At 37.0% G+C, this 72,089-nt stretch overlaps 3 protein-coding genes and 1 pseudogene across 4 annotated transcripts; 3 read left to right on the top strand and 1 right to left on the bottom strand.

Annotated features, from left to right (window-relative positions):
- The first annotated feature begins 32,592 nt into the window (after positions 1-32,592).
- On the top strand, positions 32,593-37,307 carry LOC113303814 (uncharacterized protein At3g06530-like). 2 transcript variants are annotated; one of them, XM_026552896.1, is made up of 9 exons: positions 32,593-32,865; positions 34,501-34,614; positions 35,706-35,803; positions 35,925-36,068; positions 36,191-36,353; positions 36,470-36,615; positions 36,798-36,898; positions 36,975-37,055; positions 37,165-37,307. In XM_026552896.1, exons 2-8 carry the CDS (start codon positions 34,512-34,514, stop codon positions 36,994-36,996), a joined length of 777 nt encoding a protein of 258 aa, XP_026408681.1. In that variant the 5' UTR covers positions 32,593-32,865; positions 34,501-34,511; the 3' UTR covers positions 36,997-37,055; positions 37,165-37,307. The 2 variants fall into 2 exon arrangements, with proteins under 2 accessions (XP_026408681.1, XP_026408682.1); XM_026552897.1 differs by lacking the exon at positions 36,798-36,898.
- LOC113306363 (uncharacterized protein At3g06530-like) lies at positions 37,158-41,577 on the top strand. Its single transcript, XM_026555308.1, has 14 exons — positions 37,158-37,342; positions 37,518-37,593; positions 37,799-37,975; positions 38,061-38,126; positions 38,220-38,324; positions 38,567-38,656; positions 38,812-39,014; positions 39,144-39,300; positions 39,389-39,651; positions 39,773-39,959; positions 40,038-40,452; positions 40,726-40,776; positions 40,926-41,001; positions 41,096-41,577. Exons 1-11 carry the CDS (start codon positions 37,158-37,160, stop codon positions 40,218-40,220), a joined length of 1,692 nt encoding a protein of 563 aa, XP_026411093.1. The 3' UTR covers positions 40,221-40,452; positions 40,726-40,776; positions 40,926-41,001; positions 41,096-41,577.
- Positions 41,578-43,600: 2,023 nt separating this feature from the next.
- Positions 43,601-44,191, top strand: LOC113306362. Its single transcript, XM_026555307.1, has one exon. It carries the CDS (start codon positions 43,601-43,603, stop codon positions 44,189-44,191), a length of 591 nt encoding a protein of 196 aa, XP_026411092.1.
- Positions 44,192-69,201: 25,010 nt separating this feature from the next.
- On the bottom strand, positions 69,202-69,300 carry LOC113307070 (annotated as a pseudogene).
- Positions 69,301-72,089: the final 2,789 nt, after the last annotated feature.

Here is a 72,089-nt window from a genome sequence, read left to right as displayed (position 1 = left end):
ACCCTAAAAACAGATAGATGCTAGACTTCATGTTAAAACAAAATGGGGATTGATTCAGAGACATGTAAGATAGGTGCGAAGTTGAATTCCCAGTTGATCGTGAATTTGATATTCAGAAGCATATATGGGAAACTTATGAACCAAAATGCAAGAAACGATAAACAGAGAACAAATTTTTTTTTTTTTTGGAATTCCCAATTTTTCGGTACCGAGTATAACACCCACGACAAATTTTTGGAATCCTAGAAAAGCACTGAAAATGCGAGGGTCCCAAATATACCTCAAGCTAAAAATTTTCCTACCTATAAGTCCTTTCTCCGAAAGTGATTGTCTATGGATTGAGTCGAGACAATACAACTAATCAGTTCACACTTCGTATGATCGTCTATGGATACGAGATCGAGAAAATACAACAATAAAGTATGTTACTTGATAAAAAGGTTCGGATTTAACCAAACACAATAGGATTCACTTATCAAGTAAATAGGAATTAACGTTTGTGTAATTTACTTTAATTATAATAAAACAATTATAATGCGGAAATATAAAGTAAATGACACAGCAAGATTTTGTTAACGAGGAAACCGCAAATGCAGAAAAACCCCGGAACCTTGTCCAGAATTGAATACTCTCAGGATTAAGCCGTTACACAAAATTACACCTAACTTCGTATAGTTGAGACCAAGAAACTAAACCTATAGTTCACCTAGTTCCGTCTGTATTCCCACGCCTCCAACCTATGAATAAGTCACGTACTTGGAACAATTACTTTGGTTCGTTTTCCAAACAGTAAAGGAACAACAAATCTGTTTGGTATCAACTCTATTCAACCGAGTGATATGAGTCGGACAAAGGCTCTTCTGTTTATATTAACATAAACTCCTTCGCCAGGTCCTTAGATCTATCTTATGTTCAATTACCGAAGTAATCGTTTAAGATTAATCTAACAACACTATTAATCCAAAGAATTGTGTTGATGCCGATCTACTCAATTAATCAATCCAATCTATCACAAGGATAAACCGATTATTAATTGGATCCTCTTTTACCGAAACAAGTATTGTGCACACCAAAGATTATGAACTCACAAATCAGAAATCTTCAATATCTTCTTCGTCTTCAAATCTTCTTATATCTTCAATAATAACATTCACACAATCACTTGAATCTCTTGTGATCAATCACGCACAGAACAGAGTCTGTTAACAATGGATTATCACAAGATCGTCTTTAGCTCTAACAACAGTCTAAAGATCCATGAAAAAACTCTGAACTAGTTTGAGTGAATCTTATATCAGAATAGAAGATTCTCAAGAATAAACAAACCAGGTGCAATCAAAGTTCAACCACCGTTAGTCAATCAAATCAATGAAAACAAAATATAAACCGTAATTATCTAGTTTCCCACCAACAGTACACCGTTAGAGCTTCTCAATCCCAAAGAAGACTTTAAACTGAGCGGTCGTAAGATATTTCGCCTAATTAGGTTACTCTCCTCTCCGAATAGGCGGCTACACCAGTAACAACAACAAAGAGGAAGTCTGTTGTTACGAAGGATTAGTTTTCTAGAAAGGCAAACTTCAAGTATTTGTAGAGAAGGAAGTTTGGACACCAAGGAATTTCCAAAACTGAAAATATTCTAAAGATATTCATTAAAGCACAAACTCGGTTTCCATAATTCCTGGAAATGCTCTATCCAAAAATAATGATCGAAATCTCTCGGAAAATCTAATTAATAAATGCACATTACTAATTCTTATATTTTCCTACAAAATGAAATTAATAACCTTAGTTAAAATATTCTGAACTTACTTATGTTTCGATCCTGGGATTTTCTTCCTTTATCTATTAAGGAATAACTTTAAACAATTAAACAAATAAACATTCACAGCACGTGTTCAAAGTATGTCGACATCTTATCTTTGTAAGTTCTCTATCACACTTAAAACCTTGAAACCGATTTGCCACAGTTCCAAACAAGTTTAGAATTGGTTCATCTGACTTTCAAGAACTACGTGATTAATCAAACAAACATTCAATCACAATCATGGGTTTAACGGTTTTACCAAAACAAGTTTCGGTTCTACCTCCATGTGAGTACTGTGCATAGTCACACTAGGTTTCCAAAATTCGGTTGACTAGGTACTAGGATCAGTTCCCCACATATATATGGTATCTAACTTATATGTGTTGCACATGTCCATAGGATCGGTTCCCCTTTGCCTAAAAACGTGTTGCACATGTTCATAGGATCGGTTCCCCTTTCTGCTATAAACCTTGCTGCACCCATACAAGGATCGGTTCCCCTTTGTGATGTATTGCACCTCTTACTAGGATCAGTTCCCCTTTCCCAAATTTGGTCAGAAAAAACACAAACCCGATCATACCATCTCAGGTGATTACTTAAGATCGATTTCACTAATAAAAGTCATACCAATACATAAGTCAGGCCTTTGTGAATAGTTCTACCAAGAACACAAACAAATTGTGAGTGGTTATACTCAATCAAACATATTGGTTGTTCATAAGATATGCAATGAATAACAAAACCAATAACTCCTGGAAATTTCCTTTTCGATTCACAAACAAGTTTATGAACTTACTTCCTTAGAACACATGTAAAACATTATTCCCTAGGATGAAATCCTCACCTCATACCCATACATAATCACAATAGCATTCAAATGATTATGGAGATGTCTTATCTACAAAGTTTAATGGTTAGGGAATGAAACAGTTCAAGTCAAATATCACTAACCTCAAGTGGAAGGATGATTGTTGTCGTTGTAGCTCCTTGCTTCTTCACATCTTCAAGACTTTGCAATACTTGTAATGTCTCGTATCCTAATACTTTCAAGCTAACCTATACGAAGTTGACTCTAGTACATAATCAAGCGACTCTTAACATGAGTTTTGATTCACTAAAATATGACAACCAAACTTGACATACCAACGCTTGGTGGGTTCAACCGAGCTATGCTATAACATGCACATCTATAAAAATATGTATCTTATATCTTGAATCTTTTCAATCTAGATTATTAGAGGGCTTCACTATATTTTAAAAATCAAACGACTGGATTCTAAGGAATTAGTGTCGTGACATTGTAGTGATTTAATTTCAACATTGTAGTTTTTGGATACCTGTGCGACATTATAGTGATTCAATTTTGACATTTCTGAATCACTGACTCGAGTCTGACTCAGAAGTCATCTTCTTCATCAATTAGGGTTTTAACAATGAAGGTTGATGGAAGTAATTAGGATAACAGGAAGGTTCGGATGGTTCTCAATTTAAAGAACAAGAAAGGAAAGATTGATGAAGAAGATGACTGCCAAGTCAGACTCGAGTCAGTGATGCAGTAATGTCGAAATTGAATCACTACAATTGCGACTTGAATCCCAAGATAAATCATGAAAACCTGCAACACAATAGTAGATTCATGCTGTAACGTGGGAGAAGTAAGAACTGGGAAAAAAGGATATTTTAGGGAAAAAGAGGATATTCTAGAATTAAAGTTTTTGGCCTAACTTTCGATGTGAGGTCAGCAATTTCTCCTCAAATTATATATACAATTGTGTGGTTAAGACATACCCAACGTGGGCTTGTAGGTTCGGGAGGTGGTTTATGGATAGAGTGTGCCAACCCATGAAACATGCATAAATAAATTTTCTTTGATGGTTGCAATGCAACTCTGGTCTGTCGCCATGAGTAGCTTAAATTATGGGAGTGGAATTCGCCATGAGTAGCTTAAATTATGGGAGTGGAACAGAGTTCGCGGCTTATGCGCAGAACTAGTGTCATTTTTTGCAACGTTATTTACAAAGTGTACCCTGATTATATGGCTTGAGGGTCGTGTGTATCACAAAGGACCCACAAGTATCTCAAAGTTGATGGTATTTTTTTAAGAGCCAGATGATTTTACTCGTCTTGGGTCTCACCTGTCGCACAGGGTTATCAAAATTGGTGGTGCTTTTTTAAGAGCCGAGATGATTTTACTCGGCTTGGGGTCTCACCTGTCGCACAATGACTAGGATTTGGTCGTAATAGAAGTAAGCCATCAATCGTGCGACAGATAAGAACCCAAGCCGAGTAAAATAATCTCGTCTCTTAAAAAAATACCATCAACTTTGAGATACTTGTGCGACATGTGAGACTCGTGAGCCGAGTAAAATCATCTGGCTCTTAAAATAATATCATCAATTTTCAGATACATGTGCGACCTCTGTGATACACACTTAAGCCATATTAGCCCCGCGACCTTTATGATCACCAAATTTAATAATTTTGTATAAATGAATTGCTTTTGTTTGAACTGTTCACGGTATCTTAAGCATGGGAACCAAAGTAAATTTGGTAAATCAATCTTGAAACTTAATTACATGGCTATTTAACAATTGATATCCAACCTAATCAATTTAGTGTCGGTGGTGGTGAGAGTTTAGGTTAACTATGAAAAATATTAGAGTGAGTTTTGTTTACCCAAATTAAAAAGAGTTGTACAAAATCTAACTTGTGTTATTGGGATGGGAATTAGGAAAAATGGGGATGGAAAATATGTAAAACCTAAACCAATGTATAGATTGTCAAGGTGAATGTCTAGTTTAGACATTTTCCTGGATATTGTCTACCATCCTAGTCAGCTTTTACTTAATTGAATTGACTTTAATATATTAACTAACCATTTTTAGCTCTAATAAAGTCTTAATTATGGAAAATAAAATTTACACTAATTAAAAGAGGAGGTTACATGCAATACTGTTGAAGATGGATTATTCTCTCTCCCTAATTTTAAGGAAAAATAGATTGCGGATGTCTTATTTGTGTTGCCACCTAGGAAACACAGACAATGACCATTGGAGAAGCTCTTAATATAATAGCATTTTGATTCATCTGACTAAGATATATATAGTCTATTTAAACCCCAACGAAATCTATAATGACTTTCATATCCTATTCTAAGTGTCGCTCCTGTTCCACAATAGGTCACATGTTCTCCTACTGCCGCAATAGAATGGTATTGTTTTTAAGATGTGGTATTCTCTTGGATCCTAATAACACAAAAATAAAATGAAGAGATCGAGTAAACCACTTGTAGAGATTCATACAAACCATATCAGAATACAACCGATACTACAAAAGTTCCATACCGATTATTTTCACAGCAACATAATAAATTAAAAGAATTATCTAAAATAATGACGCATACTAGAAATGAGTAAGTTTAAGATCGATACTACAAAAGTTCCATACTGATTACCTTTCAAAGTCACTGATTTTTTCCATTGGAGTTATTGTTGAGGAAGATTGGATTAATATCATAAACTAAACTCCGTTGGAACGCAATACCTTACACCAGAAACTGAAAAGAATCACAAAACTAAAACCCCTAACCAGAAATGAATGAAACTACAAAAACAAAATTACAATAAAAAAACTAACAATCTCACTTTCTAAGATGTTGATTGAATTGTTGTTGTTAGTTTTCGTGATTTGTTGACAGACTTGAGCAATTTCAGATCTCGTGATTTGGAGTAACAGATGGATCAATCCGTTTGCAACTCTCGTCTGTCGCTGTGAGTATGTGTTACCGACAGCCAATATGCGAGTGAAGTGAAAAAAAACTTTAAATAGGGTGATGAGTGCATGTTGGACGTTATGTGTGCTTAAAAAACTTGAAATAGTAATGAAAGTGATTATTATAGATGGTGCAGAATCAAAAACCTTGAAATAGTAATGAAACTGACAGTACTTAAAAACCCACAAGGGGATTTTTTAAATGGGATGCGGTATAATCCTCACGACGGAGGATACAAGTGGCATTCACTATGTGAATGTCGGAAATATAGTGAGGGCACTAGGATCACGTCAAACGTTCCTCAGTTTCGTCGTGAGGTACACCGATTCAACAAGACTTGGTCAGACAACATATCAAATAGGAAATGTATTGATGGCGGCACTGGGATCGGGTCTGACTGACTCCTGGACTTTTCACATTAAAAAAAAAAGGAAACACAATTCACTGAGATTTAATTTACTAAATACATTAATAAGCTTATCTATGTACAATTGAAAATCGAATCCATCCATATGATAATATTAATCGCACCAGGGTTTTAATAAAACCATTATCATGGTAGATCATACCCAAAAGGTAAATACATTTCACTCACCGATAGAAGACAGGCGGCCATCATCTTCATAAAATCATTTTTCATAATGAAAATGCAAACTATTTCTAAATCAACAGTCAAAAACAACATAGTTTTTCCACCTAACATCAGAGTAGTTCTTATGTCAGCAGAGAGTGAAACTGCGGAAGATTATCTTGGTTCAAGAGATACAAAGCCGGGGGAGGATGTAACAACGTCCTGCCATTTGAACCAATATAATTTTCGGCAGTTACTCTCATCTCGTCACCACGACTGCAATAAGTAAAAACATGTCAACTCTAATGAAGAGCAGTTTGTAATAAATTTTATACCTAGTTTTCCGGGTATCCAAATAAACCGAGGTTGATGAAGGATCCTGATACATGTTTATTTGATAGAGCAACACCATGTTGTATCCGATCAAACACCTGTACAATATCCTGCATTTGCAATACAATCATTATTAATATAACCCTTTAAAGGAGAACCAAAGTATAAGTTTAATCAAAAGAACACTCACAAAAATAATTGTCTAACCAATTCAAGGACCTTTCGGAAAAAATAAATATAAAAATGGCCAGTGCCACCAAGTAACCTAATGTTTTATGTAAGATTGAAACCGAATTCATATTGACAGAATAAATTAGAACCAGAATTCAATCCATGTGATCATCATGTTAAAAAAAATAAGCATCATTACCTTTCAAAGTCACTGATATTTTCCATTGGAGTTATTGTTGAGGAAGATTAGATTAATATCATAAATTAAACTCTATTGGAACGCAATACCTTACACCTGAAACTGAAAAGAATCACAAAACTAAAACCGCTAACCAGGAATGAATGAAACTTCCAAAAAAAAATTACAATAAAAAAACTAAAAATCACACCTTCCAATACCAATAGATGTTGATTGAATTCTTGTTGTTAGTTTTCATGATTTGTTGACAGAGCTGAGCAATTTCAGATCTCGTGATTTGGAGAATAACAGATGGATTAAGATTTCTGACGATCGGTTTTCTATGAATTATTCTTGGTTTCGTATTTGGAGACCTAGGTTCAGTGTAGTTGTACTTCAGAGAGTTAGTCTGCAACGCAGATAGAAAAGGAAAAAGGAAATGAAGAAAGCCTAGGGTTTCAATTTTTGGTTTAAATTTATTTTCTAATTTAGATTTCACCTTTAGGTTTGTATCTACCTCGAGATTCTAAATCTAACGTTGTACCAAAAGATATGTACTGTCTCGTATCTATTAGAGTATATCAGAATGTATGATGGAGGTCAATCCGAGCAGTGTAAACCGGAACATGCCTCGTCGCGTTTATGATTAGTCGTAACATCTATCATGGACTATAAATCTAGCAATGTACCAAAGGATTAGGTCTTTTCCCAATATCTGGAAGATCATAATGTATATTGAATGCCAATATCAATAACTGGGAACCTAGCCATCTGTCTTAAGCGCTTATGGTTACCCGTCAGATCTAGCTCCAGACTCTAAATTTTGGAATGTACCAAAAGATATGTTTTATTCCATATCTGGTAGATCGAAATATGACGGAGGTCAATAGGAGCAGTGCGAACCTAAACATACATCGTCGTGTCTATGATTACTCACAATATCTATCCCAAGACTCTAAATTTGGGAATGTAGGAAAAGATATGTTTTGTCTGGTAGAACGAAATGTATGACGGAGGCCAATACCGAGTATAGTGACCCTAAACATGCATCGTTCCGTCAATGATTACTCATAATATCTACCTCGAGAACCTAAATCTAGCATTGTACCAGAATATCTGCTTTGTCTCATATCTAGTATATCAGAATGTTATATGGAGGTCAATCCGAGCAGTGTGAACTGGAGCATGCCTCGTGGAATTTATGATTAGTCGTAATATCTATCCTGGATTATAAATATGGAAATGTACCAAAGGGTTAGGGCTTTGTCTGATACTTGGAAGATCGAAATGTATGTTGAATGTCAATACCGAGTACTGTGAACCTAGACATGCATCTTCGTGTCTATGATTACTCATAATATCTATCTCGAGACTTTAAATCTGGTAATGTACCAAAAGTTATGTTTTTTGCCATATCTGGTAGATCAGAATGTATGATAGAGGTCAATATCGAGCAGTGTGAACCTGAACATACATCGTCGCATCTATGATTACTCATAATATCTATCTCAAGACCCTAAAACTGGAAATGTACCAAAGATTTGTTTTGGCTCATATATGGTAGATTGGAACTGTGATCAATACCTAGCAGTGTGAACCGAAACATGCATCGCCGCGTCTATAACTACTCACAATACCTATCCCGGGACTCTAAATCTGGGAATCTAGGAAAAGAAACTAGACATGCATCGATCCATCAATGATTAATCATAATACCAACCTCGAGACTCTAAATCTGGGAATGCCAAAAGATATGTTTTGCTCGATATCTGGAAGATTGGAATGTATGTCAAATATCAATATCGAGCAGTGTGAAACTAAACATGCATATTTCCACCAATGATTCCTCATAATATCTACCTCGAGACTCTAAATATAACATTGTTCCAAAAGATCCGCTTTGTTTCATATCTAGTATATCGCAATGTATGATGGAGGTCAATCCGAGCAGTGTGGACCGGAAAATTCCTCGTCGTGTTAATGATTACTCGTAATATCTATCCTGGACCGAAAGATTAGGGCTTTGTCCAATATCTGGAAACTTCGGAATGTAGGATGGGGTTCAATACCGAATACTGTGACCTAGACATGCTTCGTCGCGTCTATGATTACTCATAATATCTTCCCGATGACTCTAAATCTATGAATGTACCAAATATCTGCTTTGTCCCATATTTGGTAGATCGAGATGTATGATGGAGTTCAATACTAAGCAGTGTGAACCTAAACATGCATGGATGCGTCTATGACTACCCGCAATACATGTCTCGAGAATATAATCTATGAATACAGGAAAAGATATGTTTTGAACCATATCTGGTAGAACGAAATGTATGACGGAAGTATCGAGCAGTGTGAACCTTAAAGTCAAAAATATCGAGCAATATGAACCTAAACATGCATCATTCGAGCAATATGATTACACATAATATCTACCTCGAGCCCCTAAATCTGTGGAATATACCAAAAGATATGTTTTGCTCAATATCTGGAAGATCGAAATGTATGTCGAATGTCAATACCGAGTAGTGTGAACTTAAACATGCATTTTTCGGTAGATGATTACTCGTAATACCTTTCTCGATACTACATATTTAACATGTCAAGAAAAATCTGCTTTGTCCAACATCAAAAAAAGTGAAATGTATGACCCAGGGCCCGATACCGAGCAGTGTGAATCTGAAAATGCCTAGTTTGGTGTATGATTACTCATAATATATATCAGGAGACTATATATTTAACAGTGTACCAAAAGATCTGCTTCGTCCCACGGGAAACTGAAACAATATCGGATAACCATACATGATGATTTTTGCGATTGTACGTATTTGGGTTACTAATATCGAGGTTGATTGAAGTGGACTAAGGATTGAAAGAAGTCGTATTGAATGATTTTGCGCAAGTATGCATATTTAGTTTTACTTTTATAAAGATACCGAAATTTTACAATTATAACAAGGCGTAAGGAAAAAACAATCAACTTTTGATGCATTTTCTTAAGAATAAATGACTTATTATACGAGCATTATAGACTGGATAATGTGTTTTGGTTTATATATATTCATATGAAATTTAGTGATTCTGAAGCATCATAGGATGGGTTTGAGTATCCAATTAAAGAGGTCTATACCAGTGAGCTATATTCTGATGGTAGAGAAGAGAAGAAAAGGATGGATAGGTATCATGAGAGGAGGTTGAGAAGAAGGTTCGAACATGAGAGGGAAAATCCAAAGATTTTTCCAGAACAATGCGTGAAGGGGAAACAAGTGATGAGTATGATGAATTGCTGGAAGATGAGACTGATGAGGATGAGACTGGAGATAGTGCTGAGGGAACTTCATATGAAGATACATCTCCTGCATCCTATGGTAGTGAGTACAGTGCGCAATATGAAGAAGATGAGAACTGGAGCTATGATGAAGAAGATTTCTAGGGGTCTCTTTCTGGTTATCGAATGCCGACGAATTTTCAGACTTGGTGAAGAGTTTGAAGATGATTAGAAGGTTTTTACAGGTTTGGCTTTCTCGATAATTGCTCGTTATCTTCTCAATAGTAATACTAGTGCCGGAGATGCTAATGTTGAAAATGTTTTGTTTTAGAAATCAGGGAATATTTTTGGGTCTGTTTAATATGATGTGTTTTGTTGAACTTTGATAAATTAATGTGAATAGTAAGATGTTGTAGGTAATCAACTTTAGTACTGCTTTTTGGTGACTGAGCTCTAGTAGGATCAGAAGCTTCAAAACTTTTTTAAAACTGGGAATCAGAAAGAATGGTATGTTTAATAGTATTTGCTTGTTGATTTTTAATGTAATAGTCTTCTTTTCTTTTCCTATAAACATCAATAGTAGCGAAATTTATAAGATTGATGAAATATGTGTAAGTATGAACAATCCTCTCAGTAGAAGAAATCAAGAAACGAATGATAGATGGGAAAATAAGATAGGAGAGATTAGAAAAGGCTTTACAGGGATGATTTAGAGGTTGCATTAAGACAGAAGCAAACACAGAAAAAGAAAACTTGGAGATAGAGTTAGCGCACTTAGAAGAGGAATGGAATTGGAGCTAGACTGGATACGTTGAAAGAATTGTGCTTGTTGGTAGTGAATTTAGAAATCAAGGAAGCTTGTAGGAAAATACATGTATATGTTCGCTTCGTTATATATGTTTTTGTCCTACTGTACGACTAGTTCAGGATGTTGTTTGTATAACACATGAATATGGTACTATTGAATGATATGTAGTGTTGCTGAATTCATGTATGAGTACTGGAGTTTTATTGAAATGAAGGGTTTCAAATTGATCGAGGAAATGCAATTTGCAGCAGGAGTTTCTCCAAAATGCACCAAACTGTGTCAGACAACCATATTTTTCCCATGTGGTGTCTAGAATAACTGATCATGACTGCTGTAACTTTAAAATCTCAAGGATGGTTTATGGTTTAGTATTATACTTATATTGAGTTAGTTCAACGGTAATTTTGTATTGGCAAAAATGAATGAACAGTAAATATCATAATTTTGTCCTGAAATATTTGCGACACTTAATATTTTCCACCTTTTATCCTAATCTACCCCTCACTTGGAATCAGGCCCTAACATGGAGAACTGTATAGTTTAACTTTCTAGACACACTCTTAAATACTCCTCTCTATATATATTCCTGTAATATTTATTCTCTTTAGTCAAAGTATTTTTGTTTTGAGTTGTTCCAAGTTTAGAACAAAAAACTAGAGTAACTAGGACTCCAAGTTTTGAAGTGTAAATTGGATTTTGCACTATATTTCACATGATTAATTATTTACGCACCATTTTCTTGGTGGTAATCTTTAAAGTGCAAATTATCTTGTGCACTTTATTTCACGTAATTAATTGTTTCTGCTGCTGAAAAAGCGGGGGTCTAACAACACCACCCAATATTTCGCTTAGCAATCTGTATGGACTAACTCCGAAATACTTTCTAGAGAATCAACTAGACAGTCAGACTCAATCTAGGTAAAAGTATCTCAAGGAGTTAATATCTCTCTCTTGTTTTGATTTACTCAAGCTAATAGAAATCAAAGAGTCTTTAATCAAACACAAGGAATAACTTGGATGGTACGAAAGACCAATATCCAAGGATCAATCAATGACGATCAACAACCAAAGGTTGGATTATTCTAATTGATGATCTAAACGCACAACCTGTATTATTTAAATTATAAAGATAAAACAATATAATGCGAAAATTGAAATAACACAGACACCAAAAATTTTGTTAACGAGGAAACCGCAAATGCAGAAAACCCCCGGGACCTAGTCCAGATTGAACACACATTGTATTAAGACGCTACAAACACTAGCCTACTCCAAGCTAACTTCGGACTGGACTGTAGTTGAACCCCAATCAGTCTTCCACTGATCCAAGGTACAGTTGTACTCCCTACGCCTCTGATCCCAGCAGGATATTGTGCACTTGATTCCCTTAGCTGATCTCACCCAAAACCAAGAGTTGTTACGACCCAAAATCGCAGGCTTTGACAATAAACAAATCTGTCTCACACAGACAAGTCTATCAAAGGATCAATCTGTCTCCCACAGATAAACCCTAAAGATTTTGTTCCGTCTTTTGATAATAATCAAGGTGAACAGGAACCAATTGATAATTCGTTCTTATATTCCTGAAGAATAGCCTAGAGTTATCAATCACCTCACAACAATCTTAATCGTATGGTAGCGAAACAAGATGTTGCGGAATCACAAATAACGAGACGAAGATGTTTGTGATTACTTTTTATATCTTGCCTATCGGAGATATCAATCTCAAGCCAATCAATCTGATTGTACTCGTACGATAGAAGATGCAAGATCAGATCACACAACTACGATAAAAGTAGTATCGGTCTGGCTTCACAATCCCAATGAAGTCTTTAAGTCGTTAACCTGGTTTTAGAAGAAGAAAACCAAAGGTTAAAGGAGAATCGACTCTAGCACGCAAACTAGTATCACATGTAAGGTGTGTGGATTAGTTTTGCATAATACTAGATGTCTCCTTTATATAGTCTTTCAAACCAGGGTTTGCAATCAATGTTAGCTTAGTAACAAAGCATTCAATATTCACCGTTAGATGAAAACCTGATTTAGATTCAATCTAATATTTCTCAACCGTTAGATCGAAAACTTATCTTGTTACACACACTTGACAATACACACTTCTAGGTTTGTTAACCGTACCCAAGCGTATGCACTTGTTGGCTCAACAATAGTTAACCAAATGGTTAGCCATATGAGCATTTCATATCAACCATGTTCTTCTTCACCATAACTAGTTCAAATGACTCCAAATGAACTAGTTAGAGAGTTGTTCAATAGCAAGGAAGTCTTATGTACTACACAAGACACAATTGAAGCAAAGATTATTTGATTCACTTGAACCGGTTCATGAACTTTTATAGCCACGGTTTGCAAACTGCATTCTTTAGTCTTTTTAAGTTTAAGTTCAGAAATCATCTTCAGATATATAACCTTCTCAAGTTCGCAGAATAGGTTCGCGGACTCAAGTTATCGGGCCGAGTTTACAAACTCCAGCAGAAATTCTCGGGTATGAGAACTTCGTCGGTTCGCGGACTGGGTTCGCGGACTGAGTTCGCGGACTTAGCTTCACACAAGTAGTTTGTCAACTCCAGCATAAATTCTCGGGTTTGAGAACTTCGGCAGTTCGCGGACTGAGTTCGCGGACTTGGCTCACGCTATTCTTCCGGTTCTCTTGATCAACAAAGTTCGCAAACTTTGGTTCAAGGAATAGGACTTATACATAAATGTGTTTCCACAACAATGCTTATGTCCACCATTAGTTATGTAATCTAAACTCTCATTTCAATCATTGAAACATTCTTAGAGGACGTTATATAGTTGTTACACCATTTCTCGTCAAAGCAATTTTCAAGATGATTGAAACATATCATAACTTTCGTCACATGGTAAAGATAAACTTGATCGAAGCGAAAATCTTACCAACACATATTTCGAGATATAGATAGGCGAGGTATACTCGGCTCGAAATACCAAATGTGTATAATCCAAGTCTATATATATATCATACGACTTCTTGTCTCAAAGAGTAGGAGATAGAGTAGATAGACTTTTGAGTGATAGATAAGTTCAAGTCTTCACATACCTTTTTGTCAAGAAGTTCCACCGGTTCCTTGAGTAGTTCTTCTACTTGTATGATGAATCGCCATGAAGTCCACGAGCTCAACTACACTTTTTATCCTAGTACGAGACTTAGCTATAATAGACTAGAAATCAAGACTTATAGTTTTGATCACTATCATTGAAAAACATGCTTGAGATAGCAATGCATGCGAGTTCGACCGAGCAATGCTCTAACAGCTGCACCATGAACTAATCAGAATTAGCCAATTAGGTGATCTACCAATGCACCTATTAATAGCAATTTTGGAAGGTTTATCGAATAATACAGCGTCTAGAATTAGGCTTTGAAAATATGCTTGCATGGAGTAATGATGTCTCTGGAGAAGGTATGCATGGCTTTGAATTGTCGTTAATAGAAAAGAAAGACGTTTAACCAAACGCCATAAATAGCTAATAATGGTGCTATACTTTCTATGTATGAGGCTTCTCTTGGATCCTAAGTTGGCAGAGAGCAAGGCAATTATTTAAATCGGTAATATGGCCTATCAGGCCATTCTACAGAATCTAAAAAGGGAGGTCTGCCAATGTAACTTTCTGTCGCACCAAGCTGTAGCGTACAACCTCTCTTGGCCATTTCTTCAGCTGCAAAATTTATCTCACGATATACATGTTCAATGTCATGTACGCATAATCAACTTTCACTACTAACCATCTCTGTCGTACAATCCATGGCACAAATTCAGCGAAGAATGCATGCACTGCATTTTTGGAGTCCGAACGCACACGGAGTTTCTCATGGCCAAACTGCTTATCCCATTCTAATACTCCCAACAACAGCTTCAATTTCCGCCATATAATTAGTTGTGGAGCCCAGACAGATGCTCAACCCTCCAAGCACTTCACAACTGCTACTTCTTGCCACTGTATCCGAGCCAGCAGGTCCCCGATTACTTTCTGAGGCCCCGTCACAGCAAATTAAAATTTCTTCTCATTCCTCTGGCCTCCACAAACACTCCATTTGGATGATAAGCTTCAAAGTCCTATGTGCAACTCGAAAATACCGTAGAATTCGCAAATCCTGGCATGTGTTGAACATGTGGCCTGTCATTTTCATTCATTCATTCATAGAAGTATTGACACTGATTCATAATATTGGAAACGTAAGCCAATATTTGTTAGTCATGCATTTGATAGAAGATATAAAGATCAAACATATACGGATGTTCGTAATTTATCCCTTTGCCAGTTTATAGATTAAGACTGGGTATGTATATGCCTCTCCTTCAAGTAAATTAGACTGGATAGAGAATCAAAAATGCAATTTCAAACATGATGTACCTTATGTGAACCCATAGCATTGCAAGGCAACTATTAAGAAACACTTGTTTTCAATATATTTTAGTCTTGTACATGTTCCAGTTCTTTGATTGTAGTTTTAATTCATAGAATACATCCTGCATCTCCATCATTATCGACTCACAATTGTAGGAAAATATAAATAAGCTGACTTCATCATAAAAAAAGTTACAACCGTTTTGTTCATTCAGTGTTGAGCAACATTTAGCAGCAACACTATCATTTCATATCCAGTTACATGTTCATAAACTAAAACATACCCAAAACATTAAGGAAAAATTCGCCTGCCATTTACAAGTATTTCACCATCTTACCCAAAAAAATCCAAATACCAAAAAGAAAAAGAAAAAAAAAACAAAAAAACATAATATTCCCGTGCATTTTCAGTCTCCATTTCCATAACCATAAAAGAAAACATGATTCAGTGACTTACCATTTGCATTAGACCCCTCTCCATTTGATTTCTTCTCTGTACTTTGATAATAAATATTTCTTAACCATTTTTTAACATTATATCATCATTTCCTTTCGAGAACTTACCCAAAAATCCACCATCTCTCTACAGAAAAACCATTGCGTTGCTTTGGATGTATACCCAAAACAACAACAATGCTATGTTAGCCATTCCAATTATCAAAATATAAAGAAGTATTTCGACCGTCTCCAATCATGCATATTGTATTGTTCTCCACATGTCTTAAAATCCATCTAATACCCAGCATAGTAGAAGATTTGAGCTTGTAATCGACAAGTTCACCATTTACCTTCAAGAATTTAGTCCGCATGTACCTGGCCCATTTCTTGTTGGAATTTTTGATATTCCACCACGACTTCATCAACATGGCTTTGTTTACCATCTTCATTCTAGCAATCCCAAGGCCGCCTTCAGATTTGGACACTACAATACAAGATGCATGATTTAGGCTATGTTGTAAATGCTAGCAATTAGTAACAGGGCGTCTTTGCAGAGAATACTGTAAATGCAGATGATGATCTCGGTTGTAATGAACTGGGTCTTTTCTGCGCAACTAGTGTTCTTGTAAGGAATCCAATTAGAACTGTAATATTGGATTTATGAGAACTTTTAATGAATTGAGTGTTTAATGAGGCTAACAAGGTAACTTAATCTTTGTAGATCAAACTGTAGATATTGTTGAAGGTAGATTCAATCCGGAGAGAATTTAATTTTCCAGGATATTGTAGCATTGCAGGAGAAAAAACTTAGGAGAACATGCAGAAAATGCATACAATTTTCAGGATTTAATATAGTTTGAAGGTAGTTACCCTTCTGAAAATTTCTGCAAAACGAGTTTTGCCCTCAGATTAAACAATTTTATTTGGTCAACCAATCAAAATTGAGGGTTTTGTCCACCCACATATTTACTCTTTTATCTTATAAAATACCACCGAATACGCGTCACATGTGCGACTCATTAGCGAAATGTCAGTAATATTCCTTAGCAAAAAGTAGCATTGAATACACGACTCCAGTGTGATTGATTAAAGACACTCAAAATAATGTGCGACCCCCATACGAACGGCTCTTAACTTAATAACACAGTTTTTGCGTTTCTTATTTGATGGATGTGCGACACATGAACTACGTGGGTCCCAAATCCGTTTAAGGAGAGTAAACGCCAGCAGGATCTTAACTTAATAGCACCATATCTGCGCTACCCGAGTGATAGGTGTATGACATATCTGCAACTATTTTTAGTGGGCATATTAAGGAAAATTAATAACTAATGGATACTGTTTTTGGTTCTCATTAGGGATTCCACTGTTTTAAGAAGAAGTAAAACTAATTGAAACAACATCTTATTGAAGTTTCACGAATAGAGATTTCAAATCAGTTACACAAGATACTGTTTTTTAGATTGACATGAATCATCATAACTAATCAATTTTAAACTTTCTTATATCATACATTTAATCGGCTGAAACACAAACTTAATTCTTCTGAACCAACATGAATGGAAATCCTAAGTAGTCATTCAACATACGAACCCCACAGAAACGATGTAAATTTTGATCAGAACCTTAAAGGACCATCAAGAGTTTTCCATCACGAGCCTAATTAAAATTCTTTTACTGGAAACCCTTTCTCAAAAACTTATCGACCAAATCAATACTCTTTCATTACAATGACCATCTATTTTATCGATCAAAAAAAGATCAATCGTACATGTCCTAGCTATTGATTGATCTGAATGAAGTGATGCCTGAAAATTGGAAAACTCTGATATCCAATAACCCAAATCAATCGTGCCTGAAAACTAGATTCCATATCGTTATATATGTGCGACCCAAAGTCTATGTTTTGTTGGGGGCGAATTAGTTAACAGAAAAATGGAATGCTATTATGTTAAGTTGTGGTATTTTGTGTTCCTTAACTTCTATTGTGGTACCAAACGTCATTGTCCCAAAAGACAAATTGGATGCTTCCCTTCTTCTAGCCCAGGGACAGTGCAAATCCTTGAAAAAGGAAAACTCTGTTTTAATGAGTATGTCTTCCTATGTGCCTATCACTAATTCTCATGTGGAATTACAGTACATGAACAAAAGTAATCCAAAAGTAGCTTCTACTAAGAAAAATTTATATAACTTGCAGTCTCCTAGTAGAGATATGAGTTTAAAGCAGGTTCCTTTCGATGTCTTTCTTCCACGAACCTGTTCTTTCTGTGGGAAAAAGAATCACTATGTTCAGATTTGTTTTGCTAGAAAGAAACAGATTTCTGATCTTCAAAATCAACTTATTTTTACTGTCGACAGAGTAAATTATCTAACAACATCTACAATGGATTTCATTCCTGCAGAAAACCATAACTCTCACAAAAGGGATTTCAATGGTCCCTCATCTCAAATTCTCTACAGGAATCGTGTTCCTCCTTATGGTGCAAATTCTTACACCTCAAAAATACACATTCCCAGTGTTTATGAGAATAATATTAGTAGATATAAGTCTAGGAAGTGGAGATCTATTTCTTTTAATCCCCTGGAACCAATGTCTAGAGGTCATAGACTTAATCCTCAGAAAAATCCCTCTGATGGATTTTCTAAAAAGGTTATGTCGAATTCTTCTGGAATAAGAATAACCGAAGGAAGGTAAGCAATACTAGGTTCAAACTCTCAGATGGTATTTACAACTCTTCTCCCAACAATCATGATGGGATTACATCTCACTCTGCCACCTAACTCTAGGTATTCTCATCCTTGTATCTAACTTGAGAGTTGCAAGGATGATATTTGCGAGATGCTCAAGTCTACTGAAGGATACCATCTATCTTATGTTTGAAATAATTGTTTTCTTCTCTTGTGAATGTGAGTCATTTCTTGACTCCTAATAACTTTTGTATCTATTCATATGCTCTAATTTAAAGTAAATCTTTTAATTATTGAGCTATGGAATTATGAGATATCTAAAAACAGAGTGTTTTTCTTACTTATTAGATCTTCTTTTTGATCCACCACCCTTCCATAAATGGTCCACGAATGTTTGTGTCCTCTGCTTGGAGTTCATAGGATTTCCATAACAAGGGTTCCTTCTCTTATTCATAAACCTATATATATATATTTTTTTTTCCATCCCTAATTATACAAAAAAAAATGGGTAACTCTTCAAGACCTCAGGAAGTGCTGAATCTTGAGATGAAAGAAGACATTAAAGGATGTGTTCCGGTTCAAGATATTGTGTTGAAAAAGATGATTGCAAGAAAATAGTACAACTCCTGGATTGGTGAATCTGTCAAGGATCTAATTCTTTTTCAGAATGACTCAAGGATCGAATTTGAAAATCTTCAATTGTAAATAAATTAACTTTTTGATGGTCAAACCAAAATGCTTGAAAATCAAAAGGTCTTGATACTGAATCAGAAGAAGCTCATCGTGGAATGCGTCAAAGCTAGGAAGCTTGCTCGCATCATTGATCGAAAAGTGAATGTTCTAACTCATGAACATGGAATCTCCACGGTCAAAAGAATCAAGGATATCAATGATACCTTTTATGATGAAGCTTTTCAAAGGTATGAAGTTATCAAATAAACTTGATTTTATTTCGTCTAGGAAGCTTCTTATGAGAATTTATTCTTGTGTTTTAAGAAGGATAAATAGGGTTTGGAATAGCAATTATTGTGAGTACACATAGATATTGCCAACAATTTTTATCTTGCAATGTTTTTATATTTATTTATTTAAATTCTAAAGTTTGTACCTTTCTGATTCACGCTGCCCTGCTTGCTTCACAAGATGCTTAGACGCATACGGAGAACATGCAGTCCATTGTAAGGTAGATCCTGGTTTTAAGTATAAACATGATCATATGAGAGATACCTTACACTACACCATTTTTTCCGATTCGAAACGGTTATTGAGCGTTCCGAATCGGGGTTGTAAAAGCTCTGGACCGTTACGAAAAGGGGTGCTACAATTTTTTTGTAACGACCCAGCAGCCGTTACGATTTTTTTTTGTAACGGCTCTTGTAACAGCGAAGAGCCGTTACTACATGGCACTGTCGTAACATGCGAGAGCCGTTACGAATTTATTTAGTAACAGAACGTTGTAACAAGCTGAGGCCGTTACGAATTTTTTGCAACAGTAAAAAAATTACTGCCGGTCAACCTTGACCTGGTCAAAATCAGTAAGCAATGACCAATTTTGACCAGGTCAAGTTTGACCGGCAGCTCATTCTCGGCCGGAATACGCCGGAATTCAAAATAACCACCTGCATACACCTTTCGTTTATCCTTCACAATCAACAATATTTTTCAATCAATTCATACTATACCTAATCAATTCATATCTACACATTCATATAAAAAAAACACAAATTTTTCTAAGTATCAATTTTTTTTTGTTAAGTATCAAATTCTGAGGGAATACATAGACAGAAATTTACTAAGTTTCAAAGTTCAGTTCATAGAAACTTAAAAAACTTTCTAAGTTCCTAACTTATATCTAAGTTTTCCCATGTCACAGGCTAACAGAAACACAAACACGACTCACATAAAATCCTTCTCATGCCGCAGACTGCTGCATCTGAAGCAGGATAGACAAAGATGATGGAATCCAACGCGACAACAGTTATGTATCTTCAATCCAATGGCCATTGCTCTTATAGGATTTCTCTACCAAGAAAGAAGCAGCTACGCAGTACTTCACCTGCAGACACAAAACACTGTTAACAACGGTTTAACAGCGGCAATACCTTGCATACACCTTTCAATACATTCATAACCACACTCAACAACAATTTCTTCAATCTAAGCAAAATAACATTCATTCAATTCATCTCAGGTTTATATAACAAAAGAACTGAAATTTCTCTAAGTACCAAACTTTTTTTTTTTGTTAAGTACCGAATTTCTAAAGGAATACATGGAAGGTTCCAAATTTCTAAGGGAACACATACAAACTTACTAACTTCCTACAAAACTTGAATACATGGAACTTACAAATCTTGAAGCTCCTTTGTTCTCCACCCTTTGTGATGAAATAGAGTATCATTCATAACCGCAACTAGTTCATTATATCCTTTGCAGGCTTGCTTTATTGAAAGCTTGGGCATCAGAAAATTCGATGTAGGCAATCCTGCAAAATACAACAGGCAACATTATTACGACAAGTAAACTGGAAGAAATAATACTCAAAATACGCAGCAAGTAAATGCAAACAAGCAATAAAAAACAACTCAAAATACGCAACAAGTAAATCCTCCTCAGACAACCAATCAGAAGTGATTACACTGGTAAGATAATGTTGATTAACTTCTTTTGCTATCAAGCAGATGTTGAATGAGAGGTCAGACAAATCCATGGAGAAAAGTAACTGTGAAACCATATTAGCATTTGTGAATACCTCTAAGAAGATTGGAGTTAGAAATCTTGATAAGAATCGGCAAACGTTGATTTTCCTTCCCCCCCGTCCAACTTCTCTTCTACCTGTATAATGATAAAAGGAAACTCATACAGATGAGGATCAAAAGTGGAAGTGACAGTATATGTGTGGAGTAAGTATAAATTAAGCATTAACAGACTTTGCCTAATTAATACGCATCTAAACAAAAGTTGCAGAGTTTCTTTGTAAGCAAACTTAAGCAATTTGTACAACTTCCACAAATACAAGAATGCAATCAGAAGTTTAAGAATCAGAAACATACTTCTTTTATTTCCTTTTTCTGATTTGCCTTTTCTGATCTCCAAGCAATGTAAAGCAGACGTAACCCGAAAAAAGCATAAATACTGGATATATAACAGCATAAAACAACCATTAGACCAAGAGTTATGACTTCCATTTTGCAGAGAAGAATAAAAACAGTGCAGTTATTGGACAAACACTAAACTGGGCAAGCATCCAAACATAAATGACTAACAACCAACCATCCTCAAACAGTCAAAGTTAAATACCTATAGCTGCACTATTCGTGTGCTTCCTTGATATCAAATTTGGCACTATCCGACCAAGTCCAGTAGAAAGCACCTACAAATACAAGAATTTGACATTCAGAATACAGAACATTGACATGAAATGAAATCCTATTAACAAGCAACTAGGAGAAGGTACCAGATGTTAATTCTCTAATCTTTCTCACCTGCACAGATCCAAAATCCAACCAACCAACAAACCAAATCCTTAATTTCAGATTTATACCAAAATATACAAACAAAAGTTGATAAGAGTTGCCAGAGTATTGACTTCATACCAAGAACATTTTGATTTCTAGTAGCTCTGATGATGATTTCAGTTCTCATAGGATTAACCCTAACTTCAACACCAGAGTAACCATTTTCAGCAAGCTCTCTATCAAAGAATACTCCTCAGCAACAAACTGTAAATCAGAATCGAAACGATTGCTTTCAGCCTCAAAAAATCATCAAAAAATCAGAATAAATGAAACAGGAAGATGGATTGAAGGAGGATTTACCTTTCTTTTCTAACGTAAAAACCAAAAACATCATTCAACGACAACTACAAATCGAAACCAAAATAGGAATAAAACCCTAATCTAAACATTTTTCCACGAAAATATCAAAACCCTAGTTTTAAAACATGAAATGAAGAAAACATATTAGGGGTTTTGATGTAAAATTAATGGTAAAGATGATACTAATATAGATCTAATGAGAAATTAGGTCTTTTTTCTTCTTCTATTTCTTCTGAAAAAATCACATCGATGTAGTGATTTGGAGATAACAGCGGCGGAGTGATTTGGATTTGGTTGTTTTTGATGGTGTTGCTGATGGTGGTGGTAGTACAAAGGCGACGAACTTGCAGAGAGGTGGTTTTTCTTCCATGAACTGAAGAAGAATGAAGAATGAAAAAGATGGAGGTTGAGTGATAGAAATTTGGGAAGAAAATGAAAAATATTACGAAGGCATGGGAGGAAAAGACATAGCAGGCATGTGAATCGCACACGGATGGGAGGAAATATCCTCTGGTATAACTCATCGTGGGTGGAAACATAATGCCACGCATGTGAATGGCACACGCACATTTTGAAGGTGTTACCACCCTGGTGTGACCAAGCGTGTGACTGGCACGCCTAAAAATATTTCGTAACGACTAAAAACTGTTACGGATTTTTAAAAAAATTAGTAACGGCTCTCGCCTGTTACGAATGTTTTGTAACGGGTGTTTGTAACGGGGAATTCGTAACGGCCCATAAACCGTTACGAATTGCTGTTGCGATTCCGGGAATTCGGTGTAGTGTTATATGATGTGTTATGGCGAGCGGGTATTTCAGCAAAGAAAGAAGCGGTCGTAAACTTTTTGACAAACCCAATGGAGGGAAGATCCACACTTAGGCAAGCAGACATACTTATTTTTGGATGGACTAATGACAAACACACATGTGTTGACCTCATTGGGGTTTCTCCGTTGGTACGCATTGGACATGGTACCTTTACAGTTGGCCAAGAAGCGCTGAGGGATGCCTCAGGTAAGATAGCGAAGCATGAGAAAGCATGTATCGATAATGGACACGCTTTTATCTCCTTTGCTTTTGATACTTTTGGTTTCTTGGCTCCAGAGGCGGTTGGAATCCTCAAAAGAGTCCAGAAAGTCATGCACAGTAATGTCATGACCCCCGGTTCGAGAGAGTTTGTTTTAAAAGGATAGGCTTTGCAATTCAAAAAGGGATTGCGACGCAACTTGTTACTCGCTTGTCTGCTATGTAAGAACTCTTCTTTTGTTTTTGTTTAATGAAACTTTTTTAATTTTTTTTTGGAAGATGATTTTGCAGTATTAATCTTTGTTAGTTTTATATATTGCAAAAATTGTTACGGGATATGTGTGTTTACGTCCGTGAACTATGATTGTCACATATATGTCAAAAGTTAAGTCTATTATATGTCTTTATGCAAATATTGATGGAAAATAGAATGAGATTTTGATAACAAAGATTAAGTCTATCATACCATTATGAAAATATTGATGAAAAAAGAATGAATCTTTGTATATTCCGCAGTATTGATCTTTCCCTGATCCACTTTTATGTGAAAGTAGTGTGCGGCTCCGTAAGTTCTCTTATGTTGAGTATTTCCGATTAAATTAACCATGGGTTCTCTTGTGGTTAATTTAATTGAGTTTTCTAGATACAAATTCATGTTTCATGTGATTCATTAATGTCCAAAGAAATACTTCTTTTCTTGCAAAAGTAAGGTCGCTCTTGTTGTTCTCTCGGGAATGACATTTTATGTGGGAGAGTTCTTAGTTGAGCTTGTTCTTATTTTCCAAATCTTTGTGGGGAGTGTGGTTGTGGAATATTGTAAGAGTTATCTTGTATCGTTATAAGCTCCTTGATGAATACACTAAGTTTCGACTATGTTAAATCATCGAAACAATGTTGATATGTTCTCTTTTGGTCATGAAGTATCTCTATGACAATTTCATTATGATCCCGATAGTTTTCGTACCTTTGCCAATTTATATTGACAAAAATGGGAAGAATTATTGTGTAGTTCACACTACAAATACATATGGTTTATAGATCATTATGTAAGGAGGAGTGGTTTTCATTGTGAGATGAAGTATTGACTAAAGGGGAGTGATACATATCACCATAGTATTGTTGTCAAAGTTGTGATACAGTTGGACTTTGATGTTATGGAATAATACTATGACACTGTAGAACAATGATTGAGAGCTACTGTTTTCTCATTGTTATAGCTACGGATCTTCAACAACTATGATGCTGACTTGAACACGTTCAGAATCACTAGAGTACTTGGAAGTGACGAAGATTTAGAGCAATGTTGAAGAACCAAGGAAATCAAGCATTTGGATGAGAAGATACAAAGGTTATTTATATTATAATCCATATGTATTGATAGTTTTGTCACTAAAATTGACAAAATGGGAGATTTTTAGAGCACTTATCGGTCGAACTCGCAAGCGTTGCTATCTCAAGCTTGTCTGTCAAGTTTAGTTGCCAAAACTATAAGTCTTGATTTCTAGTCTACTTATAGATAAGTCTCGGATTAGGATAGAAAGTGTAGTTGAGCTTTAAAATTCACGACGTTCATCGATTGAAGACGAATAAATACTAAGGGGATCTTGTGGAACTTCATCAACAAAAGGTATGTGGAGACTTGAACTCATCTATCAGTCAAAAGTCTATTTCTACTCTATCTTCTATATGAGACAAAATTCGTATAGCTATATAGACTTCGATTATACACATTTGATATTTCGAGTTGAGTTTAACTCGCTTACATATTTATCGAAACATGTGTTGGTAAGCTTTCTCTTTAACCAAGTTCATCTCAAGGTAGTTAATATCGTGTATCGGTACCGTATCGGTCGGGTCCTATACACCTATACAAATGATAATATCTGTTTTTATAGGCGATACTTCATTAGTATTTTTTTTTAATATTTATTATTTATCAAAAAAAAAATATTGATATAACCATAATATAAAAAAATAATTGTAGTAAACATACTTTAACCTTACAAAATAAAAGGTGGTTGATTAGAGCCTTATACTATCAACAACGAAACCAAGCATTGAATGTATGTTAGGCCATCGGCATCACATTTACGGTAATTACATCCACCATAATCATATATGAAGCTAGCAAAATTAGTGGAGTTACTTTCTTGAACTAAAAGTTCAAGAAATCATAAGAAAAAGACAAAATACATTAGTGATATATCAGAGTACAAGTGAAACCTATATTATCAGTGTACAAGTGAAACCGATATATCGGTCCGTACATGACGATACACGCGTTTTTATGGTTTCTCCTTCGTATCGCCGATATTTTCAGTATCGTAAAGGTTTTTTCCGATATCCTATAAAAACCTTTAATATCGGCCTGTATAACCGATATTGACTACCTTGGTTCATCTTATGTTCTTGACGAAAGTCAAAAGATGATCATGTGAAAATTGCCTGGTAACATCTTACATGATTTGTGTGAGACAGTAATTTGATGTAGACTCGAAATGTTTCGTATTGATCTATCGATCACTTGAAAATTGCTTTGAAGCTAATAGTTTGTGTGAGACCGCTATTGCCGTATTCTAAGAATGTTTCAATGATTGAAATGGGAGTTTAGAACAATTAACCATGATTGGATATATTACAGTATGCGTACTTGTGTGATAAATGTTGCAAGTTATTCCAAGCCCGGGAACCAGAGTATGCATACCCGTACGCATACTGGTAGGTTAGTTGAAAGTCCCGGAACTTAGTATGCATACCCGTATGCGCACCGGCGTAATTTCAAGTCCGGGAATTCAACTGAGTTTGGTGGTGTACGACGGTATGCATACGCGTTCGCATATTGCCAAACCCAGACCAAGTCCGACCACTTAGGTATGCGTACCCGTTTGCATACTTGAGTAGGTTATGTTATGAAATCGGTGTGTTCACGAACTAATACATTTATAAATTAAGGAATGCATTCTTTTGCAGACGGTGGCTATAATGTTCATGAATTGATTCAAGTGAATCAAAATCGATTTTGCTTCAATTGTGTCTTGTATACTTCTATGAGAATACAAACAATATAAAAACTCTAGGACTAGTTTCATTCGAGTCATTTGGTTGAGGTAATCCAATTACTTTTGTTTTTACCCTGGAATCCAATTCTGTTGCACTATTAGACCAACGCAACGAAAATCTAATGTTTTGGAGGGAATTGGATTCCTAGGAATCAAAATTCTCAATTACATAGAGTTAATTTGTGTTGTTTCGTTCAAAAAATTAGTCACATTCCTCCGAAATTGGACTACCAAGAATCCAATTGCTTGAACCAAACCTGTTGTTGGTGTATTATACTTTGATGTGATTTTTGAAATGTTGTTGTAATAAAGATTTGAACTCTAAGACTTGTGAAGATTAAATTTATAGGTTTAAATAATAAACAAAGGCGAGAGTTACTAGGACTAGGATTCCAACAAATATTCAAATTCATGCGATTCACCTATTTATTCTAAACCATTATAGCTCATTCAATAAGAATTTTGACTCTATTTCTTTGCCTAAGGTAGATTCTTAAAATATTAATTTTAAATCTTAAGCATGGCATATCAAAAGAATTAATCCTTAGCATAAACCATCAAACGAAATGACAATTAATTAAGAAAAATCTTTTTCTAATTTTAATTTAATCCAAATAGTCATATAAATAATTAAATGAGTTTACCACATGACGAATTTTGGTTTCCTCCGTCGTCCCAGAGAAAGGTTTAGCTCCATATAGTGAAAAACACGCTCAAAATATATTTTTATAGCTCAAATGGTGCTTACAAAGAAGAAAAGAGAGGAGAATAATATAAACCAGAAGTTTGCAACGCTGCAAGGTCGTTACAAAACTCACTGTTACAACTGTTGCGAAGAACTATTGTTATATGCTGTCGCAGAAGAGCTGCCGTTTATGGATTGGATATGTGACGCTCAAGAACGACACTTCTTATCAGTTTATTGTTCTTCAGCTTCTCCTTCTCTGCAGCAGCAGAGAAATCTACTTCTCCGTCGTCACCCGGTAATAATCACTTTCTCCCCCCCCCCCCCCCCCCCCTTGTTATTTACTTCTCCAATGACTGAAAAAAGAAAAAAACACCGTCTCCAAAACTCCCCCAGACCGAACCTCCACCGTAGCCACCAGAAACTTCCCTCCTTCCGCAGTAGCCGACCAATCTTATTTTCATCCAGACGATGTTTAATTTCCAGAACACATGATGTCGACACTACCATGAAGTCCCACTAACAAAGGAAAGTAATAAGCTGTCTTTTCCTCTTTTGTCGGATTTCATTCCTTAATAACTACCAATTTCCACTTTCTACATCATTCCATGCAAACCAAAAATGGTAATTAGTTTGAAACGTTGCATGCACCTCATACACGTTCAAAGAGAGATTTTCTTTCTTCATTTGTGAAACATTCTTCAGTGGGAGCCATTATTAAAATCTGTCATCAATCCTCCTTTTAATGAAAAAATATATGTATGGGCTAGAAACCAAACCAATCAAGTCCCACTAAAGCACTGTTTCAAATGTAAACTTTCCCTCCATATCTTCATGGTTACTTCCAATTTGTAATTCCATCAGCTCATAAATTATACAACGCTAACAGGCCCGGTGTACTAGTCTGATCCTCTGACTCTAAAGTTCATAATTTAATGCGAAAACACCCACTTTTAGCTGTTTATTTTTGGATGATCGCATTCGCTTGTATATTCTGCAAATAGTTCAAGATAATGTTATTAGCCAAAATATCGAGTCCTAGCTAATATAAACATGGGTGTAAAACGTAGCATTTACGTGCTTATCATACTTCATAGTTAAAATATCTAACATTACATCAAAAAAATAAAAAAAATAAACATCTTAGGTCCCCATCAATGGATTGACAAGGTTTGATGACTTCCTCGACTTTTTTTTAAGGAAAGATGGGTTTTAACAACCCGAAATTTATTAAATTACCTCACTAAAATTGAGGTTTGAAAGATACGTATGGTGGAGAATCACAATCCACCAATTGGAATCAGTAACATCAATATCAATTACATTATTAGAAAACTGAAAGAATAACCTAGTACTAAATTTCCAGATTTCGAAACTTAAGAAAACGAAAAACCGAAATTGTACTGATTTGCATTACGTCGACGAAATTGACATCCTTCTAATGGTCATTAATTCGAACCATTTTGATTCCTGATCTTTTGATTCTTGATCATTAATATCGTATATGTTGAATGCTTCCATGTAAAGAAAGTAATATGCCCAAAATAATTATCGTCACTGCTAATCTTGGCCTTGTTTGCTGAAGAAGATCATCGTCCATGATGTAATTGATAACAATGAAGCAACAACACCACAAAAAAACACCAACTTGGCTAATATATAACAATTCTAGATGACATGGAGAGGTCATTAGACAGATCAAAACAAAATATTAAAAAAAAACTTTAAATAGAAAAATTGTTGGATCAACAATTTGTTTTATTGAATAATATTATAAAAACTTGTAGTATTAACCTTGATTTACCTGGCAGATCTAAAAAATCAAATCTAATCTGGATAGATCAAGGATTTTACATGAAGAAATAAGTAGTTTTTCTGTTTTTTTCGGTGTGTTTTTGGAGAGAAGAGAGGAAAGAGAAGAGAGCGGTTTTTCAAAACCTATCATTCTAAACTAAACGAGACCACGATATTTTTTTTTCTTTTCTTGTAAGTTCAAATACATTCAAAAGACTAACTCAGGGAGTTAGGAACCCTTACATCATTAATAGTAGAGCCTTCTAATGCTGGATTAATATTTCCATCCCTTGCATTAGATTTATCTACTTCTAAACTTTGCAAAATACAATTAGGTGGAGTGTTGTTCCAATCAACAAGATTAAAGAAGGTTTTTGCCTCTTTTGCAAGAGTATCTGCCACATTTTAGATAATCTAAGAATGTAAAAAAAAAACAAAAATTTGGCAACGATTAAATTCTCTTTTAACTTCATCCATAATGGCTTGATTCTGCCAGGAAATCTGCGAAGGTTTCCAATTTAAGTAGTCAAAAAGGTTCTTGCAATCTCCTTCAACACTGAAGTTTGTCAATCCCCTTTCTGTCGCCCATTTAGCTTCCTGCAACAGTCATAAAGCTTCCGCTTCTTCTGGAGTAGAAGCTGTGAATGGTCCTTCTCTGCCTTATTCAAACTTGCCTGCATCATTCCTAAGGGTTAAAAAAAAAACAGCAGGCATATCCATAGAAATCCAAGCAACATCTATATTGAGTTTCTTTTGTGTTCTCCTAGGAGGGATCCATTTAGGAATCTCAGTTTTATCTGTTGTGATCTGTCTAAAAGAAATATTATCTTTATACCAGAAATCTAAAAATCTTTGTATTTCTAAAGCTAATTGAGAGCTTGTTTGCTGTTGTTTTTCAAAGATTCTGTTGCATCTTTCCTTCCAAATGAACCAGGATTTTGTCAATATTATTTCTATGGGTATAGTTGGGTCTTTCTTTCCTAACCATTCCTTACAGATGTCCAAGAATGTAATAGATCTGTCAAAGTTTAGATCGACTGAGAATGGCTCAGCTGCCCAAACAGACTTTGCAAAGGGACAAAAAAGTAGCAGATTTTCTATGGATTCATAATGTTGACAACCAAAAGAACAGTTATGATGAATATCTTTCATAAATTTAGATAATTTCAAATTCGTAGAAATAGCATTTTGTAAACACTTCCAAGAAAAGATTTTAATTATTTGAGACACATTTAGATTCCATAAATTTTTCCAGAAGGAGTCTGGCTGTCCTAAGTTGTAGTGGTTCACTGTTCTTTCATTAAGTTTGTTATACATAGACTTAACAGTGAAAAATCCTGAGTTAGTAAGAAGCCATCTGAGTGTATATGGTTTGTCTATGGATATTCTAATGTTACTGACTTTCCTAGCATTATGTTCTGGGAACAATTCAAAAATTATAGGGGAGTTCCACTTCTTAGTGATTGGATCAATAAGATCCTTCACAAGTGTTAGGTGAGAGTTAGTAGTTGTTCTAAAAGTATTAAGGTTTTCTTCCAATTTGAGTACCCATCTATCATCCCAAATATTAATACTGTTGCCATCTCCTATTTCCCAAATACTGTTTTGTTCAACAAGATGGATACCCTTACTTATACATTTCCAGATCCAAGAACTAGTTGATGGAATTTTTGCTTTAAAAACAGAGGATTTTCTGAAGTATCTAGGCTTTAGTTCTAGTGTAGCACATAACATGATTGATAAAAAATAAGAAAACGATTTTTTTTTTTAATTTTTATATAAAAGGGAAGGGTATTGAGTTTGCGGAAGCGGGTCGAAGGATCTGTTTCTAGATAGGAATCTAAAAACTCTGTATCTGATACCAACTAGTGTAGCACAGAACACGATTGATAAAGGTGAAAGCAAACTAGTTGCTGGAGACGAGAAGAGACTTTAAGTTCCGTCAAAAACTTAACAAATCTGATTGAGAAATCAAGACTTGAGTTTTAATGATTGATAATAAAAATAATTCAATAATAAGATGTGTAACTCTAAACAAGAAGGCTTAGCCTTTATATAAGTTCTACAAGAACTGACTAAAAGAAATAAAGGAAATTCTAAGTAAACTAGGAAAGTAAAGACTTGCAAAGCAAGTAAAATTGGTAAAGTTGATGCAGTCGTTATGAGAGCATCTTGGCAAAGTTGATGCCATTGTTATGGGAGAAACTAGACAAAGTTGATACCGTCTTGAAGCATTGGATGTCCTACATCAAGTTGTGACACCCAAAGGGCTTCAGGCTCAGTTAGCAGCCTCCAAGCTAATTTGGTTGTCATAGCTAAGTTAAATTTATGAGCATTTCTGAACCCTAACCCACCCTTATTTATAGGTTTACAAAGACAAGAATAAGATTTTGGGTAATATCCTTTGTAATTAGTTTCCTTGCCCCACCAGAAATTTCTTTGCAAGACATTTATTTTTTTTGTGATTTTCTTTCGCAAAATGAAGCAACTCATTTGATAGCTAGCCATACTATCCAATGTTGCCTTATTAAGTACCATTTTACTTGCCCGAGCTAGGATTTTTTCTATCCAACCTTGTACTTTGTGTTCCATCTTTTCAACTATTCCTTCAAAAAGTTTTATCTTTGCTTTATTAATAAAGAGTGGAGTTCCTAAGTACAAGTCTTTTAGGTCTTTTTTTTCTCTCAGTAATTCACTAATCATTCTCTGATATTTAGGTTGAACTTTTTTGCTAAAGAAGACCCCAGATTTATCAAAATTTATTACCTGTCCTAAGCTTTACCAAAGAGTCAATCAGAGCTAGAATATTATGACATTCTTTAAGATCAGCTCTAATGAAAAGGAGGCAGTCGCCAGCAAAGAAAAAGTATGAAATAGGACTATTCTTATGGGTTATTTTAATACCATTTATTAACTTCTCTCTTCACTAGATAAGAGCAATCCGGAGAAGATTTCCATGCAAATTATGAACAGGTAAGGGGAAAGAAGATCCCCTTACCTAAGACCCCTAGAAGGATTGAAATAACTCACAAGGCAACCATTGAGCAAAACAACAATGAATGTAGTTGATATGCATTGAAAAATAAGGTTGCAAAAATTATTGTCAAAAGCAAATGCCTTCATTGCGGTGATCAAAAAGTATCAATCTACTCTATCGAAAGCCTTAGTCAATTTTGATTCCCATTCCAGCATGTTTCACTTTCTTTTTCTTAAAAGAGTGAATTAGTTCTTGAGTAATAACAATATTATCAGAGATTTGCCTCTTAGAAAGAAAGGCAGCTTGGGAAGGGGAGATTATAGAGTTTAGTAGTGGTTTCATCCTATTAGTTAGGATTTTATCTTATACTCCCTCCGTACCACATATATAGGCGGATGGACCAAATCTCTTAGATTAAGAAAATTATCTTGAATTCATCATTTTTCATGTTTTTTCTTATTTTACTCTTTGTCTTATTACTAACACAATTTTCCATGTACAATAAATAAGGGTATTTGTGAAAAAATTCATCTTGAAAATAGGACTCTGCCTATCTAATGGCACAAAGAAAATTCAAAATTCTGCCAATATAATAGGTATGGAGGGAGCACATGGTATTGCAAAATCCTAATTATCTAAAACCATTAGGGTCCTTGGAATACTTATTTTTGGGATAAGGAAAAGAAAAATTTTGTTGAATTCACGGTGAAGGAGAGTTAAAATTGCGAGAGTTATTTTATTTATTTACTAACTGTACCACCAGCTCTACCAAATTTATCTACAAATTTATTTTTCATTATTAACTCTCAACACCGCCACCATCGTCTCTGTGCTCCGTCTTCTTCTTTTTCTTCTTTTCTTCAGTAACACCTCCGAAACCCAAATTTCTCTGGTAGATTGAGACCACATTTAACCCCAATTTACTACAAGCCTCATAAACAGATTCAATCATCATCTAAACAAAGGAAGTTAGACTACTTCCCCACAAACCCTAGAATTATTGATCTATAATTCGTTGATGGGGTTTGAAATTTGGGATGTGATTTTTAGTGGATTTCGTTTGATTGATCTGTGGTATTAGTGGTGAGTGTTGCTGGTTGTGATGAATGTTAGTAGTGGTGGTCTGTGCGTTCTTTGATTATTTTTTTTATGAACCATAAACCCTAGTCTTTTAATGTTTTGATTTCATGGTTATTAGATTTCCTGCCTCTTGATATACGTCTCATCTGATTCTCCAAAATCAGTTTGTATTCAATCTCAGTACTGATTCACATTTTCAAACTTGAATTTCATGATTTTGACTCAATTTTGGCTTTTCAAACTTGATTTTCATGATTTTGACTCAGTTTGGTCTGTTCATTCCTAAGATTCTCCAAAGCTATGTAGAATGATTTTTTTTTTTTTATACTAACGAGTTTCGAACTCAAATCTATGTTGTCTTTTTCTTTGATCGGTAAGAATTTGTTGCATACGAGTTTCGTACTTAGGTCAAACTCAGTCACCTATATCATCACCCTAACTTTATCACTGCAATGACATATGTTATGTAAAATGAATCTTCCTCTTATGTTCCTATTGGAATGTTTTTTGGTGAGGGGAATGTTAAAATCGACAATAATAATTGATGATTCAATTCCTAAATTGGGAAAATAATTTGCTTACACAGGGTTTGAGCGTTTTTTATCTAACAAGATGACAACCAGCTATTTAACATATGGTTGGTTATGATAATACTTGCAAAACATTCTGCAAATGAAGAATTTGGGGAAATTAATTAGATAGATCAAATGTAGTTCAGATTTTAAAATGTTAGGCTTGTGATGGCGTCAGATAAAAAGATACTCGAACATCACGCGAACAGGAAAAATTTCTTAAAGACTTGAATTTCGGTTAGAATTGTAGAATTTAGATATAGTTTTCCGATGACTCATGTATGATTGGGTTTCAAATCTTGTAAGTATTATTAGTGTCAAACTAGCTAAGTTGTTTGATGAACGCTTAACAAAATGAAAAATTAACCATTTCTAAAAAAAAGAGTTACTTTAGCTTTTTATGTCAAATTAAAAAAGCTAAAATAATTCTATTTTATGAACTGAGATAATAATTAATTAAAGGGGTAGGATACGTTGACATAGTTATATTGACATAATCTTCATATTTTAGCGTCATTTTTTCTACTGAGCCCAACCGATAATGAGTTTCCTATCAAGAATGAAAATATTTTTGGTAGGAATATAACCATGTAGAAAACTGACATAATCTTTAAATTCGAGTAGAAACCCAAAACAACTCTGGACAAAGTTGGGACTTAAACGCTAAGATGTGCCATTTAATAATTTCTAAAGTCAAAATAGCAACAAATTTTTTGATATTTTTTCTGAAGCATGTACACTATTTTTTGATGTTGTTGTTGCAAGTGATTACTGTTAGGATTTTTTGAGTGTGAAAATAAAGGGCATGTTTGATGATCTTAGGTTGATCCCTTTACTTATCTGGAAAATAAAAGTTCAAATTTTCCAATGTTGTGTATTGTAGAATTCATAAGTGGCCAATTGTGAAATGGGGAACTAGTTCAGTTGTTAAAGAGAACTTCAACTGCCTGTAATCTATGTTTTCATACTATATCTATGGTGTGCTCATTTTGGCCTTTGCTAGCTCAAGAGAAACAAGACTGGATCTTGTTAATGTGATTTTCTTTAATAAGTTTCTCTTCTGCAGCTAACCACCCTATGGAGCTTATGGACTGGATGGCCGTTGAATCTTCCAGTAATACGGAGCTGTCGAAAACGTTATTTTTATTGTTTTTACAATCACTCTCTATGGAGAATATAGGTATGTTGTGTTCTTTATTTTTCTTCTATGGGCTTCTATGAAGTTTAAAGAATAAATGATATTGAAGGGATTGGAAGCTTGGTCTTTAAGGTGAAAAAGTAGAAGAATAACCACTGCTTGGTTGTTTTGTGTTTTGACATTATACTACTTATATGCTTAAGGGACACTAATAGACTTTGGTCAAGCCAAATAAAACTTGGATCCTTGAGGGGAAAAAAAAGCCCATATCTCTTACTTGCAGTAACACCACCATCATAAGCACTACCAAAATTTCTTCTCTGAGTTAGGTCTATCTCAGTTGGGTGGATTTTGATTCATATTTTAATGCCACATGTTTCAGCTGTCATAGTACAGATCCACAGACTTGTAACTTCCAGAGCTATCTATTTAATTTACTTTTGTACTTCAGACTTTTTGGTTTTGTAGTGTATGTATTTGTTGTTAAGTCAGTTCTGTAAACAACATCAAGATCAATGAATTTTCTGTTCCTGATAGTGAGTTTTTGGAATTGATGAATTATTATTTTATATTTTTTAAAGTTTTCACACTTTTCTCAAATTCAAACCCTAAATAATATCTTCCATTCCCTGATCACATACTTCAACATTAATGAGTTCACTAGACTTTTCTGTTATGGTTTCATTCTTGGTCTTCAATTTCCACATTAATAATCTTCACACCAGGTTGTCACTGGTGGTGGTGACTGGACCTAGTAATGCTAGTGGTGTGTTGTCTTTCAGGAAGATAAGAAATCATGTTTGCTTATGTTATTTCATTTTCATCTTGACCAAAGAAACCTCCCTGACAAGTAGATGGATTAGACACACAAAAGTCACTTTAAAACAGCATATCATTATGACATTATCTCCAAATATCTTATAATTTGAATAACAAGTTGTTACTTCTTCAGAGTTAAATGTAGAATTCAAAAAGTACTCAGTTTCAGCAATAACACAAATATCATGTATCAGTAACCCCAAAGATATCGTTGTGTTCATTAAGAGGCCTGAGCAAGCTATTGTGATCATCAAGAGAACTGTACCTTCCTAAATTGTAGTGTTAATTTTGAATGTTGTGTTCCTTCTGGTTAGATCATGCTGGCTTTACAAGACTTTTTGAGGTTTGCTTCCCAGTTCTGAAGCAGCAATGGAGTGAATTGGAGTCTACAGATGCTATCTCTGAGAATGAGGTATAAACTAGATTTCTAGCTAACTCAGACTTTGATTTCACATTCGCTTATCTTGTTGCTGGTTTTTCTAGCGTGTTATTTCTTACTCTTTACATTTTCCCTCCTGTCATATAATGGGCAGTTAACCGTGGAGGAGCTAGACAAAGATTGCACGGAATTTCTCAGTAGGATTTTAAATCCCCCTTTTATGCCACTAAATACAAATCTCTTGATTTGTATATTTTGGAGGCTATTGAAATCAATTGTTTCTGCAGTAGCCAAATCGGTCAGTTGTTTCGTGTTATTTAATTGCTCCTATCTCTTTTGTAGTCCTCATATGTGTTGCAAGCATTGTCTTAGTAACTGCATATGTTATTATTCACTAATAATCTTGCTTATCACCTTCAGGGTCAAGCTGATAACAGAGAGTGGCTTCCTTCACTTCATGATTTGCTTCTGTTCATTGGAACACCTCACTTGAAGCATATTTTACGGGGGAAGTTTTCTTTACTTTTGGTGAAACATAACATCTCTATTGCCAGCATCCTATCCAAATTTTTTACAGATAGAGGTTCTTATTATTTCCATTCCAGTCCTTGTTATTCACTTCTTTCTTTATGAAATTCTTTCTGTTCGAAGCATGTGGAACCTGGTGCTGATTGGACTCGTCATGAATTTTTCTTCCAGATGTTTCTGTTGCTGATCAAGTTCAAAGTCTTCATTGCATAACTGCTACTTGTTCTCAGTTGTCAGAGGAAAAGAACTTGGAAACAAGCTTGCAACTTCTTCTGAGTTTTCCTTCTGTTTTGGTTCCACTTTCTAGTGAAAACCAGGTCTCATCTTGTTTACTCATTTGCAATTATTTGTTTTACTACTTTATGGCAAAATTTCCTTCGGTAAAAAATCTAAAAATGTTTTTTATATGCTTTGCTGTTTCTGTTTGTATACGACATTTACATCTCCATGCTCGAAATAGTTTTACTTTTAAGTTCATTTTTCATCTTAATGTCTTTAGAAAGCTTGCCGCTCTAAACTGAAATCAGGCCTTTCGAGGCAACATGAAAATCTCTTGATGGGAGAAAAAGGGAAGTACGAAATTAAAAAGAAAAAAAAAAGGTAAAGAAATCACTTGGTGTTAATCTATTTGAACCTGTATCACTTAAGTCTTATCACCATGCTATGTTCATACCAGGATATTCGAACAGCAGCACTGATGTGCATTGAGGCGCTCGACACACTGTGGGAGACGTGGATAAGTTCGTTCACTTCATAAGTAAGATACCTAAATCCTTTTTTACCACTTTTAGAGTCGATTTGGTTTATCTTTGACCTTTTTCCACCTTTGTGCATTGAAGTACTGTTCCAAATTTGCAATATGGCAGGAATTGATGCCGTCTTAACTGGTAGCAACTGCACGCCATCTCAGCTGAAACTTTTGCGGCTCATAGTTCAACAAAAGAGTCAAATATTATCACGCAGTGATTTTGTTCCATCATTTTTAACATCTGTACTCGGTCCTCCTGGCAATAGTTCTGTATTGCTGCAATATATCGATAAAAGGTCTTTTTTAAATACTACAATGTTTTTTCTTTCCTGACCATCGGATGTAAGTGTCTTCTCTTTAATTATCATTTTAAAATGGATAATTTGTTAGCTTTATCTTCTCTCTGTTCTTGTTACACATTATCAAATTTATTGCTTTCTAATAGTTCCATTTGGTGATTTTCTTTTACAGGTTTGATGAGCAAACAAAGAAAGCTATTCTTGCTTTCATTTTGGAATCTGCATTGAATCTGCCTGCTTATGGCAAGGTATACCTCAGTTGATGTATTTTTTTCTTCTTTATGTTTCAGCAATCATTGTACAAGTTATGCAATGTTATAGTATTTCAGCCGAGGCGTTGAATTCGTATACCGTCCTTTCTTTATTTCTGAGCAATTGTGGTTCTTCATACACATACTGGCCCAAACAGAGTTTTATCTTCATTCAATTTCTTAGAAAAGGAACCTTTTGCAGTTTTTTTTCCTATCAACATTACTTAAAGGAATGGGCAGCTCTATCATGTACGTCAATGGTGTCAGGTTGTTCCTTTTTGAACTCCTGGAAAGACACAGTCAATGTCAGCTACATTCTAACAACTCTGTTCAAGCACTATCGGCAATTGAAACTAGTACTCTTTGCTTTCTGCTAGAGGTTAGTTTTCTTCCTCCCTAAGACTTCTCTCATTGTTCAGTGAGGACTTTCTACATAAATCTGAAACAACTTTTGCTTGTTTTAGTGTGCTTCAAAAAGTCACTGGCTTGCTGGAAATATTTGGTCGGAACATCTTTTGAAGGCCTTGAGAGTAAGCAAATGTTTTGTCTGATTCATTTGGACTTGTTAAAAAGGAAAAAAAAAAACTTTCTGATTGGTTTGTTTCGAGTCTTTTGACTAATAGGTGAATTATGAGCCTCCAGAAGACCCTGCTATCATAAACCCTTGTCTCACCATACTGCAAAATCTAAATAGCTCTATGTATGATGAGCTCAATACTGAGATACAGGTTTGTTTGTGCTTCAGTTGTTAACTTCTTTTTTATCGCTCGAGTGTTAACTTTCTAAATAACCATTCGTTTGTCCTCTAATAGCAAGGCTCTATGTTATTTGTGGATGGTACAAAAACTGTTGGTTGCTAGGTTGCCTGATACCTCGATTTCTTTTGACGCATACCTTAAATGTTTCATATTTACTCATACTTACTCCTGGTGTTTATTTTCTGACATGTGAATCTCATCTTGTTGAGTAGGATCAAGTTTTTCAGAACCTCGTTCGTTTATCTGGGAATGCTTGTGCTGACATAAAGAACGCAGCTAAACTGGCTCTTGGTCATATTCATGTGTGTACCTCTTCTTCTTTTAGTTTTTTATACATACGCAAGCTTCTTGGTTATATTCATGTGTGTACCTTTTGTTCTGTTAGTTTTTTATATGCACACAAGTTTACTTGGAATTCCTATGGTGTATGGTAGAAACTGAACTCCAAATATCGTAGGTTACTGCCTCATCTGTTGGCAGGCTGCTTGATTTTATTCTAGCACAAGAAGTCCACATAACGCAGTCTTCTACTGGAAGAAAGAGACTGCAACATGCGGGTGATGACCTGCAGCATGATATCTTTTACAAAGAAGGAATCTTGGATTCTTTTCTTAGTTCCTTACTTGATGTTTTGCTATTGAAGAAAGAAGTGGAAAACAGGTAATTGTGGATCATAGCTTATAATTAATCGCATATGTGATATACCAGTAACATGTTAGCTATTGATGTTGCAAAATGTAACCAAATATATAATCTGACTAATTAGAATCATAATTTTTGAGCACTTAGGGTTTCTTTGATAGAACCCCTACTTGGGCTTCTCAAAAAGATTTTATCAGATACATGGGTTCTCAATCAAGATATCTCTCCAACTGTTAGCAACACGAAGAGATATATTCGACATGCTCTGATATCAGTGCTCCAGGACATTATTACATCATCAGAGGTATACAATTACTACACTGTAGCATTTATCGGTAGTATTCTTGCATTCGTATTTACTGTATTATAAATCAAATATTTTTTGTATGCAGAAGATAGACATCATACATAATGGTTTCAAGATATTAGACGGATGTTTCTTAGCTCTTGATTTCCGTGGGGACATTGAGGATCATGTTATCGAAACAATGCTCGTGCTGTTTAAGAGTCTTACTGATCGGACAGATAACAAGACAATGATTACCCACGGATCGACTGAGCCTCTTTTCCGTCATAGCCTTGTCTTGGTGGGAAATTCGTTAGACAGAAGTATTTCATTTTACAAATTGATCAACAAACTGCTTGATCACTACAAGTGAGTAAAACCTTAACACTTAAGTCTATTATAAGTTTATAACATTTTTATACAAACTTAAAATACTGTTGCGTATAGTATTTTTTTGAGTTTGTTTTAACGTTTAATGTTTGCAATGAAGGTATTCATTTGTCCCTTACGTCAAGCTCTTGGTCAAGGGTTGTGTTATCGGTCTCACTTCTTCAATAAATAATAGAGAAATTTCAGTAAGAGAATGGCAATTACGAGAATTAATAATTTCATCCTTGCGCAAAATGTTCTTGTACGACTCAGGGGACTTGAAGCTTCTAGATGCTTCTCATTTTCATGTTAGTACATCTTACTTACTTCTTTTGAATTACTATCTTATAATTTATTTTTGTTATTAACTTGATATATGTGTGCAGCTTCTGTTAAAACCTCTTGTTAGACAGCTAGCAATTGAACCACCATCTTCTCTTGAAGAGTTTCCAGATATGCCATGTGTTGAGAGAGTGGACGATTCATTAGTTGCTTGTCTTCGTCAGATGGCTATCTCCTTGGGTTCTGAGCAATTCATTAGTTTCATGTTATTACATATACATTTATAAATTTATACTAGTTTCTTATTCCCGTTACTCAGTTGATTGGCACTTGTTATTATGGTGTCTATTGTAGGTACTTGATCAACCAAGAAGTGGTAGACGAGCGAATAGTGTAGCACGTAGAGTTCTGAGCGATCAGTAAAGAGTCAATTCATTGACTCTGACTAAAAGTATCTGTTATAAATACTTCAAACATAGTCATAGTCTTGTACCAGTATTGAAATTGGAAATGATAATGGTAAAGATAGTTTAGATTATTATGTCAATGATCTTGAAACTGGATTTTGAATTGCTCCCTTTATACTGTGTTCTACTTGGACATTTGCAAAAAAAGAGGGGTGTTAAATTAGCATCTAGATGTTATTTTTGTTGATTGAGTGGATGTTTAATTTTCTTAATCCTACAAGAGTGAGTCGTGTTTTTGCATTTGCAAAGTCCTTCAGTTTTTCTTTTTAAGAGGTCTGCTATATTGCTGCTCGTACAATGACAGAAGTTTGGGTTCTTTGAATAGGTTATTCCAGGATAATGCACTTAGTTTGGGAAGGATGCTACAGAATGGAAGGTTGTACGCGAAACACAACTTATGATCTTTATCCATTACTTTTGGTATTGGATGTAGAGTCTGTAGACTACCTTAAAGAATAAGAATTGTCGAATGTAGGTTTTATTTGCCAAGTACAAGTTGTCATTTTTTGTGTTCTGACGGTGCAGCAAAGGGAAAACTCAGGTTTCTGGCTTTGTATGCAGAGATATTATTGGTGTTTTGAAGGATGTTGGTTGTGTGGTGGTATGTGTATGCTTCGTACTATCCATTGTCTTCCTAGATGGTGATGTTATATTTGAAAGCATGTGTATAAGATTAATGGCAGACATTGTTTCAGGGAAACCAATTTTCAGCCAATGTCCATGGGAAGAGAGGAAGTTGGATTATTTCAGAGATGCCGCAGATTTCATAGCCACTATTGAAGTGACTGGTAGGGCTTGTATTAGATTCCTTGGTTGGGTTTTGAGGTTTCAGTTTTTTTTCAGGATTGTTGAGGAAGAATTTTCTAGTAACCAATAATGGAATTTCATGATCAAGGGATAAAATTACCCCATAGATATGTGAATCGAGAAAGCTATTAAGATGGTGCTGATCAGCCAATGGTAGCACGTACACTCAAATGTACCCTGACTAGGAGTTGACTACCCAGGGTGGAAAGATGGAAAATAAAAATTCCTGCTCTACTTCCCATAGATGGTGCCATAGCAATAGTCTGCAATTTATGTTCCGACAGTCCCTTGATTCTTTATTATTTATTTTATTTTGGGTCACGTGACTTATGAAACAATCCTGTTAAAAGGGGCGGCAAGGGTGATAGCAATGTCACTATTATTGGTTAGGGGGTGTCCTATAGGGGATGTAAGTTTACTAGATTACCCTTTTCACCTTGAATGGACTAATTTACCCTTCCTTTTTTTGGTTGAAAAGACTGAATTGTCCTTCCCCATTATTAACCCAACTGAATCTGAAAAATCAAAACAGTTTCTCTTCTCTTCCCTTTCTCCTCCTCCATTAAAATTGAAATTTTCATCGTCCCCGATTGATCGGCGATTTGAAAAATTGATAATCGTGGATTGAAAACTATATTAGAGATGCCGAAGAAGAAGGTTGACGAAGATTGTAGCCGTTCTAATGAACCAAATCCTCCATTAGGTCAAGAACGTCAATTTGAAACTCCTCAACCGTCAAAATCAAGCACAATGACTTTTTTGAGGTACGTTTCGAAAAACCCAGTTAGGGTTTAGTTTATTGTGTTGATTTAAGTTAGTTTTGTATCAAAAATAGAGTTTTGGAACAAAATTGAAACTGAAATATCTTTGTTGAATGTGAGTTACGGTTGGTAATGACTCCAATTTCAACCGTAACTATGGTTTTGGTTGATGCTACGGTTCGTTGTAACTGAAATACCACCCGTAAGTTCTTGAATTTATGAGAAATTGTTCAGTTTAGTTTTTTTTTGCAACCGTAAATAGCTTACGGTTGGTATCGTTTCTTCAGTTACGAACCGTAAATTGTCCAGTAACTTTCATTTGATTTTTACGGTTTGTAATTGCATCAGTGTTATCAACCGTATTTGAGTTACGACTTGTAACTCAAATAACCTTACCAACCGTAAAACATCTTGTATCTTAGTTTTTGCCCAAAGAAAACTTACGGTTGTAAAATAAGATCAAATACCAACCATGGATTAGCTACGGTTGATCCCGATACATAAGTTACCAACCGTATGGTTGATACGGTTGATCTCGATTCACTATTTACCAACATTATAAATGCTGTGGTTGGTCTCTTTCATTGGTTACAAACCGTAACTATGCATGCTCACTAATTTTTTGTTTTTTTTTTGTTGTCTATATTATTTGTTTTACCCTTAGTAAATCAATCAATTGTTATGCTTGTGTAGGAATAATAAGAGAGGAAATAACTTAACCCCGATTGATCATACGCCCACCCCTCGCGGTGACAAGCATTTAGGAGTAGATAATAGAGGAATCCACAAGAATGAGAAGAAGAGGAAGAATAAGTTTGAAATTAAGTTGAGGAACAACTTGTTGCTGAATCTGGAGTTGAGTTATAAGGAGTGGAACATAATGATCAAGAAGAGGTCGGAGTCGAAACTAACCATGAAGGCAACGAAAATGAAATTGTAGAGGAAGAAACTAATAATGATGAAGATGAAGAAGAATCTAAAGAAACCGATGATGATGGAGAGGATGAAGAGGAAGCAAATGATGAAGAGGAGGAAGATGAAGAAAATGATGAAGAAAAGGAAGAGGAAGAAAATGATGAAGAGGTAGAAAATACCAAGGGAACAGAGGTAGTTGTAGCTGCACCTCCAAGGAAAAAGAAAGAAAAGAATCCGAGAAAGGAGCCTGCACCGAAAGGGATGCATATTCCTAAAGTCAAAGATTTGTTATTTCCAGCAAAGAAGAATAAAAGACCTTGGGGCGAGGCCCCAGATAAGTCTTTAATCTTATTTGGTTATACCGGTTCCTGGTCCGCAAAAGTCTGTCAGACAAGGGTATGTTTTTTGTTACTTTTCTTAAAACATTCATTATTTTGATACATTTTGTTTGTTTATTTCAGTTCACCATAATATGCTTAAATTTTTGTATATTTGGTTTCTTAGGACCACGCAAGATGCAATAAATTGCTCAAGCGTCAAAGGGGTAAACATTGACCATTAAGTAAAGAATGTGCTTCGGTTCGCAATCTAGTGGTTAGTATAGGACTAGGGCTTGGAATTCTTCATTTCCAATCGGAGTATGATAATGTTGTGGTATCTGCCTTCAGGGAAAGATATTGGCTTGAAACCGATACGTTTCATCTTCCATTTGGAGAGATGACAACAACAACGGACGATGTGAAGCAAATTACTGACCTTGAAGTTAAAGAACAATCTGCGTTTGAAGGTTTCGACAACAACATGTCTTGGACTGACCTTTATATCCTTGTTCAAAAAACACTTGGGTGGGAAAAAGATGAAACTGAGATGGAGTTTCAGTTGGCTGGTGGTTATGACCCTGCTGAACCACATAAACCCAAAATCATCACAAAGCTATTGTTGAAGAATATGATGACCACGTTTGAAGGAACAACATCAAAGGAAAGGGAAGGTCAGGTGATTGATGAAACAACAGTTAGGCGTACAACCACAACTTATTTGTTGTATTCTCTTGGGAACGTTTTCTTTCCCGATAACTCGGGAAATATGATGAATGTTCATTACCTACGCTTGTTGAAGAATTTGGACGAGATCAAAAATTATTCGTGGGCCACTACAACCCTTGCATATTTACTTAACAGCCTAAGAAAGGCCTCTAGGGTTGGAGCTACTGAAATTGCCGGGAATGTTGCGCTTCTAATGGTAAGTTTGGTTACATTTTTCTTAGTTTGTTATATTTTTAGTAATGTGTCAATTTTTTATACTTAATTTATTTTTAGGCATGGGTTTATGACCATTTTCCGAGCCTGAGACCTCCTACTGAATGGGAAGAACATGATTATGGACCTACGGGAAAGAAGTTCAAGTTCACTGGCAGACAACTAAGGAAAAAAGAGGAGAAACTCATTCAAATGAGGGAGAAAATAGATGCTTTCACTGTTGAAGATGTTATCTTTGACCCTTATTTGAGGATTGAAAATGGAGTTGATGTTCGTAGGTTCACAGAGATTGCAGGCTACAATGGACCATTATATCATCCCACAGGTTACGTTATGACCAATCCTCGTCGAACTCTACGCCAAATTGCTCATATTCAACAAAGGGTTGTAAAGGAAAACTTCAAATTATCCAAGGAAGGATCCGAGAAAAAGTCCCCACCATTGTGCTCAACTACAGGCCAACTCCAACGGTTGATGTTTGGAACAACCGCCATGAAGAAAGATACCAACTCTCAGCGGGAGAGGCAATTCGTTGTAACAACACGAAAGAAGCCGCTGCTGTTACATGGTTTGGTATTCTCATTTTGGTCATCCATATGTGATCAATAACGATCCGGAGGACCAGCCATATATTCAAGAGGCTATAGCTCAAAGGAAGGCGGTCGACGAGACTAAAGAGAAAAAAGGTCTATTAGGTTTGACTTGGAAGAAGCTATATTTCATGTCGGTACGTAATTTTGTTATCCTTATAACTTTGGATTTTAATATTAATGATTATTATGAAATAATCTCTCGACACTCTTTTTGATATGTGAATAGAAAGAGCGGGAACAAGCTTTGGCAAATAGCATGACTTCATGCATCCGTCATAATGGTGTGATTAAAGCTCCTCAACAAAAGATATTGCAAGACCAAATAAGGAACATGCATAATCCAAACATGGAATAATTGTATGAGGGGTTGGTCACGGAAGAAAGAGGCTTAAAGAGGAGTAGAAACTCTCTTGGAGGTGAGAGTAGTATCCGTCGTCAACCTTCATCTAGCAGCAAAGAGACAAATGATGAAGAGGAGGTGCACGGTGTGGGCACTAGCCAAAGAGGTGGTCGTGGTCGCGGTAGTCGCGGTGGTCATCGTGATGGTCCTAAAACTCGTGGTGGTGGTAGCACCAAAAAAAGGGGTCGTGGTGGCCGCCATGCTTAGTTATGGATTAATGTTAGTTGTGTGTGGTTAGTTATGAATTTCGACTTATGAATATTATGACAAACTAATAGTTGTGTGTTTATGGATTTTAGCTTATGGAATTTAGCATATGGATATTAACTATGAATTTGAAGTTATTTGTGTTAGTTATGGATTTAAACTTATGGATATTATCTATGAATTTGAAGTTATGGATATGTATGTTTGTTTGTGACAGTTTTGGTTTGAAATTTTGAGTTACAAAGCCAATTACGGTTGGTAACTAATTTTTGTTATGAACCGTAACACACACTGGAAGAAGTATTTTTTACTAACTTAAGTTACGGTTCGCAACCAATTCTTTCACCTTTGATTACGGTTCGTAACTCTTTCACCTTAACCAACCGATAAAACATCATGTAACTTATAATTTTCGGATCTCACGAATTACGGTTTGTATTTATTTTTGTAACCAACCGTAACTCTGTATATTTTGTTTTTAACAGATTTACAGTTGGTAATCTTCGCGGCTAAAGAATCGTAACTCTGGGATTCAGTTTTCTCCAGAGTTACGGTTTGTAATTGGTAAATCATTACGAACCGTAACTTCGGAATTCAAAATTCCTCAATGTTACGGTGCGTAAGATGATTACAGTTACCAACCGTGACTAAACTTTTGCCACAAAAAAAAATAATTGTTTGCACTGACATGTCCTTGTGAAATTTGAAAATATAGCCGTTGGGACCTTCAACAACTTCATTTTCAAAAAATAGATCCGTTATTGAAATGTCCTTGCACTAACAACTTCATTTTGTTTTTGTTTATATATATATACTTATCCTCCTTTCTAGAAGTTACACTTCCACATGACTCATCTCTTACCTTAAACTAGATTATGGCTCTAAATCCTGAATTCACTTTGGAAGAAGGTTTATGTATTTGCCGCAACTTTGTTCTATGCTATCCAAAAAGAAGGGAAGAACGACGTCGATGTGTTTTTGTGAATACAAGTTATTTGAGAACTCTTTTTGAAAAATTTTGTTCCGAAACAGGTAACCCTAATAACCACGATGGAATTATGTTGTATGTTCGATATGGAACTATTCGGGATAACGTTAAAGAATTTATGGCATTAGTTCGTATTACAGGTGAAATACGATTAAGGGGTGAAACTGACGCTGAAGTTTTAGAGAGCTCTATTCAAGAATGGAGACGGTGGAAAAGGTCGAATTTTCAATACTTACCTCATTTCAACATCCTTAAAGACTTCTATCGCACCCGTAGACCCAGATATTAGTATCCTTTTAAGTCGCATGAATGAATGAGTTGTAATGTCATTTATATTTGTAATGGTTTAATGGTTGTAGTGTTGGTTTAGTAATGAACATGGTTTAATGATTTTAAATTACTTATAATTGCTTTGTATTTGGTGTCAGGGTTAGTTACGGTTTGTAACTGTATTATCGAGACCAACCGTAACTGCAAATGGCAGTTAAAATTTGTTTCTAAAGCTAGTTACGGTTGGTAAATGTATTATCGATACCAACCGTAAATGCAAATGGCAGTCAAAATTTGTTTCTGGAGCTACTTACAGTTGGTTATTGAATGTAGTCACCAACCGTAAATAATCCTGAAACCTTGCCTCCTATTGATATTAGCTCAACATACTTGGATTTGATATATATTAATTGAACAAAATACTTCATTCATAACGTGAATCGAATAGATATGATATTGTCACTGTTAATCATATCACATTTAGTCAAAATACCAAAATAAAAAATAAAAAATGTATTTCACCAAGACTTGAAAACATTTAAGCATCCTCTTCATCATCGGTCATAACTATGAATTGCTTCGGCATAGACAACATTATGGCCTTCCATAATTCAATCCTTTTCTCAAATCGATTGCACCAAGTCTTGGGGAATTCACTGTCACAACCAAATTCCCTCCACAATGGAGATAATGGGCTTCCATCATGAAATTGGAGGCCGATGTAATGATTTCCTTCCACGTGCCCCATGACAACAATTTTTGTTATTGACAAATCTTCGTCAAACAGTATTCTTGTTGGTGCAAATGTATGGCTCATGTCTCTGGAGATAAATGAATGACGCAATTGAATGCGTTGGCGAGTAGTTGGCCACATATAGGCATGCGCATCCAATATTCCCTTGTCAAACATATATTGTCGGTTAACCGCCTTTCCATTTTTGCGAAGCTATAATTTAATACCTCATTAGTTTCGTCTCTTTCAACTCTCATCATCGGCTTATAGAAATCGCGGTAACCACATAATTCCATTAAGCATTTTTACCTTACGTAAGTAACTTGGTCACAACCCCACCCTATCGCGTCTTCAAAGGGTCCAAGTTGCTTCATGAAGACGTGGTAACCACAATTCCCATCACCATGAACATCGTTCGTGGCCTTGATATAATCACGAATAAAGTTGGGGAAAAAACGAAGGTAATATTCATAGCGAATGTAATAGTTCCGTCTATATCGACCATTATCATATCTATGTAGGGCTTCACATGGTTCGGTTCGGTTGTTGGACAAAAAATAACCGAAACCGGAGTACTCGGTTTTCAAACATTCGAAACCGATGAAACCATTTAACCTATTCGGTTTTGGACCACTCGGTTTCGGTTTAAAACCCCCCCGGTTTCGGTAAACTGAAAATTCTGTCAGCTTTGTGAAACTGACATACACTTTACTAAAGAGAAGTAGTTACAAAATAAAAATCTACAAATTAACCTGTCAAACTGATTGTTTAAAGTCAAATACATCTGAAACTCCAACAGACATAACTTAAACAGAAAATCTAATGACAAACAAAAAAAAACTAAAAGATTAAGTAAAGATCGTGGTTCTTGGCGATAAACTGACAGAGTAGAAACATAAAAGAAGAAAAGTTGGATCTCAGCAACTGTTTTCTAAGCAGCTTGTTTTAATTTCTTCCATAAGCAGACCCGCATATTGGTCCCTGGAAACAAAATTTTATACAAATTAGAGGACCCTTGATTTGTAACACCGCAAACATGTGAATCTCTAAATCCTACAGAACATCTTCATTCTTGGTACTATCAGCTATCCCATTCTTGGTACTATCAGCTGCAATTCTCGCCTGACAATGGCGACATATATCATTATAGAAGGTTTATCTTCTGGATCAAAGTGATTCCACACAACAGATGTGCGCTTCTTGCCTTGTGGTTGTTCTGTCACTTCCGTGCCATCTTCAGTTGCATCTCCAGGAGTTTTACGTTTTTTGCTTTGTGGTTCTTCCACTTCTGTACCAGCTGAACTTGCCTCCCCAGCTACACTAGCATCTCCAACTACACTTGCATCCCCAGCTGTACTTGGATCTCCAACTGAACTTGTTTTAGCTGGAGTTCGAGGTGGCCGTTTATTAGAGGAAACAGAGGCAGTAGCAGTAGGTGTTGATTTAGATCCTCGCATTATCAAACTGCAACTCTGGTCAACAAAACAAAATAAGGTAAATATAACCAAACTAAAACAACAAATATCAATAGAGCAAGCAAGTGAATAATAGTATAACACAATACAAAAACTAGTAGTAAATTAGTAATTAGCATACAAAAAAGGAGATTAAAGTGAGCAGATAGGATTTCCCCCTCCCTTATAAAGATTAAAGATAGTACCAACAGTACATTCAATAGAATAAATTCAATCCAGCCTCCTTCTTGAACCAAAGGAAATCACAGAAAAGAAAATCATCCACTCAATAGAATAAATTTAACAGTAAATTCACCTAATCGTTTTTCCCTAATCCACTTTTCACTTCAAATCAACCTAAATAACCCTAATTTTAGTATCACAAAACCCTAAATTTCAGATTTGTAACATCAAATCTAACTCATAATTTTGATAACGATTCAAATCTAACGCTTATAATATTGAAATCAAAGAAATAAATGAGATAAAATGATACATGCAATACCTTTATAGCATCTGAAGTAACTACCAGTAATGTTTGTTGCTCGATTAAACTTGAAGAAGAAAAATAAGATCGGAGAAGAAGAAGAAGAAGAAGGTGGTGGTGATGGTCCTGAATCTCCTGATGGAGTGGTGGAGTTGAAAGTGGTGTATGGCTGGCTGGCTGCCGTAAATCGCCTCAGTCTCCTTCACTGTATAGAAGAGAAAAGAGAGAACGAAAGGCGACTGAATAAGAGGAAAGAAACTAATTAACCTAAAAGCTACGGCTGTGATTAGCTTAAGAAATCTGTGGTTAGGATTAGTTATCTGGGATTCGGTTTATTCGGTTCTGTTTTGGGCAAAAACCGAAATTGAAACCAGATACGTCGGTTTTTAGAAACTGACAACCTAAACATAAACCATTGAATTCGGTTTCACTTCGGTTCGGTTAATATTGACACGGTTTCAGTTCGGTTCATGGTTATGGTTCGTTTTTGTGCAGCCCTATCTCTAGGTGGTGGTTTAGGCACTCCTTTTATATAAATCATCTCCTTCTCCTTCTCACCACTTGACGGAATTTTTTCAACCATCGGACTCTTTCCATTGTTCCTTGCTAATTGTTTAACACTAACTTTACCAACTAGTCTTTTTATTGAACTATCTTGGGAGGAAACCTCGGGACCGACATAGGAACCTTTACCTTTAACTCCATCATTTTTTTTGCCACTTTCTTTGCTTCTTTCTTGTTGTTTAGAGCGAAATACCGGACCTTTTACATTAACATCAATTTTAGTTGTTGCACTTTCTTGAGTAGGAAGCTCAATACATTTTTGTTGTACATTTCGACGGCTTGGTTCTCCTTTATCCGCTTGACCTCTTTTTCATTTGTTTCTACCTTGAACATCATCATCTTCCATATCATCCTCCGCTTCATATTCCTTTCTCAACCATTCATAACCCGAAGGATCTATTTTCTTTGATTCTTCCGCCAATTCCCTTGCTTTTTTATTTCCTACGTACCTCTTTTTTTTTTGGTAGGAGACCTCCCCTTACTCTTCCCCTTTGGTGGTTCCTTGATATCATACCTAAATTATGGATATACAAAATCTCTCAAGTTACTCAACCATATTTGCCTTTGGCCTTGGCTTAGCGTAGCATATTTATCGGCTAGAGATTTTCTAATCTCCGTATCGGCAAACGTTCCTCCAAATTGTTGATCAAAAATTGTTTCACGGGATGATAATTGTTTCCAAAAGGGATCAACATCTTGAATCGGGATCAATTTGTCTTGGTATAAGGCTATAACATGCCGACATGGGAGTCCCAAACTTGTCATGTTTGGACAAACACACTCTTCTTCATAATCCCCCAATTCATAATGTTGTACTTCATACATTATCTTATCAATAGCGCGGTGCAAAACTTGATGTGTGATTCCCCTTAGCCACTCATTGTCTAACCATTTGGTGTGTTGTTTACTTTGGATTTTTTCAAAAGACTCCATAACTCTATCGTGGTCACGGCGGAAATACGAATCCATGGCTTCGAATAACGTAACTAACCCACCATTACAACTATGAAGTTTCTTCTTCAACCGGTTGTGAGATGACTCCGTCGTACTTGTAGCTTGGTTGTCATAGTGCCTATATTGGTTAGTGATGGCCGCTACGAACTTCTCTTTGTGCGGATCCAACCAATTATCCAACAAATACTTCACAATACTTGGATAACCTATTTTCCAATGAGCCACTAACATACAAGCTCTATCCTCATATTCATCCACGGTGATAGAATAGGTCAAGGCTCTCCACTCCATTTTGAAACTTTCCCATTTTAGTTCCGCCAACTTGTCATCCTTCTTAAATTTCTATTTGGTATCCTCTTGTTGATGTAACGGTAATTTCTTTATTCTATCCATTTCGCTTTTTTTGGTTGGACAGACAAGGCGCATGCACTTAGTTTCAATACTTTTCCACAAGTGGAACGTGCAAAGAAGGTTATGAGCTTCCGGAAAAACCCTCCTTATTGAATTCAACAAAGCTTGTTCCTTGTCGTAATAATCACCTTTGGAGTATATCCCTCTATATAGAATAACTTCACTTGTTCTAGTGACCACACATAGCTCTCTTCGAGCTCATCTTTCAAGAAGCAAAAACCAACATTAAAAGGAACATTGGTAGAAGTTTGCTCGACAAAGTTCAACAAAGACATCTCAAACTTGTTGGTTTTGTATGTGCAATCCATTAGAAGCACTTGATGAGAGCACCGTGCCAACTTCACAAACTCAGGATTAGCCAATAAAATATGTCTTATTCGTCCTTTATCATCGTGGAAAACCGAGTAACTATGCGCCTCCCCCAAATTCCTTAGCATTTCGTTCATTTGTTCCCATTTCTTAGCCTTCAATTTTGTTCTTGCGTTGTAGATGTTATCCAAAGTAGAAGCATTTTATGGGTTTCTTTCCTTTAAGTGAGCGAGGATATCAACGGGCTTCATACGAATTTGTGTCAGTGACTCTACGATCTTCACTTCTTCTTTGGTAAGGCGTCCAACATACGAATGTGATAGAAAACTCTCCGGTATGGGGTGGTCATGACTACCGCATACAACTTTCTCCAAAAACCACCTTTTTGCCGCGTTCCTTTTAAATTGAAGCTTGAATGGGAATCAGGTCTTCTTAGTGAAAGTAGTATGCTCCTCTTTGTCTTTGCTACTTGCACGATATCCTTTTTTGTGTGACTTCTATGTTGTCCACTACACTCGCAAACCATTTGAAAGGCACCTTCACTAGTGGTACCATTACAAACTATGATACACATAATCAACTTGCCTCGTTCTCTATCCCAATGCTTTACATCATGTTTTTCCTTCCATGTCTCCTCGGTTAAATAGTGAAATCTAGAATCTAAGGTGAGAAGTTGATTTTCTAAAGGTTGTTCATCCATTAGGGGAGGTACATCCAAGATCTGGAAAAAAATATACCACATTAGTCTAAACAAGGCAACAAAACAAAAACGTATATAAAGATACGATTAGTTACGACACAGGAAACACAAACCATAATGCAGTTACAGTTGGTAACTCCAATCACTTATAAACCGTAACAGAACTACGGTTGATAATGGTCCTCCAGTAACAAACTGTAAATAGGGTGAAATGAAAATGAAAACATACATAGCAACTTACGGTTGGTAAAAAACACAGATAACAAACCGTAACTTAATTACGGTTGGTCTCGATTTACATATTACCAATCGTAAATAGTGCAGTAAATACTTCCATGCACATGATGAGTTACAATTGGTAAATACTGAAGGACATTTCCAACCGTAATTATCTTACGGTTCGTATCGAAAAATTTCTACCAACCGTAACTGGTATTACGATTGGGTTTTCCCCCAAATTGAACCAGTTACGGTTGGTATTGGATACTTTGCGAACCGTAAAAATACAGTTACGGTTGGAAACAATCTTACTTCCAACCATATGTTCTTCTGAAATTTTAAAAAATTTGATTTTTTACGTACTTTAGAGAACTTTAAGCAACAAAAAGCTAATGGGAACTAGTTTAGAAGTATACCTGGTCATTTTCAGTGCTGGGTTCTTCACTTTGTTGGCTAATTTCTTCAATTGGTTGAGATTGACCTTCATCTTAGGTTAAAACATCTCTTCCATCTAAAAAAATACTCCATATCAGGATCTCCATCAAGAGGTGTGTAGTATTTGTTTTCTCTATCGTATAGAGATTCACCCATCTCAAATTTTCCACTGGAATCACTCATTTTGGTTGAGTGAATCAAAATCTAGGGTTTCACAAATATCACAAAAGTTTCTTTTTTCTTCTCCTCACAACTTTTTTTTTTTAATTCTAAAAATATGATTTTAGAGTTACTATAAGTGAAAATTAATTATCAACACTAATCTTGATTATCATCATTAATCCTGATTATTAACAATAAGGGTTAATTGGTCATTTCCATATGTTTTTTGATAAGGGGAACTTGAATCACCATGCAATGACCTTTTTATCTTATTAGGTTATCGCCTCTGTAATGGAACATGCCGCCCCTTTAACAGGATTGTTATGAAATTTACCTCAGTCCCTCTGGTTTGGGAGGAGAACCAAAAATGGATGCACGCACGCCTTAAGATGATCCCTCCAAAATGAGACACTCCCGGCCGCAGTATTAAAAGTGGCTCCCCGGTTCAAAAGAATATTATGGTAAAATGCAGGTTCCTTGAAATCATAGTATTGGGGCTGCACCATAGTGGGTTTTGGGACTGAATGAAAAATAAAGTCATCAAAGAGTAACCCCTTTAACCCCTTATCCTATTATTTTGTATAACACCTAATGTACCCTCTATTTGATTAGTGCCATTCATGCAAAACTTTATTTTCCTTTCCTTGATTTTGAAGAAGGGGATGGATGATTTTGGTGAACACTTTTTTGAAAAGCTTTGAAGAAAAATGACGAAATCCTTAGTCAAAATATTCAGGAAAACGTTGTAATCAACTCCCAGTAACAAATTTATCAATTTAAATCCGTTAAAATTCGGGGGGAAATATGGTTTTTTGAAGTTACGACTGGGATAATATGCCGAAACAGCCGTAAGATGTATTTACGGTTGGGAACTGAGGGACTCCAAGCCGTAAAAATAAGGATGCGACTGGGAGTTCTTCTTCTCCCAGCAGTAAAAATATTTGACAATGGAGATGTAAAGAACTTCTGGCCCTAACTAAGGACAGGATCACCTGAGTCTGTATTACGGCTGGGTTAAGAGGTCTAGAAGGCAACTTTTCCATCCGTAATTGAATGTGTGAATTGAGAAAAATCAGTGTTTCAACATGAATACATACTACGACTTAAATGTAAAAATCAATACAATAGTTAAACCACATTACAACCCATTAAATAATTACTTGATCCACATTACAAATATGGATTTAATAACATCCCCTACAATATATTAAGAAGTTTTTGATGATGGCGTAGTGATTTTTGTTGTTGAAATTTGAACCTTTTCGTTTTCTCCACTCCTTCCTAGCTTGAGCACAACAACTGAAGTATACAAAATCTTGTTTATGAATGGGAGTTGGTGTGTACGAATGAACTCTACTGTTTTCATTTTGTATGATTCTAATTATAATTCTAAAAAATCAACGTCATGAAAATTTAGAGGTGAAACTGATGCTGAAGTATGAATTTCCATGACGTTGATCTTTCAACATTCTAATTAGAATTATTGAAAATGAAAACAACAAAGTTCATTCGTACACATTGATATCATGTCCATAACTGAAAATTATAAGCTATCTGACCACATCCATTACCAAATAAGCTAATTACTAAGTAGAAAAAGTCTTAGATAATAATAGTTCATTCATTAGAATTCTCACTAGAGCCAGATGACGAAATGGATTTCGAAGCGTCCTCCCAATCGGAATGCTCTTTCACCTCATCTTGTGCAACCTTTTATACAACTTGAGCTTTAACACCCCTTCACGTCCACTTTAAGCCTTACCACCTCGACCACGTCCATTTTGAGCTTCACTGCCTCGACATATACCACCTTGAGATTTACCGCTATAAACTTTACCACATTTACCACCTCGACCAATTACACTATTCTTTTACCTTAGGCCGATGACATTTGATTCAACATGTTCAAGAGAGGGAGTATCGGAGTCCTCACTAGAATAAGGAGAACAATCCCTCTTATTTCTGCTTGGTTGGTCCTCTTCATAAGCATATAAACCTCCTTTGCGAGGATCGGTTATTCCCTTAACTTGATTTCGGAGTAGTTTTTGTTCAGGGACCATTAACATGTCCCCGCATTAATGATACAGCTCAGGTCCTCGACCAACCACTGAACTCGTTCTATCAATTATCATATCAAATACACGAACTCTAATTATTCGTAGATAATTTAAAAAAAAAAATACAAACATATGAATAATAGTATATGTAATAACATCTCCTACGACTAATTTTCATCCTTATTTGACGTCAAACTCTCTCTCTCTCTTTTTGGTATTTCTTGGCTTCCGCATCCATATTTTCCACATAAGGATGAGACCACCGTTGATACCATTCCATTTAATCCTTATCCTCTTATGAAGTGTCATGTGTCCTCAAAGTGAGCATTCCAATGATCTATCGATGGTGATGGTTCATAGGTCAATGTGACTGTTTGTACCATAATATTTTACACTAGAAGATGGGCCACAAGTAGGTTAGCTTAAGACTAATAATGGGAAACCATGATGGTTTCACAACAAAAAATTGGTCTTACTTAGGCCTAATAAAGACTCCTCTTATTAGCTAAAGTATGGTTCTTTGGGCCTAGGATCCTCTTGTTAGCCAAGTATGGATAATTAGGCCTCACAAGTACAATACATAAAAACCCACATGTAAAATACCCAAATTAAGGCAAGCAGGTGCCACATCATCGATGCCACATTTGACACGGTCAACGGTACGAGCTAATCAGGATCTGCTACGTTAGTCAGTAGCTTAGTAATCGGTGACGTCATCATGACATCAACAGTAATGACGTCTATAGCATATTCTGTGGACTGAAAGGATATTCCGTTAACGCCGTCAACATATTCTGTTTCTGGGAGGAATATTCCATTAACGTTAGTGACGCCATCAGCATATTCACGGAATATACCATCATGGTTAACGCCGTCAACGTAACGGTAACGGTGTCAACAGGGAAAGAATCTCAGACGTTCATAAAAACTCCGTTATGATGTCGTTAGATCTATCGTCAATTACGTTAGCATTACACCAGCAGGTGACGTCACAATGATGCCAGGTCATCTTCTCAGGCAGCGCCAACGTCCCGGCGCCGGTGCAGTAGCAGGTTGCCGGTGGCTATTGACAGCGGCCATGCCCGGCGGTGTCTAGCGGCGGCGTATGACGGTGGTGTCTGGCGTGGCGTCTGGCTGCGGTGTCCTTCGGCTGGACAGAACTTCGTCCGACAGCAACAACACCTATTCTATGTATCTCGGAGTAACATAGCTACATAGCCCTGGATGTTTGCACCTGACTCGTTTGCACTGGCGGATGTTTACGCCCACCGGGTTGGACTGAGTCGGCTCGCCAAGTCTAGCCGAGTTGAGCCATTGGCTCGCTGATATTTCAGCCCACACTAGTTTGCCTTGCGGATTAATAAACCCAATGTGGGCTTGAGCATGCCTTTCTTCTTGGGCTTGACATTTGAACACCTAATTGTTTGGGCCAACCCTTTACACCCTCTTGCTTAGCTAATTCCATGTCCCTAATAGTAGTTTCTGGAATATTCCAGGAGGCATGCAGGGAATATCAATGCAGGGAGGCATGCCGGAAATATCAATGCAGGGAGGCATGCAGCGAATATCAATGCAGGAAGGCATGCAGGGAATATCAATGCCCTATTTAATATAATTTATATTTATCTCGAAATTAGAGTAAGGCCCTAATTGAAAACATAAAAATACAGGGGTTCTCAACCCTAAAAGGTATGCAATCTGCCCCACTAAAATAATCTATGAAAAACCTAAGCTAACTTAAGCATCAGAGGTTTTTGCAGGTACCCTCCCCCCCCCCCCCAAACACTATTCACTTGGAGAAGAAAGCAGCGGATCGATCATCAACAAATCACCATTAAATTCGTGTTTGGAGTAGAAGAATGTTTTACCATACAAACATTGGCGCCGAGCAAGGGTTTCAAGAAAAGAAAATCGTGTTTTCCCAAATCGAGTTATGGCAGTAGTCAAACAAACTGCACGAAGGGATTCTGTTAGCGGTTCTCAACAACGCAGGAGATGCGAAATTGAAAGGCATGAGATTAAGGTTCATTCAGCTCCAGCAGTACCCACTGGAAACAGGCAGGGTCGATATCATGCTCATGACAGAGCTCCAAATCGTGGTCGAGATCGAGATCATGCTCATAACAGAGCCCTGGATCGTAGTCAAGATCGAGATCGTTCCCGTGACAGAACCCCAGATCTGAATCGGAGAAGCGAAAAACAACCAGTGATCGAAGACAAAGGAATGGATGTTGATGGGGAAAACCCAAAAGTTCAAAGAGACAGAGGGCGTATATTCGGAATCCTATCAAGGAGGAATGACGATCGACAGGACCTGCAAGATGGACGAACCGCGACTCCTAGTACATAGGAAGAACTGTTGCACAATCAGCTGAACGAGGTGGAGAAAGAGAATGCTCTCATGATATTAGAACGTGAGAACCAGTATCGACCTAGGTCTGGAAATCTGAACAACCAGAGGGGTCGATCTGTATGAAAGCGCCTTGGAAATCGTATTAGCCCACAAGCTGCAGAACAAAACAGAGAAGTGGTCGATTTTGATCGACCATAGAAAAATCTGTTGGTCACTGGAGATCTACCTAAACGAAGGCGTGTACGACCCCGACGAGCAGGGACCCGACCAACTGTGACTCAACATAGTGCGGCCATAACTACCACCCATTCAAAACGTCTCAGGAATAATGAAGATGAGGTTCGGGAACGACACGATGAGAGAGAATTTTCGCCCGATTACTATGCTCGTTCGGAGCAAGGCAAAGCTGGAAGAGAGCCCACTGGACCCCAAAGGAAAAGAATGAGATCTAAAGCTCATATTCCAGAGGACCGAGATTATGAGCAGGAAGACAGTTCCTCAGATGGCGATGTGGACGCAATAACAGAAGCTCGCCTTTGCAAGATGATCGAGAAAGTAATGTCGAAAAAGCACTCCAGAGAATAGAAGATAGACAGGTTGCATCGAGCCACATGAGCTCCTTTGAAACTGAATATCAGAGAATTCTGGCCACTAATGAATTTTCAAGTTCCAAAGCTTCAAGAATTCGACGAGAAAACAGATGATCCATATTAGCATGTTTTACACTATGAAACTGCCATGTCTCTGTAGAAGTACAACGATGAGTTGACGTGCAAAATGTTTCCATAGTCACTGGTCGGTGGAGCAATAAAGTGGTTCAATCAGCTCCCGACATAGTCGATTGGTACTTACCAAAATCTGGTTGGTGAATTCTGCTCTCACTACAAGTATAATAGACGTGATCGGAAGGGATGCCACGCACTGTTCGTTCTAGGGATTCGGAAGGAGGAAAGCATCAGACAGTTTACTCGACGCTTCAAGCAAAAACTGGCCGACGTGGATGGTGCCAACGATCAAGTCGTCATTGAAGCTTACAAGCAGGCATAACAGTACGATCAAAGAGGTGTGTACGGTTCCTTGGTCAAGAGACCACCAAAGACTCTGGAAGAATTGTATGATCGAGCAGAAGAATACGCTCGAGTGGAGGATGATTCCAAAGCTCGAGAAACAAGAGAAGTAAACAAATCATCCAATCATCCAAATGATGGGAAGAAACACAAGTCAAAGAACCGTTCGGGTGGGCAGCATAACGATCGAGGTGAAGTTCGAAAGAAAAATCAAGGAGAACGAATGGAAAATGGATATCAGAAATATCATGATATGAAGCTGATACCGTTGAACAAAGGCTTACAGAGTTGTATGAGAAAATAGGCTAGGATTTGAGACCCCCTCGACCTTTGCCTGCGGAGACACGTGATAAGAGCAAATACTGCAATTATCATAAATATCATGGTCACAAGACTGAGAATTGTCGCTCTTTACAGATCGAAATCCAGCGAATGATAGACGCTGGAAAGCTACAAGAGTACGTGAAAAAGGATTTTGGGAAAGGTTCGGGACAATTTGGCGCAACACATGTAATTAATGCACATGTGATTAATGTCAGTCATGCCAGGATCCATTCATGACCAGACGGGCATCGGAAGATGAGACCAGGAGAAATCTCGGGCAATTAAAAGAATGGTACTTGGAAAATCATATCGATTTTGTCAGTGGAAATGGAGCATAAATTCGGGAGCTTGGATGCACAAAGATCGAGTTCTCTGAAGCATACATGATAGATGTGTATGCTCCCCACAATGATGCTATCGTTATAACTTCATGGATTGGCATGTTTCGTGTACACCGGATTCTAGTGGATACAGGAAGCTCAGTGAGCGTGTTCTTTTCAGGAGCCTATTCATCTATGAATCTCCCACACGACTTGATCGAAGAGGATGAAAATCCAATTATCGTTTTCAGTGGCGAAGTTACAAAGGCGATTGGAAAATTCAAGATACCTATAACAGTGACTGACAAGTCCGTTTTAGGCAATTTCTTGTTTCTTGATTGTCGAGCCCCTTACAATGCAATTGTGGAACGAGACTGGATGCATGAGATCGGTGCAGTCACATCCTCATATCATCAATGTCCCCTGAAGGAGTCGTGAAAGTTAGAAGCGACCAGATGGCCGCCCACAAGTATCACGAGAGTGATATGGATGAGTACAAGAAGTCATAAGTTAGCGGGAACCAAATCCTGCGAGTCGAGCAGAAATAGCAATTATAGAATCCTCTCCCTCCAGAATCATATATGGGAGAGGACGCAGCTGAACCCCCAACAGTTGAGAAACTGATCGAGGTCCAAATTGGAGATGAGAAGCACAAAACAACGTTCGTAGGGGCAGATCTTCCTGCACACGAACGTGATGGTTTGATTACATTGCTAAGGGAAAACGCCGATGTTTTCGCATGGAGTTTTGCTGAGATGCCTGGGATAGATCCGAATGTAGCCTGCCACAGGCTAAATATCGATGAGAAGTTCCATCCAGTTCGTCAGAAAATTAGGAATATGGCGCAAAGGAAAAAAGATGGAGCTACTGCAGAAGTCGAAAAGTTGTTGGAAGCATGCTTTATTCGACCAGTGTAGTATCCTCACTGGCTGTCTAATGTCGTACCCGTTCCAAAGAAGAATGGTAAAATTCGTGTCTGTATCGATTTTACTGATTTGAATAAAGCATGCCCGAGTGATCCGTACCCGCTACCGCGGATAAGAGATTTGGTGGATGCAACCTCAGGGTACGGGAGATTATCATTCATGGACGGTTTTTCGGGGTATAACCAAATACCTTTGTTCGAGGAAGATCAAGACCATACTGCGTTTGCGAATGATAGAGGAGTTTATTACTATTCTGTAATGTCGTTCGGGATAAAAAACGCAGGGGCGACCTACCAGCACTTGGCAGACCAATATTCAAGATTCTGATTGGGAAGACGATTGAAGTATATATCAACGATATGGGAGTGAAATCTGAGCAAAAGGAATCACATTTTATTGATATGCAGAAGACGTTCGATATCTTGAGGCAATATTGTATGAAGCTCAATCCAGCAAAATGTTCATTTGGGCTATCCTCGGGAAAGTTCCTTGGATACTTGATGATGCACAGAGGAATCGAGGCGAATCCGGAGCAAATCGGAGCCATCAGAGAGATGCCATCCCCAAGAACGAAGAAGGAGGTCCAGAAGCTAGCGGGACAATTATCAGCTTTAAATCGTTTCATCTAACGCTCGTCGGATCGATTCAAACCATTCTTTGATGTTTTAAAGAAAGCAGTGAATTTTGGTTGGACGGATGAGTGCGAAAAAGATTTCGATGAGATCAAACAATATTTGTCAACTCCACCAGTTTTGGTGAGTCCAAAAACTGGACAACCTATCAGAGTTTATCTGGCTGCAACGGAGAATGCTGTAAGTGCAGTACTATTTGTTACGGATCCACATGAAAAGCATGTTTACTTCGTCAGTAAATCTTTGACGGGGGCGGAAACACGGTACAAGAAAATTGAGAAGATAACACTTTCACTGTTGCATGCATCTCATCGCCTCAAACCTTATTTCCAAGGGAGGCAGATCATAGTCTACTTATAATACCCGCTGAAGAGAATCCTAGAACGTGATAATGATTCCAGCCGACTAGCCATATGGTCAAATTTTCTGGGGGCGTATGAAATCAAGTACGTAACCAGAAATGCATTGAAGGGACACGCCCTGGCTGCACTGCTAGCATATTTTCCTGTGGACGACATAGAAACGGTTGTCGGAGAAGAAGAAGAGTTGTTCAAACCCATAGAGTCAACCACTGATCAGACTGGGGGCGAGTCCGCAATGGAGGTCGATACACCTTAACCATTATGGACCGTATTTAATGATGGTTCATCAAATGTTGGTGGAGCTGGAGTTGGATGTGTCATCCTTACTCCCGAAGGTTTGAGGATCGAGAAAGTGACCAAATTGGGTTTTCAAGCATCAAACTATGAAGCTGAATATGAAGCAGCAATTATCAGTTTAAAGGATGTCAAACAATTAGATGCGAAGAACGTGAAGCTGGTAACTGATTCCATGCTAGTAGTTAACCAGTTTATGGGGACCTATATATTTGGATCATATGAGAGAGATGGAAAATAAATTCGACTAGTTCTCTATTGGGAAGCGACCACAGCTGGAAAACAGTCACGTAGATGCTTTAGCATACCTATCCTCCGTAATCGATACTGATACCACCCGTTTCGTTATGGGGGATTTCCAAGAGTTACCTAGCATCTCTGACATCCACTTTGTTCTGGCTCTCGAACACGCTTGTGGGGACGAGAGGGAAACTACATCAGCACGGGGAGATACCGAGAACATTGACAACAATATGGATATTGACATTCCAGTGATAGATGATTCAAACAATCCTGCTGAAAATACTTCAGACCGGCGTCAACCTTATGTTCGGTATTTGACAACCAGTGAACTCCCAGAAGATAAACATCTCGCTTCAAAAGTGAAAAATAATGCTTGAAGATATTCAATGATCGAGGGACAGCTGTACCGCAAACCTGTAGATTTTGAGCCATTTTTGCGGTGCATATCAGCCGAAGAAGAGCAAAAAATATTGGCGGAGGCTCATGAAGGAATATGTGGCAACCATTCTGGAGGGCGCGGTATCGCGCATATGATACTTGCCCAGGGATACTTTTGGCCATACATGCAGAAAGATGCTAAATAATATGAACAGAAATGTGTGACATGCCAAGAGCACGCTCCAATTCCTAAAATGCCCGCCAACGAATTGCATCCAATTTTAGTCCCTGTACATTCTCTAGGTGGGGACTAGACATCGTCGGACCACTTCCCAAAGCTCCTGGAGGAGTTAATTTCGTACTAGCCGCTACTGATTATTTCACCAAATGGGTCGAAGAAGTGGCACTGGTACACGTTACCAGACATAATGTGAAAAGGTTCATATGGGAGAATATCGTCTGTAGACTTGGAATCCCATACGATATATTATCAGACAATGGGAAGCAGTTCGATTATGCGGTGATCAAAGACTTTTGCAAGAACCTGAATATCCGCCACAATTTCGCATCTCCTTACTATGCTCAGAGCAACGGGCAGGCGGAAGCGACCAATCGCGTTATTATGGACAATCTCAAGAAAAGGTTGGAGAAGGCGAAGGGAAAATGGACAGAAGAGTTCTCATGAGTCTTATGGTCGTATCGAACAACCCCAGAAAGATCCACTGGATTTTCCCCATTCACACTGGCTTATGGGACAGAGGCAGTCATACCCACCGAGGTACATCTCCAGACTACCAAAACTCGTGCTATCAAATCCGGGAAAAACGACAGCATATTGGCTTTGGATAAAGAGTTGCTGGAAGAACAAAGAGAAATATCCTTACAACAGTTTGTTCGATACCTGCAGGTAATCAAGCTGAGCTATGATCGTAAAGTCAGAGAGCGGTCATTCAAACCAGGGGAATATGTCTTGAAGAAAACCCGAGCAGCCACAGTGGAACCAAACTGTGGAAATCTCGGAGCAAACTGGAAAGGTCCATGCATAGTGGACAGGCCGGCATCCCGTGGCTCCTACTACCTAAGGAACCTCGATGGTACTCAAGATTCAAAACCATGGAATCCATGGAATTCATTCCACTTGAAGAAAACCCGAACCCTTATCTTGTATGGCCAGTCCTTGCCCTTTACTAGGAAATTAAAGCAGCCGTTTTCAAGTCCTCAGCATATATGCAAACGAAGGAATACAGTAAACCCGCTGACAGGGGATTCGCGGGTGTTTCGAAAAACTTACCTCCCATACCAGACGGGCGAAGAACCGCTGAAGTCGACTCGGGCCACGATTCCTATGTCATGTACGAACCCGAGGGGCCGAGGCGATATCGTAATCACCGTCCTTCTCTGCACACAGTTTTTATTTAAACCAACCCTTCCGTGGGGTTTAAATATAATAATGTACCAGTCCAAAAATAAAGTCCAAAAAGTGTCCAAAATAAAAAGAAAAATTACAAAAAATAAAACCCTATTTACAGTTTCTAAAAATAAACCAAAATAACTATATACAAAATCTTCTTGTTCACTCCTTTCGGATTCCTCTTTTCTTTCCTTCTTTGGCGATGCTTTCCTTTTATAACACTTTTTCTTTCCTTGTATCTTCACTCGAAATCTGAAAAGAATCAAAAAATACCAAAGGCGTAAAAGAGAACAAAAATTCTAAAAGAAATAAAATAAATCTAAAACCTAATACAAATCCGCGTCGGCGGCGCCAAGAATTGATGTAGTTTTTAAGTGGTAGTAAAGTTCGTTCAACTCGGATTATGTAGACTCGATTTTAGACTCAAATTAAAATAGAAAACTTAAAAAGAAATTGTATTCAAGTTTATAAAAAGCACTGAGACTTTGGATTCCACCAATCTCCAATTTTTATGTGATTTAATCTAGTCAATATTTATGCGACTCTTTACGTTTAAAGTGATTCTAATATTTTCGCCTAGACAAGTAGATTCTCAAACACAATAGTTGTAAATCGAAAGCATGGACCATCAAAATATTTAACCTAAGCATGACCCGTCAATTGAGAACACAACCACTTAATCAGAATCATATATTCGATTTCAGTTCAGTGCAAATAATCATAAAAGAATTACGAAAATTAAATTAAATAGAATTTACCACATAATAACTGGAAAAATGGCTTCCTTCGTCGCCTCAGCAATGGGGTTTAGCTCCTCATATTAATCACTTGCTAAAAATATTTATTTATGGTTCAAAAGTTGATTAAAAGATGAAAAACTATAACTCTGAATGTTTGCAACGGTGTATTGGAGTCGCAAAAAGAATGACTGACTGTGACAAAGAAGTTACTGTAGCAGAGTTACAAATTTGAGACGTTGTTCTTATTTGCAACGGATGTTCTTCAGCAGCAGCAGCAGAAATACGAGTTTCCTGCAACTTGATCAATTCGCCTCTGTAGTGTTACAAACTCCTCTGCGACTGCTCCAATAACTTCTTTTTCTTCCCTGGGACTTAAACACACCTTTTATACTACTCAGAAACCTAAAAATAGCGATTAGTTCTCTCTTTTTCTTTTCGTGCAAGCCACGACAATAATCTCTTCTGCCGACTTCCTTAATCGTTTCTGAGACTTCCAAACCATCCTAAACTCTTCCTTAGATAGAATACTACCTTAGGAAGCAATATCACGCGTTTAGTCTCCCTGGAATTCCTAAAATAATTCCACAAAGTTTCCGTGCAAAACTCAAACTCTGTTTCCTTTTTCCGGCTTATCCAGCCCAATTCGATTGATTCCAGCGCACATACCAGGCCTTTTTAGTTGAATCACGTCCAGCCCAGCAAATTTCAGTGATTGAATCTCACTAAAACATCTTCGAAATCCAATCGAAAGTTTGGTTCTTCGCTGGTTATTTCTTCCCGCCTCTTTCTGAATTTAAACGAAGAAGATGACATCCCCCTATCCTATGCTGGTATCCCTTTAGCATCTGCCTGGAAATGGATGCCCCTTAGTAATTGGTCACCCCTTATCCATTTGAGGGGTCTGAATAGCAAGTGTCCTCCAGCAGTGCCCTGCGCAACTTTTCGATCCGATTTTTCCAAAAATGTTTGTTGGCCAAAAATACCTACACACACATAAAATACCATAATAAGTACAAAAATGAGCACTATCAATATATAGAATCGAGTCAAATTAGACACAAAAATGTGTCTATCATCTTCTTTAGTAAGGTCCAAGAATAAGTTTTGAATCTTCTGAGAAGTAGTAGTATCAAAGAGCTGATTTAAAAGATCAACATTCCAACTGCTTGTATTTTGGAGAATTAATTCTTCAACATCCTGATAAGACATGTGAAAATCATTAAGTGGATGTGGTGGAGAGTTATCGCCTGGAATCCATCCGTCTAACCAGATTTTGGTTTTCTTGCCATTATTCACCTCCATGAAGTAGTTTTGGTAAACTACTTGCAGCCTTTTTACAAGTCCATTCCAAACATAACAACAGTTTTCAGCTTTTAGATCTTTATGAAGAATGTCACCATCTCTGAAGTATTTACTACTCATTATCTTATTCTAAAGAGCATCTGATTCAGTGCATAATCTCCAGGCTAGCTTAGTGAGTAAAGCCAAGTTAAGCTTTTCCAAATCTCTGAATGACAGTCCACCAAAATCTTTGGATTTTTTAAAACTTTATGCCATGCTATTGGATTATTTCCTTTGTTAGCATTATAACCCCAAAATAATTTCCTTTTAATGGTGGTGAGTCTGTTGAGCAGTTGAGTTGGGAGATTAAAAGTACCCATTTGATACACTGGTACTGAATTTACAACATATACCTTCTAAACGAGCTCAAAACCTAAATATTCCCGCGTGGTGAGATAAGAAATTCTTTTCTGATCAAAATGGAGGGGCGGGCCGTCAAAATCTGAGTTCGATTTTAGTGAGGGTCCCACATCTAAATTTTCTGATTACGAAATTTCGTGAGTTAACAAAAATTTATGTAAATCATCTTAGGTATCCAACTTGGCTAGCCAACTGAAATGGTTTGTATTTAATTTGGGCCAATCATCTCATCCATCCACGGTCACATGCTGCATGCCTTATGCTCTAATTAGGGTTTTGACATGACAAACCCTAATTTGGGCAAAGTTGTCAGGCACCAACAGAAGGTAGTCATAATCAACGGATACCCTTCCTCATGAGATGCAATCTCAGCCATCCAAGTTTGCCATCGAACTGACAGACTTGTGGAAACTTTTAGGCGACCAACCACCTAAGTCTACTGGCCACGACTACGCCAGGCGCCACTTGCACCACCGTGCCACTGGCATGCACGAGTTATACCAGCCATGTCGCAATGCCGCTGGCATGCACTAAAGCGCCATTGTGCCATTATCATGCGCCAATAGAAGGTAGCCATAATCAACGGCTACCATTCCTCATGAGATGAAATCTCAGCCATCCAAGTTCGCCACCGATCTGGCAGGCTTGTGGAAAGTTTTAGGCGACCAACCGCCTAAATCTAGTGGTCATGGCTACGCTAGATGCCACTTGCACCACCGTGCCACTGGCATGCACGAGCCATGCCAATCCATGCCGCATTGCCACAGGCATACACCAAAGCGCCAATGTGCCATCATCAGGCGCCAATAGAAGGTATCCATAATCAACGGATACCCTTGTTCATGAGATGCAATCTCAGGCATCCAAGTTCGCACCGAAATGGCAGACTTGTGGAAATTTTTAGGCGACCAACCAAGACGAGCCTACTAGTATCACATGTTATTTTCCTGCAACAAGCCTCTTGATTTTAACTTGCCGCACGTAGAAAAGTGCTACATGTTTTCCATGAAAACACTCGACACATCAAACATGTCACAAAATGGGGGATACTCATCAGGGTATTGGTCTGGCGGTTTACAGCGTGCGGAGTGCAATACGCCCGTTACAAGAAAGTGTCATAAAGCGGGGTGGTTAGTAATGGAAAGAAGTAATAGTGTAAACGGATCCTTCATGATGGAAACATAATTCCTATCGTTACACGTTACTCCACTCTTCCACTACTCAATCATTTCCACTTCCTACGAGACCAGGGTACATTTTATTACGACTTGTATAAATAGGTTTCACCTATTTCCACCAGACAATAAGTTTTGGTCAGAAAACAACACAGTATCCAGAAATCACCTGATAGCTTTCTATTCTACTATCCAGTTCTACTTTCTGATACAAGTCGTAAACAACCACATCTTCAGAACCAACGATTCTGGTCTCAACACTTTCTTCGCTTCCCTCCCTAAGACCAACCCTTCTCCTTCACTTTGTGATCGAAGCAATCCTGGAACGTCCATTTCTTGGTTTAGGTCAGGATTGTACAGATTGATATCTCGAATAAAAAGTACTGCATTGTTTAGGGTTTAGACTCGTCTCTCATCCACACACACGAATTTACCAAAACCGGCAGAAACAGTTTTCACCCTCAAACACCAGCAATTAAATGCATATCTCTAGGGAATAAAAATTAGTAATGTGCATTTACTAATTGGAGATATTCTATTGAGATATTTCCGAAATATTGGACAAGCATTTACTGAATTATGAAAACCGAATCTTTCCATTCATTGCATATCTTGAGAATATTTTCGGTTTTGGAAATTCCTTGGTGTCCAAACATCCTTGGTCTATAAATACCTAAGTTCGCATTTCTAGCAAACTATCCTAAGAGCCAGGCAAACTTCATCTTTTTTTGATTTCATAAAGACTTGGAGCTAAAGATTAAAGCAAAAAGAACAGAAAACAAGACAATTTTATTTTAGACAATTTTAGTTTAGAATTTGTTTATTTTATTTAAAAAAACTGTATTAGGGTTTATTATTTTTGTAATTTTTCTTTATTTTTTGGACTTTTGGACTTTGGGACATTATTTTTTTTATTACCCTACGGAAGGGTACTTTAAATATAAACTGTTTGCATAGAAGGAGGACAATTACGATATTGTCTCTGCACCTTGGGTTCGTACTCTAGACATCGGAGTCAGTGGCCCGAGTCGACTATAACCGATTCATCCCCCGTATGGAACGGGAGGTAAGATTCTAAACACTCGCGAATCCCCTGTAAGCGAGTTACTGGACTCCTTCGTATGCATATATGTTGAGGACTGAACACGAACATTTATTTTTCTAGTAAAGGGCAAGGCCTGGCCATACAAGATAAAGGTTCGGATTTCATCATCGTTCTCTTCTTTCCCGCTTTAGGAACACGTAACCTACGCGAACCTAAGCCTAAAATTTTGACTAGAACGAGACCGATAGGGTAATGAGCTTAACAGGAAAGTAATTCGAAAAATATTGGTTACTCTTTTAAGCATACTTCGAAGTTCTTGACGGTTTCTGTAAGTAGAATGCGTGACTGCGCCGCCTTGTAATACCGGCGAGGCCTTGGGTATCAAAGCTCTGCCGAGCTTCCCTCGCCTCTATTCAACTTACTTTAACTCGGATTGATTCCAGAGGGGTTTGCTTAAATTGTAACGAATTCCCGTTCGAAGGATTATAAGTTGGTCTAGAAACAATCTAAGTGGAGCCATCATGCTTTTTGTTTGCTAGAAATCAATAGGTTTGATTTGGTTGAGTCGGCCTTGATCTGTGCTTGCTTACCCTTCCAATTTAGAAAATTTTATTGTATGCCTGAACGTAAAAGATACGCACTAGGTAGATTTGTTAAAGAGAAACCTAGTAGTTCGAAGCGTCTCGATTACCTTAATCTAGAAAGTCCGACTTTTGAAGAGTCTGTTTTTGAACGTCCTTTGACTGAGGAGAGAATCCATGTTGCTCCGATAGCGCCAGAAATGGCAACTTTGAAAGCTTTGTTGAATCCAACTATGACTACTCGTCCTTCGTGTATTAAGTTAGCTGAAACGAAGGTACCCTATGAACTGAAACCTGGGACCTTACAGATGCTCCCAATCTTTTTAGGGAAATAAAATGAAAACCCTTATTACCATGTTAGGGATTTTGAAGAAATTTGCAGTACTCTAAGAATTAGAGGCTTAGATGATGATGCTTTGAAACTTAGGTTATTCCCATTTTCCTTGAAAGATAAGGCCAAGTCGTGGTTGTATAGTTTGGACTCCGAGTCAATTGAGACGTATGAACAACTTACATCTGCTTTTTTCAATAAGTTTTTCCCTAGGCACAAAACATCGTCTATTAGGACGCAAATATGCACATTTTCACAATAAGAGGGAGAATCTTTATATAGGTATTGGAAAGGTTCAATGATTTATTATCCCAGTGTCCTCATCATGGTTTAGAAAAGGTTAGTCTAGTTCAAATCCTTTATGAGGGTTTAGATTATTCCACAACATCCATGGTTGAGTTTCTATGCATTGGTGGATTTGAAAACCAAACTGTTGATGCGGCGATGGAATTTTTTAATGAAATCGCCGAAAAAACCCAGCAATGGGAAAATAGTAGGGCACCCCGGAAAACAATTCTTTTAAGTAGAGGAAACGTTAATAGGGTAGAAGGAGGCTATGAATCAGATGCCAAAATTGCTGCTATAGCAAAAAAGTTAGAAGCCTTAGAAGTGGGCCATACTAGTAGTAGAGTGGAGCCTTTTGGGGAAGGCCAGAATATTGAAGAGCAAGCCAATGCTCTTTATAATAACACTAGATTTGATAACCATCAAAAGATTAACCCATATTCAGAAACCTATAATCCTGGTTGGAGAAACCATCCGAACCTTTCATGGTCTAAGGGCCAAAGTCAAGGTCAGTTTAGTAATTCTAATGCTCCCCCAGGTTTTGGCTATACTAAGAATCCTTCAGGACTAGCTCAGTTTCAGTATCAGTCAGATAAGAAAATCCTAAGTTTAGAGTAATCTCTCGCTTTGTTAACTTAGCAAACTGCAAAATTTCAGTTATCCGTAGAACAGAGTCTACAAGCTAGTAACAGGATAGGACAAGAAAATAGTCGGGTTATTTCCGAGTTAAAAACCCAGGTTGGTATGATAAGTGATTCTTTGAGAGAAAAAGGTAAGTTTCCTAGTCAAACACAACCCAACCCTAGAGGAGTTCATGAATTAGGTGCAAAACCATCGAATCAATTGAATGTTGTTAGAACCCTTAGAAGTGGTAGAGTTGTAGACAATAAGGTAACCATGCCCGATAGTGAACATACTGTAGTTCACCCCTCAGGATCTCACCTCTCAGGAACAGTAGATGAAGAGACTGATAAAGTTTCTGATGATGTAAATTCGGTTCCTGAAAGGTCTGATTTTAGGCCTAGAGCCCCATTTCCTCAGCTATTAGTACCAAAAAAGAAGGAATCGAACTTTAATGACATAATGGAGGTTTTTAAGCAAGTTACCATAAACCTTCCCTTATTAGATGCAATTAGGAAAATTCCTGCTTATGCCAAGTTCCTTAAGGATATATGTACGTGAAAGCGAAAACTTAGCGTCCATAAGAAAGCCTTTTTAGCTAGTCACGTAAGTTCAATCATTCAGAACACCACAACTCCAAAGTACAAAGACCCAGGTTCTCCTACCATTGCTTGCACAATAGGTAACTTCCGGGTAGAAAAAGTTTTACTTGACTTAGGAGCCAGTGTGAACTTACTGTCATTCCATGTATACTTACAGCTAGGACTTGGTGAAATGAAACCTACTCAGATGACACTGCAGTTAGCTGATAGGTATGTTAAAATCCCTCGAGGTGTTATCGAGGATGTTCTTATTGAGGTTGACAAGTTTATTTATCCAGTGGATTTCGTGGTCCTAGATACCCAACCTGTCCCTGACCCAGAGAACCAGATACCTGTGATTTTAGGTGGCCCATTTTTAGCTACGTCTAATGCGATCATTAACTGTCGAAATGGTGTGATGAGTTTATCTTTTGGTAATATGACTATGGAGATGAACCTTTTTAATGTCAGTAAGCAACCTCATGAGCTAGATGACACATGTGTTGAGGAGGTGAACATGATAGAAGCCTTAGTTCAAGAGTCATTACCATTACCAAACATCTTGTCTGAAGACCCATTAGAAAGTTGTCTATCCCATTTTGGTTTATATTTTGACGACGATAGAACTATTGAACAGGTGAATGCTCTATTAGATTTTACCCCTGTGTTATACACTGATAGATGGAAAGCTAGGTTCGAACATTACCAGTTTCTGAGACTACCCTAATTCCCTCTTTAGAAGAGCCCCCAAAGTTGGACCTTAAACCACTACCCGATACTCTAAAGTATGTGTTTTTAGGCCCATCTGAGACTTTACCTGTGATTGTAGCTTACGATTTGGATAGTGATCAGGAAAGTAAGCTAGTAAATGTACTTCAAGACAATAAGGAAGCTTTAGGTAGGACTATAGCAGACATTAAGGGTATAAGTCCTACTGTGTGTATGCATCAGATTCATTTAGAGGAAGACTCCAAACCTTCTAGGGAGATGCAACGTCGACTGAACCCTAACATGAAAGAGGTAGTTCGAAAAGAGGTGCTTAAGTTGTTATATGCGGGTATTATTTACCCAATTTCAGACAGTAAGTGGGTCAGTCCTGTTCAGGTTGTCCCCAAGAAATTAGGTGTCACTGTAGTCCAGAATGATAATAATGAATTAATCCCAACCCGAGTGACCACGGGATGGCGTGTGTGTATTGACTATAGGAAATTGAACAAGATCACAAGGAAGGATCACTTTCCCCTTCCTTTTGTCGACCAAATGCTAGAGCGATTAGCTGGACATAGTCACTATTTCTTCTTAGATGGCTACTCCGGTTATAATCAGATCGTTATTTCCCTAGAAGACCAAGAGAAAACCACTTTTACATGTCCCTTTGGTACCCCTGCGTATAGACGCATGCCTTTCGGGCTATGTAATGCCCCTGCAACTTTTCAGCGTTGTATGATGATCATATTTTCTGATATGGTAGAACGGTTCTTAGAGGTCTTTATGGATGATTTTTCAGTGTTTGGTTCATCTTTCGATGAGTGCTTGCATCATTTGACATTAGTGTTGACTAGGTGTAGGGAAAAAAATTTAGTGCTTAATTGGGAAAAATGCCATTTCATGGTTAAATCAGGAATTGTGTTAGG

Source organism: Papaver somniferum, chromosome 8 (assembly GCF_003573695.1).
Source record: "Papaver somniferum cultivar HN1 chromosome 8, ASM357369v1, whole genome shotgun sequence".
Classification (NCBI taxonomy): Eukaryota; Viridiplantae; Streptophyta; class Magnoliopsida; order Ranunculales; family Papaveraceae; genus Papaver; species Papaver somniferum.
This window is presented reverse-complemented; position numbering and strand designations above follow the sequence as displayed.

What these genes read in the sequence shown, in the direction of transcription:
- LOC113303814 (XM_026552896.1), top strand. Translation starts at nt 34,512, where the DNA reads ATGGAGCTTATGGACTGGATGGCCGTTGAATCTTCCAGTAATACGGAG. An exon ending in ATGCTATCTCTGAGAATGAG is followed by an intron (nt 35,804 to 35,924) that starts GTATAAACTAGA and finishes TATAATGGGCAG; the next exon opens with TTAACCGTGGAGGAGCTAGA. An exon ending in CACTTTCTAGTGAAAACCAG is followed by an intron (nt 36,616 to 36,797) that starts GTCTCATCTTGT and finishes TAATGTCTTTAG; the next exon opens with AAAGCTTGCCGCTCTAAACT.
- LOC113306363 (XM_026555308.1), top strand. Translation starts at nt 37,158, where the DNA reads ATGGCAGGAATTGATGCCGTCTTAACTGGTAGCAACTGCACGCCATCT. An exon ending in CTGCAATATATCGATAAAAG is followed by an intron (nt 37,343 to 37,517) that starts GTCTTTTTTAAA and finishes TTTCTTTTACAG; the next exon opens with GTTTGATGAGCAAACAAAGA. An exon ending in AAACTGCTTGATCACTACAA is followed by an intron (nt 39,652 to 39,772) that starts GTGAGTAAAACC and finishes TTTGCAATGAAG; the next exon opens with GTATTCATTTGTCCCTTACG.
- LOC113306362 (XM_026555307.1), top strand. Translation starts at nt 43,601, where the DNA reads ATGACAACAACAACGGACGATGTGAAGCAAATTACTGACCTTGAAGTT.